Source organism: Vicia villosa, linkage group LG7 (assembly GCF_029867415.1).
Source record: "Vicia villosa cultivar HV-30 ecotype Madison, WI linkage group LG7, Vvil1.0, whole genome shotgun sequence".
Taxonomy (NCBI): domain Eukaryota; kingdom Viridiplantae; phylum Streptophyta; class Magnoliopsida; order Fabales; family Fabaceae; genus Vicia; species Vicia villosa.
In genome coordinates, this window is record NC_081186.1 from 90,605,294 (window position 1) to 90,677,382 (window position 72,089).

The window sequence follows — 72,089 nt, forward strand, 5'->3', positions numbered from 1 at the left end:
GGAGATTGGTTGGAATCTTCATCTTTAGACTATGTGTATCGGTAAACACTTTTACACGGAATTTAATAGGGGTTGTGAGTGTGAGGTTTAAAGTTTAGAATAATGTGTATTTTGAGATACGGTAATGTGAGACTTACATAGTCTTGATCTTAGATTTGTCAAAAGTCAAACCTGAAATAATTATTTTCGAAACCTTCAGCTAACGGAGTCAGATGATGGCTTGAATTTGGTATTTCTTCAAAGATGTAGATGATTGGCTATGAGTTCCTTGATGGGACTATCGTCAATTGAATTTGTCGTATTAAGCTTTGCCATAAAAAGCTTTGTTTTGGTTATTGAGATCTACCATAAATCTCTAGACGGTTCGTTAGTCTGCCTTATGGTAAAAGTTATCTTGATTGGGGATAAACCTCTTAAAATCTCAAGATCATATTGTATTAATGATCGTAGGCATAACCTTCAAAAGCTCAAAATTTATAGTGAAGCTCTCAAGAAGACCTCTTGGGAATAGGACTAGGTCAACGTTCGCCCAAACCTGTATAAATCTCTAGTGCAATTTTTTTAACCTTGTCTTTTTACTTTCTGCAATTTACTTTAATTATTTCTTTTCTGCTGAAATTAGTCACCTAAAATTACTAATAGAATCTTAAACGAGAAAATCTTAAAATTAATCATGAGTTTTAAATACCACAACTCACCCCCTTCTTATGCTTTAAGTCACTTGTCTAACATTATTGACTTCACTTTAAATAAGCCACGCACATTTAAGTGCACAATCACCGATTTCTATTGTGATTTCATTGGCAAGTCATGTTCAAATGACCTTCTTGCTTGTTTGGTAATGCAACACTCCTTACATAACTGCTCTGGCATTATAATCTTCGGAAAACCATACACCATCTTTTTTATGTGAATCAAGTTGAAACTCCTAAAGTTGAGATGATCAAACCTATGGTGTCAAGTCCAATTTTGATCTTCAATTTTGGTTGATGCAAGACATTAATGGTTTAGCATGTTGCAATGATATATTTGCGGAGGACCTACCAATGGCGAGGAGACTGTGTTGCTAGTTAGGGGAGGCATCCCATATCGGCCGTAATTAGAGAAACCCTCGCCTTGAAACACTCCTCACTCGCTCGGTTTTGGGAAACATGAGAAATGACATGTCTTAGTAAGAGAGAATCCAGAGTTAAGAAACTGGATCACATATTCCTAGGAAATATGGATTCAATGGTTTATTACCATGATTAGATAGGTGATTGTCATTCCCAATAAACCTTAACTGCAGGCTCATTGGTCTCTATAAATACCTCATCTCTAGCATGAGGAAAAGACAACTCAAAATACACACGAAATACTCTGAGAATACATAGCTTCTCGCCTCACGTGAACTTGCTCCCTCCATAGCCAAAAACATTAATGAACGTGGTTTCTCACCCCGTTAGTAAACCCTAAACCACTAAAATTATTTAAAGCTTCTGGCCACCCCTACCAGTATATGGGTTCCATATATGTCTACATTTTGATACGTACACATGTCTATCAGAATCTTGACAGTCTTATTAGTTGACAAGGGTTCCTTCAAGATTAGCTTGGAACTTTCATGAAACAACTTGACTACTTTATCTTATAGCCTCATTGTGTAGTCATTGACAAGAAATTGACCCAAGATAATCAAGTTTCTTGCCATAAAAGAAATATACGGCACATCACATATGATAGCTTATTGTCCATCCTAATTCATCACAAAAATGTTTCACATTCCTTCTAATGTAACCATGTTGCTATTTGCAAACCTAATGGGTCAACTTATTGATTCATCAAGCTTGGTAAACTAGATCTTGTTGCCAGTCATATGGTTGTTGCACCTTGTCAAGGTACAATACATTGGTTTTGTCTTCAATCAAGTGTGTGTTAGTCATTATAATGACCTCTTCTGAGTCCCTAACATAGTTTCCAAACTTTTGACAACAATAACATTGAACTTCCTACATCTCCACCTTCTTTTTGACTTTCTGATTGTAAGAAGCACCATTCTTACATGTCTTTCCCTAATTTCTCGAGTTCTTGCTTGAATCATCACTTTAATTCCACTTATTCTTCCATTTTTCTATGCTTTTCTTGTTCTTTGAGGAGTCTTCTTTCATTTTTTTTGTGGAGAAATTGGCATGCAAAGCTTGTTCAGACACCTTCTCCAAATTTCTCAATTTCAGCCTCAACTCATGAGTTTTTGGAGATGCTTGCAATTCATCAAGCTTCATTTCAGATAATTCTTTGGACTCTTCAGTGGCCACAATGATGTGATCAAACTTGGCAGGAAGAACTCATAGAACCGTTTCCATTCTTTGCAGTCCATCAATCTTTTTTCTACACGACTTCATTTGATCGGTCAAAATCACCAATTTTGAAAAGAACTCAGCAACTACTTCATCATCAATTATCTGCAATTTTTCATATTGTTTCCTCAAGGAATGTAGCTTAACTTTCTTTAATTTCCCATTGCCACAATACACCATCTTAAGAGTATCTCACACATCTTTGACCATTTCTTGCTCAATGATCTTCTCAAAGATATTTGAATCTTCTCAATGATCTTTAATTTCTCATTTTTCTTGCTCGTTTCATGATGAGTAGCTCTTTCTGCCTCAATAGCATTTGCCTCTAATGCTAAGAAATCATCATTCTGATTTCAAACACATATTGAAATATGAATATGACTTTCATTCGCGCACATCATTTATCATAATTGATAGGAGGTTGAAATATTAATAAGTTGGCTAAGAATTGATTGAAGGTTGTACTTCCATTTATCTTGGATGGAGATTGAAGATCGAACCAATGCTTTATATACCAATATGTTGGATAAATTATGTTCTAAATTACTTGTAAGTTGAAGAAATTAATAAAAAAATTAAAAACAACTCGGAGAGAAAATATTATTGAAATGAAATAAAGTGTATTACAAATATGTGTTATATCATCTATATAGGATTATACTACTAATTAACTAACTAACTTAGTTAGTAAGCACATATAAAATTAGTAATAATCACATGTTAAATATATAATAATCTCACATATAACTAGTAGTAACAAAATTTGAAATGTCACATGTAAACTTAATTACCCTTACCTAATCACCTTCTAACTAATTTATAATTTTATTATCTCGACCTCAAAATAATATATTTTTGTTAGCGCAATAATCGGGGGAGGGTCGAATCGGGAGCATTGTTAATTTTCGAAACATTCCACTTGAGCAACACACCTTTATGGGAGACACACCACTTCTCCACCTAAAATCTTGAGGTGATAGGTGGGTGGGTTCTCCCACTTATATATGTTCAAGTCATCACATGCATTTCCAATGTGGGACTATTATCCACATTCACACTTGCATTATTCCCAACACTCCCCCTCAAGTGTGAGTCTGCAATGCTCTCCCTCCATGTGGAAACTTCTCTTCCACATACACTTGTATCTATTGACTCTTCAACTACATGTATCCGTTGATTCTCTTCAACTACATGTATCCATTGACTCTCTTCAACTACAAGTAAGTCGGTTCCTTTCTTGAACCAAAGGCTCATGATATCATTTGTTAGCGCAACACAATCGGGGGAGGGTCGAGTCGGGAGCTTTGTTAATTTCCGGGACATTCCACTTGAGCAACACACCTTTGTGGGAGACACACCACTTCTCCACCTAAAATCTTAAGGTGATAGATGAGTGGGTTCTCCCACTTATATATGCTCAAGTCACCACATGCATCTTCAACTACATGTATCTTGGCGGGAGACACACCATTTCTCCACCTAAAACCTTAAGGTGATAGATGAGTGGATTCTCCCACTTATATATGCTCAAGTAACCACATGCATTTCCAATGTGGGACTATTATCCACACTCACACTTGCATTATTCTCAACACTCCCCCTCGAGTTTGAGTCTACAATGCTCCCCCTCTATGTGGAAACTTCTCTTCCACATATATTTGTATCTATTGACTCTTCAACTACATGTATCCATTGATTCTCTTCAACTACATGTATCCATTGACTCTCTTCAACTACAAGTAAGTCGGTCCCTTTCTCGAACCAAAGGCTCATGATACCATTTGTTAGCGCAACAATCGGGAGAGGGTCGAGTCGGGAGCATTGTTAATTTCTGGGACATTTCACTTGAGCAACACTTCTTTGTGGGAGACACACCACTTCTCTACCTAAAACCTTAAGGTGATAGATGAGTGGGTTCTCCCACTTATATATGCTCAAATAATCACATACATTTCCACTATGGAACTATTATCCACACTCACACTTGCATTATTCTCAACAATTTTTAATTAACAAAATTATTTAAGTGAAGTGATAAAAAAAAAGTGAAGGTTCAAATGAGAGAAAACCGTATACTTGGCCCATTGAAAAGTCATTGATGAGTGATGACCAAATTTATATTAGATGATTTAGATTTTGTTATTTTTGTTTGTTTTAAATTCAGAAAAAAATACTCTTTATTTCAAAATTTAAAATTATACTATATAACAACCACTTAAACGTCAATATTCTTAAGGTCAAGGTCGTCTATATACTTTTCTTTCTTTTAATTGATTTTTAGCAAAATCATTAAATAGTAGTTTATTATAATTTTCATTAGCCTAAACTGTCGATAATCATCATTCATGTGTTTTTCCCTCAACTTATCGTCATCCTTAAATACATGCAACCTCCACCAGAATTTTATTTGAACAATCCACCCCTTTGATATTATCTGTATATATAAAAAAACAAACGTCCAAACTCCAAATCATATCCAACTTTAAAAGTTCAATATTTTTTAAAACTTTTAAACTCTTAATTATTAACTTGATGTAATTTTTTTATATAAACTCTTAATAAAACCAATAAATTCTGAAATTTACTACTAGTTTAAAATTGTATACTAGTTTGACTTTCATTTTTCTTTAAAATAACCAAATCAAGTCAGAAATATTAAAATTCTACTCCTTTTCAAATTGGTTAGCAAATTATAAATCATTGAATATAGTGTTGCATTGACAGCATATTTTTCCTCAATTTAAAAATATTAGTCTCTTAAAGTCGTAATGGACTACACGACTCAAGTTAACATATATATTTATTTAAATTTAAAATTTTAAGATATTAATGAATCTCTTCTTTTATATATAACATTTTCTTGATTTGTATTTAATGTTGAACATTATTATTCACTCGGAAATTACACGTTCAGTAGCAGGATTTGTTATAGATATATATTTCTTATGTTAGCTGTTAGAAAAATAAGTAATGAATTATATATTTGATAAATTAAAAGATATATAATATAAGGTTAGAAATTAAGTAATAGAAGATTTGTTTTTTATGAGATAGTTTGACAGATTCAAATATTTGTTTTATTTTTTGAAAGACAATATGTCAATATTAAAATTATTCAACATATTTTTTTTTAAGATATCCTAATATTTGACAATGACTTATTTCTTAAAAAACACTGTCACAATTTTAAATTAAAAAAATTATACTAGTATATTATTTTCTTATATATTAATTGATTATTGATCGTACCGATCAGAAGACTGTCAAGATTCTTCGTGGTAGGGCAGAGTCATGACTCTCATCCTAGGTGAACTGATCATATGGGGTTCGAAGAAGAAGGGGGCCGAGTCTCTCACTGTAGAGTTGACTACGTGCTCTTCGTGGGGCACATGAGTTTGGTGCGCCAACGATCACAAACATGCATCCTGATTAGGACTTTGTGGTAGGCCGAATTGAGCTGACCGACTATAAACCTGCTCGACCCACACTAGAACAATTACATTAAAAAATAATTATATTAACTAATTCTTTATTGCGTGTTCATTTTGATATCCTCCACCGTTTTTTTTATTTAAAAAATCACGTGTAAAATTTATAGTTATTATATTTTATAAAAAAAATTATAAGTGATATATTATAATTATTCTCTTTAATATTTAAAAATATAAAAAGTATAAAATTTAAATAATTAATTAGTGACAAAAATTTTAAAATGTGAAACTAATAACTTAAAAAGCAACTTATATAATGTGAAACGACTATATTCATTGTAATATAATTGTACTTTTTTATGTTAATAATATTAATAAAATAATTATTTTAACTAATCATTTAGTGACAATATTTATTCTATATATAATAATATAATAATATATATATATAAATATACTGATAAAATATTAATATTAACTATTCTCAATTTTATTATAAATATGCTAATAAAATATTAACTTTAACTAAATTTTTAGAAAACAAATAAAATATTAATTTTAACTAAATTTAAAAAAAAAAACAAATCTTTGTTTGATTACACTTTTGCATGCTTCAACGACTTTTTTACTAATTGTTTTGTCTAAAATAAGTACAAAAATTATAGGTGTATTATAGTTGTTTTATTTTTACGGGGATGTTAAAAATAGTTCATTTTAACTAATTTTTTAAAATCAAGTAATCATTATATACATAATTTTGTAATAAAATATTGTATTTAACTAATTATTTAATAATAAATATTTATTTTATACAATAAAAATACTTGAAATATAATATACAATAATACGTGTGTCAGCATTTAAAGTTGAGGCAATATGAATTTTCTATTTGCTTAGCATAATAGCATCTCTTAGGATTAAGCCTGCTCCACCAGACCCACCTACAACAATGTGTTTTTTGCTTGCCTCTATTTCTAGAGGCATAATAACATCTACTTGGATGAACTCTTTGTAGGAAATCACATTTCATTTACTAGTAGAAAGAGACAGGAGGGTAGGAAGGGTGGTGGCTAGATATAATAGTACAAAAGAGATGGCTAGGACTAGGAGTAGTTAGCATTTTTAATTTTAGAAAAGTTTGAGGACTCTTAAATAATGCTAAAATTATTAGTGATAGCACTTTGTGAAGGTTTCCCATCTAGATCTTGCATTTATTACCAACTAAATTTCTAAAAATTAGTAGAATGTTAAATATTGTTTTGTTTAAGAAAAAGTTAAAATGCTTGTTAAACTGACCATGGAGATAATAATTTATAATTTATTTTTAGTTAATTATATATAATTAAAGTCTTAAAATAATAATAATAATAATAATAATAATAATATTATTATTATTATTATTATTATTATTATTATTATTATTATTATTATTTAACCATTTGGGTATACGTAGAACGGATCGTCTTTGTCTTTCAGAACAAAAATCACAAGAAGGTAAATAACCAAAACCAAACCTAAAAAATCCCTTCCACGTGTCAACCAAGTCTACATAGTTTTTTTCTCACTAGTCAAGAGTTGTGCTGCTCCGCCTGTTTTTTCTTTGGTTATGATGGTGATGGTGAGGATTCATTGGCAGGCGACTCTAAATTTTTTAAGAAAGAATCTTTTTTTTTAGGATTCGAATCTAAAACCTTGAGAGAACTACATTGTTAGAATTCAAGTCTTTACCACTAAGTCACACGTATACTATTTATTCAAAAGTTAATAAGTTTAACTAATTATTTAAATAAATTATCTATTTTTTATAACATACTAATTTTCAAAATATTGACTAATAAAATTCCAAGTGAAAAATATGATATTTTATTTCACTTATGAATATTGTATTTTTATTAGAGGAAATTTGAGATCTAGTGTTAAGGTAGAATATTGGGTCATGACATTAGTAACATGTAAGTTCATTAAGTTCATTGAGTTGAACCAATTATTCAAAGAGTTTCAATTGAAAGAAACAAGACCAATTTTCCCTTATTTATATGATAATCGTTAAGAATCCCACATCAAATAATATATATAATATATGACCTAAATATGTGTTTGTAAGTGGGGGTAATTCTCACCCTATTAGCCGATTTTGTAGAGTTGAGTTAAGTTCAGCCACATTTTTTAATAATAATTAAGTTGTATTTCATATTATCTCAAATTCAATTTTTTAGGATAGGAGGACCTTGCCTATTGAGAGAGATTGTTATGTTGCTAGAGAGAAAATCACTGACATAGTCATAAACTTTATCAATTGATCAGTTGAGAGACTACAATAACACCGGAGAAGTCTTAAAATTAGCTATATGTGATTAATTTAGTGCATTTGATTTATAAACTCCAACTTAAAATGAACTGTTGATAGTTAAATATTAAAATAATAATATACTATAGGATTATCAACTAATTTAGGATTAGTTTGTAAATATACTATAGTATATTTTAGAATCCTCCTCTTAATATAACACTACACTTAGATTATTCTTTAACATATTTTTTGTTAATGATTGATTCTGTAACCAATTTAATAATTTTTAGAATCATCTAATCTTTCACTACTATATTGATGGAACTGGTAAGACTTATGGTTTAACTATTAAGATAGACGTTTCAAAAAGAAAAGAGACAACGTCATCTATAAATACCAAGTACCCAAAAAAATAAGATGAATTTGCCAACAACCTTAGCCATTGAAAAGTTGCCATGAGTGATGACCACAAATCTTTTGCATGACAAATAGATTTTTTGTTTTTTGTTTTTGTTTTCAACTCAGTAAAGATTCTCTTCATTTCAACCACTTAGACATCAATATTTTTTATGGTCAAGGTCGTGTAGATAAAGCCTATTAATGTGCTTTCATCCAATTGAGTTTTAGCAGAACCATCAAATCGTTGGTCCAAACTGCAGCATTTGTTTGTTTTTTTCTTAAGCAGTTGTTATCGTTAATTACTTGCAACCTCCACCATTTTTTTAAACAATCTCCATCACTTTTATCTATAACCACACTACCAACCAAAAGTAAATTGTAAATTATTATCTTCATCAATTTAACAAATATTTTGACTTGTTTTGCAAACCATTAGTAGTAATGCACACTAACTCCAAGAAATAACTAACATCTTAACATTCTAAATTTTTACTAAGTTGGTAATAAAGGCAAGATCTTAGAATGAAACCTTCACACACTTACATCACTCATAATTTTACAACTCTTAGCCATCTATTTTATATACTCTCTAGCACTCAAAGCAAAAGAAAAAAAGCTACAAACACAGCTGCATTGGACAAGTAGCAGACGGTAACCTTAGGCTGTGCATTTTTGGTTACCGGAGGATCTCTAGGCAAAGGTGCTGAGGCTCTTTCTGCAACATCAGGCAAAGGGGGCTCTACCACTTCAGATTCAGTCAAGAGAGGGAGTGGAGCAGGAGCCTGAGCTGGAGCCATTGATAACCGGCTAATGAGTGCATAGAGACTACCTACTTGAACAGGCAGCATGTAAGGAGGTGTCTTCTCACCCAAGTTTAAGCATCTGTTTTCTGCAGAAGAATGGAGAACAGTTATTGTCAAGAATTGATAGATAACAAATTTGATGCTACGATAGAATTTTCTAGCACTTACTTCTGTATCTTGCGGCAGTTTTAGGGAAGTCTGTAACAATCCCGTCAATTCCTGCATTCTGGATAAACGAATTGATGTCCACAGTCGAATCTGACAAGAAATCCCATGCCTGAGATACAAACTCATTGCTAAACGTTTCTACAAAAACTGAGAGGTTAGAAGCTTGAAGCTTTGGCACAATCCTTGTTGTATTGCTGGTCAGAAAGCCATTATCCCAAGGCAATACAGATTTCTTGTTGATAACCACAGCATCAGCAAAGCTTTTTATATCCTCAATAGCTTCGCTGGAAGCATCATACTTAATCTTGTCAATCTTGTAGACAAGCTCATAGTTCGTTTTCTCCTTAAACTTCAGCAATACAGCGCTATCGGTAGATTGAAGATAAACTTTTTGGCTTCCTGGTTTATCATAACCTGCACTGCTCAATGCATCAATGACGGCATTAGTCACACTTAATCCCTGCTTTTCTGCAAGATAGGCTGCATTCTGATAAGAGAAGAACAAGACATAATGTTATTCAATAGAAAATCTAAGAAAATTAAATTCAAAACAAAATGTTTAAATCGCCTCAAAAAGAAAATAGAAAACAATCTGAAAAAACGGGTCCTATACACAAATAATAGGCATGAAAACACGCACCTCAACAGTGATCAAGATGCCTGGTAGAGTAGTCTCATTTTTTGTCTTAGACAAGAAATCTGATAATGTTACAAATGTCCCAGTGTTCATATATTTTGGGTTCCTGAACATTTTGAACTTTGCCGATGGGTTCAATATTGAGGCTGCAGGGAAAATAGAGAACAGAAATATGTCAAGAAATTTTTTATAATAATTCACATATTTTTCACTCAAAAATATACGCCATGTATTTTATTTCTGCGTCACAATGCAAATCAATAAAAACAACAGGTAGCAAAGTGGCATACTATTGGCAATTAAAATTGTCTTGCTGACAAAAATATGGATATAATAAAATAACTCACTCAATCAACACTGTGAACTAACAGAAGAATTTTAATTTTAGTCACACAGAAGCTTGGCTCAGGGAATTTGTTGGGCTCTCCCTTTCATAATTCTCTTTTGAATTTCTTTCATATCAACAATACAATGCTAGGGAAAAATACCAGCTATCTTTATCCTTTACTAATCAAATAAGGGTTGATTGTAGCTTCCCTTTAACCGACCAAAATAACTAATAGATAGTAAAAGACAGCTTTTATATTATAGCTCAAGATCCTTTTGGCAACATAGTTCCAATAAGTTCTGGTTTAATGATAGGTGGCTAAATTTAATTTCCAACAAAAAACACTAAAATATATACGGTAGTGAAAGTTTTCGTGGAAAATTATGTAAAACATTGGTTTCTAATACAGCGGAGTTCTAACCAAACTTTCCCCATTATTTCTAAATCACAATTTGTTGCAATGTGTGTGTCTCTCTCTCATTCTAAATTATGGCTTAGTGAAGTATCAGCAAATTACACAGCATGTGTGTTTGCAAAATTGGAAAATCACAGTAAAAAGCCACAGTGGGACAGAAGCTATGCTTTATCTTGTTTACCAACCGTGCACTCAGCTCCACATCAACATGGAACCAAACATGCTTTTAGAAAAGTCTGTGTCACTATTCACCACAGTGAAAATATAGAAATGCAGAAGAATATTAGATCGCAGAATAACTAAAAACTACAAAATTTTCTTTGACTTACGGGTCAGGCCTTTTATATCGGTCCACGTCAAGTTGAAGGCAAATATGCCCTGGCCAGATTTGATCTCAGGGATGACAATGGAATTACCAATGAAACTTGATTTAGCAACTGTTGTACTCTCTAGAAGATCAATGGAGTTTAAGCAAAATGGTGTTCCATCCTTGGACATTTGAACGGGACAGTCAAGAACATCCACACCATCCGAAATGGCCTTATTATATGCTTCGTCGGTACAAGCTGGATAATCTCCACTTGCTCCAAATTTTGAGATTATCAAGGTTTTATCTGAGTCATAATAAAAATGAAAGAGCAACATGTTACTACTATATTATAATGCTCCCATAGAATGATGGAATAATGCACGGAAACAACTAGAAATTATTAACGAACAAGAGAATGCATATTCCAAATCAAAATAAAAAGCACCTCTTTTCGTAGCATTGGTGTCAAGTTGGGAAAAGCAACCTGCATAACGAAAAGAAAAACTCAACATCTTCGCTAACAGAAATACACTAGAAATTCATATCAATTTCACACCTATATATTATGCATTACAGGATGTAAGAGCATTTTAAGATTGATGAAGAAAACGCCACTTTGGAAAGTTAAGAATCATGCAAAACTTATGAAATTTTTTATCTCACATTGTAATTGTGACACGCCATTTGGACAAAATAACTTACCTATAGCTGCAGATGGAGTTACGGGATTATCAGACAGCACACCATCAACGGAGAAGGTACCATTATCAATGAATTGGAGGTACTCGGCGAGAGGATCATAACTGTAATTAAAGCTAAGTGAGTCATCATTTGAAAAACCTGATGCATAAACTTGCAGTCCCACTTTATGTGCATCTGAGACCAAAGAGGTATGCGGCTGTAGATAACCAGCCTCTACAGGCCATATGTATCCCTTGGGAACAAGAATTCCAGAAGCAAATGTCTTGATAAACGTAAGTCTTTTCAAAAGCGAGCCATAAGTCTGATTGGTTGATGGGTCTGTGTCATTCTTATCGAGAAACCGGAAGACAAGTTTCGTTCTTTTCCCATTGACGAGTGGTTTAATACTTTTTAGAAAACCAATCTCGGGTGATGAGATATAACTGACACGCACTTTCTTAGAAACAGAAAGTACAAAGCTCTTCATGTTCAACTTATGTTGCCTGTAAAATGCATCATGCTGCAAAATATCATAGAAAACAAGAGTTAGTTTTAGAGCATTTAAAAGACCAAATGATGAGAATTGAATATACATATTCCATCTACCTGAATATTTAACCACAAAGCTGCTGTTTGTGTTTGAACAATTTTTTTGGTTACATCATCGACGGTAAGAATCTGAAAAAAATCATCAAACGCGTCCGACCGAGATTCTACACCCTGTCTTACTGTCCAATATAACATTAAAAAAAAAAAACTTAGAAACCATGAAAAGCAATAATTTCCATGTACCAAAAAAGCCAATAAGAGAAAGAACCTAACAAATCAACAAACACATAAATGCATGAAGTATGAACTAAACTTACAGTGGACATCGGATAAATCCTTGAAAGTGTAATCAACAGAAAAATATCCAGTAGTCTGTACACCATTAACTAAGTAACTCCTACTTTGATTAGGAAAAACAACTGAAATGACAGAACATAGGTCAAGGTCGGGATCCGGAACGCAAATCCCAACTGCATCTTTTGTTAATTGCACATCACACCACAGAGCAACATCAGCTACGCTTGTTTGTAAGGCCAAATCATAAGCAGCCTCGCTGGAATCGGGTAATAAACCCGAAAAACCACCGCGTGCTATGACCAATGGTGGACTTCCTGCAAAACAATCACATTGTTCATGACTTCATTCCTCCATTTTCAGTATTTGATTTAGGCATGCATGCAAAACTTGATGAATCAGCATTGATAAAAAAGAATCTATTAAGCTATTTATGAGAAATTAAAACTAAAATGCAACCCTAATAAGTAGTATTAAATACTAACTAAGCTTAAATTAACAACTAATCATTCAAATTCAAATTTCATAAACAAATTATTACATAATTAAACCTCATACCTGTGAGTGTTTTCCATTGAGATCCATTACTCTTAGCAGAAACAGAAGCTAGAAGTAGCAACTTAAGAACAAGAACAAGAAGAACAAAAGCGCGTGGATTACACATTGCAGCAAAATTGAGAAAATGCTTAGAGAAAGTGATGAAGTGAAGTACTAGTAATGAATTGAACCAATACATATTAAAGACTAAAACAGAACCGTTGAGTACACGTGGCAGTTGATGATAGGTGTGTTCACGGATGGCGAAAAAGGAAAAATAGCCATTTTTGATGAATTTGCATTTTCAGTTTCCAACGACTAATAGAAGAAAAATGAACTAATTTAAGATTTGGATTGGCGCGTTTTTTCTTTCTATGAGCTGTAAGGAAGGTGGAAAATGAAAATGAATATAGCTACTTGTTTTAATTTGGTAATATGATTTTTTAATGGAAATAATTAGATAATAATTTCTAAAATAATATAAGAGTCAATACGAAAGTGTTTATGTAATAGGTATAATATTTAATTTTACTTCCTTTAATATAAATAAGATAAATGGCTAAAATAAATATTAGAATGTACTTGCACGTATGAAAAACATTTAAAAGAGAGAAACAATATAAAAAGAAAAATGGAATATATTTGTAAAGACTGAAATAATAAAATAATTTACAAGAAAATACATATTTAAATCTATAGAATATATTCAAATATGATTTCACATTAATATAAGATTTTTTTTCCTTTTTCTTTTGTTGAAAAAATATTTTTTCATTTTAGTGAATTTTTTATATATTAATTATAAGTAAATAAAAACATGTGAACATTCTACTACTTTAAATTTTGATTTGCTTGAATATAATGTTATTATTTTATATTGATTTATTATTTAAATTAATTTTATCTTTATAATATCAGCACAAATACTAGGGTGGCAAAATAGGTCCAACCCGCGGAGAAAACCCGTTTTGCACGCATTTTTTTGCGGGACAGGACAAGGTTTTAAGCCCACTCTCTTTAATGTGTCTGCCCCGTCCCGTTTTTTTGCGGGCTTTTGTGGGCATGAGTTTGTTCATATAATTTTACTATTGTTAGGCCTAAAATGTTTAGTGCCCGCGGGCTTTTCCCACCCCGCCCTTACTTTTTTACAAGGCGGGACAAAGTGTTAGGTTCACACTCTCAAATATGACCGCCCCGCCTGTTTTTTCGCGGGCTTTTACGGGATAGGCCTAAACGGAACGGGCATGCCCGTTTGCCACCCCTAACAAATACCTATTCATTTTTAAAAAAGTTGCTGCAAAAAAATATTCATCATTAATAATCTAAAAAATATATTATAATTGAGATTTAGAATTAGTTGATACTTTAGAAGTTTGATTTAGAGGTCAGGGATAAAAAGGGCTGAAATATAGTTGCAGGCTATTTATCGAGATTAATTGACAAAAAAAATTAAAGAGTTATCCCTGAGCAACTCTTTTCCAGATGACAAAATATGTGCAATAATTCAGAAGGAAGCACCTTAGTACACAAACTTCACTTATTACCTAGAAGTTGAGTGCTACTCCATGCTAGGATTATTAGTAGAATAAGAAATTCTTCTCAAATATGAATCATTACTAATGGGATGAACCTTTGCTCAAAAAGTATGGCTGGTGGAATTTTCAAAAGGTGCGTTCCTAAAGAGAAAATGGAGAGATTAATGATCCACTTTCATGATTTCGTCTATGATGGTGATGCAAGCACGTTGAAAACTACTACAACATTTCAGGTTGATTTGTAATGACCAAAGGATTTATATATATATATATATATATATATATATATATATATATATATATATATATATAGAGGGCATATCATATGAGAATGCCTTTTTTATATGAGAATGTGAGAATGAATCTGAACCATTGAATTTTAAAATAAATGGTGGAGATTATGTGTGAATCTTTTTTTCTCTCTCCTCCATCATTAAAATTAATGATGGAGGAGAGAGAAAAAAAGATTCACACATAATCTCCACCATTTATTTTAAAATCCAATGGTTCAGATTCATTCTCACATTCTCATATAAAAAAGTCATTCTCATAAGATATGCCCTATATATATATATATATATATATATATATATATATATATATATATATATATATATATATATATATATATATATATATATATATATATATATATATATATATATATATATATATATATATATATATATATATGAGGGCATATCATATGAGAATGACATATTTATATGAGAATGTGAGAATGAATCTGAACCATTGGATTTTAAAATAAATGGTGGAGATTATATATGAATCTTTTTTTTCTCTCTTCTACTTCATTTATTTCAAGATGCATGAGAGAGAAAAAAAAGATTCATATATAATCTCCACCATTTATTTTAAAATCCAATGGTTCAGATTCATTCTCACATTCTCATATAAATATGTCATTCTCATATGATATGCCCTCAAATATGAGGGCATATCATATGAGAATGACATATTTATATGAGAATGTGAGAATGAATCTGAACCATTGGATTTTAAAATAAATGGTGGAGATTATATATGAATCTTTTTTTTCTCTCTTCTACTTCATTTATTTCAAGATGCATGAGAGAGAAAAAAAAGATTCATATATAATCTCCACCATTTATTTTAAAATCCAATGGTTCAGATTCATTCTCACATTCTCATATAAATATGTCATTCTCATATGATATGCCCTATATATATATATATATATATATATATATATATATATATATATATATATATATATATATATATATATATATATATATATATATATATATATATATATATATATATATATATATATATATATATATATTTGTTAAGAAGTGTGACTATCATCAACACACTAACAACATCTCAAAAAGAAATGAGGTACCATTGAATAATATCTTGAATGTAGAAATTTTTTATGTTTGTGCTATGGATTTCATGAGACCATTTCCCTCATCTATGAAAAACTAGTACATACTTCTGGCAATTGACTACGTGTCTAAAGGGATAGAGGTGATTTCTTCTCCTACTAATGATGCCAAAGTTGTTATTTAGCTGTATAAAAATAAGATTTTCCCGCATTTTGGTATTTCCATATTAGTGATTAGTGATAGAGGTACCTCTTGCATCGCAAGACAGTTCGAGAATCTATTGAAGAAGTTTAAGGGTGAAGCACATAGTTGAAATTATGTATCATCAAAAAAAAATGGGCAAGTGAAAGTATCCAGGTCAGTGGTGGAGACCTGGATGGCCTCGCGATTAAACCCATCGAGTTATGCTCGCAGAGGTTCATCGGTTCCTTGAACGATTGCTTCCAAAGACGCCTCCGATTTCAGTTGTCGGCGAGAGGCGGTGAAATGATTGGAGAATTGATTTTTCATTTCTCCCCAAGAATGGATGAAATTTAGTGGTAGGCTTTTATACCAAGCCATCGCACCCTTCCTAAGAGTCGTAGGGAAGAGGCGGCACTTGATGGCTCCCCGAACGGTGCGATAGTCGAGCATGGCCTCAACGTTCTGGATGTGTTCGTCTGGATCGGCTGTGCCATCGTAGAGGTCCAGAGTGGGGGGTCTCTCCATTCCCCTTGGGAGTCAAACTCTCAGAATATATCTGGAGAACGAACCATGGGGCTCGTCCTCGTCGCTTTCGACTGGTGATGGTGTGCAGTCGTGTCGAGGGCGTTGGTGGCGGCAAGTAGGGCTCCTGTCGACGACTATGTTTTTCTTGCGAGGCGGAGAAGGTTGCTCCCTGCGGGGGTGGGGGGTGAGTTCTTTTCCCTTGGTGGTCGTCGACATATTTCGCTTCAGTTGGGGTCCTCTGACACGGGGTGAGGAGAGACGCTCGGGGAATCAGGGCACTTCCGCTCTCATATAAGGGTTGGGGACAGCGTGTCGTACTTCCGAGGAGAAGGTGTGTGGTATATGGGTCGTCGGATCCTCCAAGGAGTTGACAGGGATCTCGTGGAAGATTGGGATCGGTGGCGTCTCCGCGGGGGAGAACATGACCGCTGTCTCTTTTCCAGTGTGATGATCCACTGGTTCTATTGGAACAACAGGAAGTTTGTCCGGCTGATGGCTCCGAGAAGGGTTGTCGTGGCCGGATCAACGTTGGGTGGCACAGGGATGTCCACATAGGTGAGCTGGTTGTCATTCTGTTGATCGTGCAGGCGCAAGGACGCTTGGGTCGAGGAGGAGGAGGCGGCTTGTCCCTCCCTTGGGTCACTTTGGACATTAGTCGCAGTGGTGTTCTCGATTAGTTCGGTGAGACGGAAAGGATCACCGTTGTTGTTGTTGCTGCTGACCATGACGATCGATAGGATGATTGAGTTGCTTTGATCTTGTGCTAGGAGAAGATGGGGAAGCAAAGTTCCCACAGACGGCGCCACTGATCGTACCTAATCAGATTGGATTGTCAATGACCCAACCGTTACCTAGGGCTTAGACCCAACTACGAGTACCTTTATTTTTCAAATTTAAAATCGAAAAGATGAGTATGTTGGCTGAAGTGAGAGGGAACGTATAAAATGGTGATGCGCATATCTCTGCCGAAATTCGATCATGCCGAACTCATCTTTCTCTCCAAGCGCCTCACAACCCTTCAATCTCTTCTTCCATTCCACGCCATTACAGTCACCACCGGCAACTCCACCAACCCCTTCATCGCCGCCAAACTCATCTCTCTCTACGACACTCTCAACCACCCATCTTCCTCTTCAACCCTCTTCCACTCCCTTCCTTTCAAAGACACTTTCCTATGGAACTCTTTCCTCAAAACCCTCTTCTCTCGCTCCCTTTTCCCTCAGCTTCTCTCTTTTTACTCCCTCATGCGCTCTTCCAATGTGTTGCCGAATCATTTCACTTTCCCTATGGTTGCTTCTTCTTATGCCCACTTGATGCTTCTCCCTTCTGGGATGACACTTCATGGGTTGGCTTATAAAGTTGGGTTTCTTCCTTCTAGTTCAGCTGTTGGGTCTTCCTTTGTGTCGTTGTATTCAAGGTGTGGTAAAATGATTGATGCAGTTAAGGTGTTTGATGAAATTTCTGTGAGGGATGTTGTTGCTTGGACTGCACTTGTTATTGGGCATGTACAAAATGGGGAGAGTGAGAAGGGTTTGAAGTGTATTAGTGAGATGTATGCTGTTGGGGATGATCATGATGCTCGGAGGCCTAATTCCAGGACATTTGAGGGTGGGTTTCTTGCTTGTGGGAATCTGGGTGATTTGTTTAGTGGCAGGTGTTTGCATGGTTTGGTTGTGAAAAATGGGATTGGGTGTTCGCTTGTTATACAATCTTCTATTTTGTCTATGTATTGTAAATGTGGGTTGCCCCAAGAAGGTTATCAGTCCTTTTGTGAAGTGATCAACAAAGATCTTTTGTCTTGGACATCTGTCATTGGTGTTTATGCTAGGTTTGGGTTGATGAGTGATTGTGTGAGATTCTTTTGGGAGATGCAGGAAAATCAAGTGTACCCGGATGGAATTGTTATTGGTTGTATTATTTCGGGTTTTGGTAATTCTGGGGATGTATCTGGAGGGAAAGCTTTTCATGGATTAGTCATTAGGAGACATTATGTGCCTGATGAGATGGTTTATAATTCATTGTTGTTTATGTACTGCAAATTTGGAATGTTAAGTTTTGCTGAGAGGCTCTTCTACTGGTGCCAAGGGAACATAGAGTGCTGGAACTCTATGGTGGCTGGCTATGGTAGAATAGGGAAGAACATCAAATGTATTGAACTTTTTCGGGAGATGCAGTATTTAGGTATTTGTTCTGAATCAGTCGGCGCAGTTTCTGCAATTGCTTCGTGTGGACAGTTAAAAGAAATCAACTTGGGAAGGTCAATTCATTGCAATGTGATAAAAGGTTTTGTGGATGAGACTCTCTTGGTAACCAATTCACTCATAGAAATGTATGCAAAATGTGATAAAATGACCGTTGCTTGGAGAATATTTAATCGGTCTGAGAGGGATGTTATCTTGTGGAACACTCTGATTTCAGCTCATATTCATCTCAAGCATCATGAAGAGGCCATAAGCTTATTTAACAAGATGATGATGGAAGAGCAAAAGCCTAACACAGCCACTTTGGTGGTAGTACTTTCAGCTTGTTCTCACCTTGCATCTCTAGAGAAAGGAGAAAGAGTTCACCGCTATATAAATGAAAACGGTTTTAAGCTCAATTTACCTCTTGGCACAGCTCTAGTTGATATGTATGCCAAGTGTGGGCGGCTAGAAAAATCAAGAGAGGTATTTGACTCAATGATGGAGAAGGATGTAATTTGCTGGAATGCAATGATCTCGGGTTATGGAATGAATGGATATGCAGAATCTGCGGTGGATATATTCAATCTTATGGAGGAATCAGATGTTAAGCCAAATGACATTACTTTCCTCTCTCTTCTCTCAGCGTGTGCCCATGCAGGACTTGTTGAAGAAGGGAAATACTTGTTTGCTAAAATGCAGAGCTATTACGTGAAACCCAATTTAAAGCACTACACGTGTATGGTAGATCTTTTGGGAAGATCGTGTAATTTAGAAGAAGCAGAAGAATTGGTCTTATCCATGCCTGTTTCTCCAGATGGTGGTGTATGGGGAGCGCTGTTAAGTGCTTGTAAAACTCACAATCAAATTGAAATGGGAATAAGAATTGCCAAGTATGCTATTGACTCTGAACCAGAAAATGATGGATACTATATAATGCTAGCCAATATGTATAGCTCTATAGGGAGATGGGAAGAAGCAGAAAATGTGAGAAGGACAATGAAAGATAGGTGTTTGCTGGGAAAGAAAGCTGGTTGGAGTGTGCTCTGAGCTAAAACTTCCTTTTCGGCAAGCTAATCTTTGGAAGGGTCAAAGGAAACTTCTGGAAGTTTAGCAGAGTGTTATAATAAGCTTAACTTCTTAAGTTTGGCCATTTCCTAAACCCTTTATCAGCTCGTTATATTGAACATATGGGCTAAGGAAGCTGACATAGCTTCCATGAGCATACTACAGGCATGAAAACCTGTTCGCATCATAGCTTCCATGCACATACTACAGGCATGAAAACCTGTTTGCATCATAGCTTCCATGAGCATACTACAGGCATGAAAACCTGTTTGCATCATAGCTTCCATGAGCCTTTGACATCACTATTCTGGATACACAAGTCATACAGATATAATTGAGTTAACGACCAGCTGGCTTTTGAATATCATTTGGGATTGAACTTTGAAAAAATCTATAATAAAAATTATATCGTCTCTCTCAAGATTCTGTTGCTAGCTTGCAACAGTAGATTGAGTTTATCCATATTATGGAAATTTTGCAGATTGTTACTGTGCGTGCTCACTGTCAACAGGTTTTTTATTCGGTTTGCTTCGTGAGCAAGTGGAAGTGCAAAATTTCTTATTATGGATTATCATATTTAGCTAGTTGTTTCTTCTTGGGGACACATTTCATACAATCTACAACATTGAATTAAGAACCCAAGAAAGTAAGAAACAAACATTTTATTGAACAGGCTACATGTTGCAGTGGGAGGCAATGATACATGTTTTCTTGATATTCTTGAGATGTGTATTCTTGTACATCAAATGCCTTTACAACATCTATAAGACCAGACACTGATACACTATATATCTGCTTTCAAACAAATGGACAAAACACACTGATCAAAATAAACTACATCTTTATTTGGGGGACATCAAATGCTGCTTAAAGCTTCTCTAGTGTTAGCAAAACACATGAAGAATTGCTTTTAATGGAGGAGGAGACCTTCACCTCCCTGCAAAAACAAAGATTAATCATGAAATCTTACCTTGTCAAAGATAAGCACAAGTAGTTTATAGTTTATGCATTCAAGCTCAAGGTCTAATGAGTTACGATTATACCTTAACAATTGGACGGCTTTTTCTCACCACATTTACCAGGCAAGGCCATAGCATTTGCAGGGTTGATACCAAATAAAGGTAGTTCAGACTTGTAACCGCAAAGGCAAGTAAGATTGCACCGGTGAACAACATCGCAGCATTTCGTATCCGGGTCTGGCGGGTTTTTGCCGGTAACAGCATCATGACATAATTTTAGCTCACTTGATTCTATGTTACATAGTAAAACAGCTAGACTTCCACCCAACATGGCAAAGAACAATGCTGCAACCATCCACTGCCCCAAAGTCTTTCCACTAGAATATGCCATACTCTCCTAAATTATCAACCAGGTGCTTACTTACTATGTTATATTCTGTTACCTCTCTAAGACTTCATTTATAATGGTGTTTAGAATGTTAGTTGAACAATTATTTACATTATTTTAGTCTTAATAGTGTCATTTGGTAACAGTTGTGTCATGTGAGTACAGTCTGTGTGTTCACGAGATAGATTAACATTATAATAGTGATAGTAATCACAACAAAACAATCTTAAAAGTGGCTTATTATTCGGTGAATGAACAAAAAGTGGTTCATGAGGACAGAATGATCCCTTCCTTATGACTACATTAAGACAAAAAAAAGCTACCACATGTTCCTTGCTTGTTGTTTTTATTATAGTAATGCCAAAATATGAATAATAAAAAAAATGAAACTGAATCTAGAGTTTAACATTGATTCACCTTAGTTTTTTTTGGCCAACAAAATGAGGAAGAATTAATTTTATGCTAAGCTGAATAGGTTTCAATTGTCAAAGTAATCCCGTGAAGGTATAGTTGTTTAAGACTTAAATACTTATTAAGCTTTGTTTTGAACAGGGGAATGATTGAGGAAAGAAAGGTGAATAAGAAGGGAAAGAGGGAAGAAAAGTGAATTACTATGTGTTTGGTTACAAGAAAGATGGAGAGGAAAACTAAATTCTTGTGGGTCCCACATAAAAATTCCTTTACCCTAAATGTGAAGTAAATAAGGGAGGAGAGGTTGATCTGAGTAAAATGACTTTAATACTCTTGCATTATATATTTAAAATTTTTATTTAAGATTGCATTAATCATTTTGCAATATACAATTTTCTTTCCTCTTATTTTCCACTGCATCAAACAAGGGAAGACACTTTTAGATTCAAGGGAAGACATTTTAGACGCACCATTTTCCTATCAAAATATATATTGAGATTCACTTTTTTTTTTTTTTAATTTATTTTGGAGATGATTTTTAGATTCAACATATATCTAAATCCATACATAAATGAGTCACACTCTCGTTTTATAAAAAAAATCAAAAATAAAAAATGTACTTTAAAAATAAATTTGAAAGTATACCATTAAAGTCAAGTGATAGATGAGAATGGTGAAAGGTGTGTGATGTTGTTTGGTAAGGTGAATTATTTTCATTTTGTTTGCCTTTGATTTCATCTCACGGACGTGTTATTGTCTTAACTCCTCCATCATATATGATCTTTGGTTTAATGGAATTTGTGATAATTTGGATATACTGATATTGTCTTAACTCCTCCATCATAGCTCTTTGCTATAATGGAATTTGTGATGATTTAGATATACTAATGTGATGAAATATGAGCCATATAATTAGAAGGTAAACTTAAGGAAGTTTTTCGAAGTATACTTTCGAAAGTATACTTTTTTAATTTTATTTTACGAAACAAATGTGTGATTCATTTACATATTTTTGTAGTGCGTCTGAAAGTGCATTTTTTAATTCTAGAAATAGTTTTGATTTTTTAATAATGTGAAAAAATAATACTTGACATGCATTAAACCATTCCAAACATATTTACATCGACAACAAATTCAAATGCTTTGTCCTTCGGCCAACCTAAGATCGAAAGAGGCCTAAAGCAATTTGTAAAATGAAGTCTCTTAAATTAAAAATAAAATAAAATATTAAATAGATAGACACTAATAACCCTTGGCTATTAAAATATGAGGTATTCTTTTCTACCAATTTAACTAAAGAGACATTATTTAAAAAATGTATGATATATTCGTAATTAAATTGTATATTTTGAGTTTTTTTACTCAAAATTTAGAGATCTAAAATCATTGATGGATTGTCTACCCCTTGGGTGACTTCTTGTCCTTGTAAAAATGAGCTTAATAAGTTAGATAAACCTTTATTTGTTGGCTATAAATCGTTGTGTTTCAAATGTAGTATTATAATTATTATCATATTTAATTAGTCTTTAATTTGTTGGGAGTTAGTTTCAATTATGGACTAACTTTGTTGGGCTAGTTTTAAATTGGGTCCAACTAGCCCTTGGCCCATTGTCTATAAATAAGAGAAAATTATACCCTGTACCCTAACAATTATCCCAATACCCCAACAATTTTAAAAATATTCCAATTTTGTCCTTTTCTATTTTTTATTTTTACTTTTTACTTTTTGGAAAATTTTGAAAAAATCAACCGGACATCCTAAGGCTGGGTGTTCCGGTTTTGAAAATTTTTGAAAAAAAACCAACTGGACATCCTATAGCTTGGAGTTCCGGTTTTCAATTTTTGAAAACGGATAACCCAATCCTTGGTATTCCAGTTTTGGCAGTGAGATCATGGTTACCTCGCCGCCGTTCCCGAGCAGCCCTCCACCACCGATTCGACCAGACTTTCACGCGACCACTATGCTTACCTCCGCGACGTCCTCCGCTGTAGCACCGCTATGGCCGGCCGGTAATGCTTATCCTTCCATTAATTACTCTTTTATGTTGATGTGTGTTAAATCTATGTAGGTTGTGTATGGATAATAGAAAAAATAAGAAGAAATTGGAAGAAGGAGAATGAATAGAACTCAGAAACAAGGTTGCTCCGCCCACGACTACCGCACGCACCGCCGACACGCGCTCAATATCATCAAATCGCACTGGAAATCCATGGCCGACGCTCACCAAATCGCACAGCCCTCCAGTCATCGGAGATATTCCGGTCGGATTCCGTCACCACTACTCTGTTTCGGTAGATATTTGCCTTTTTTTTAATGATATTTCTTTGGTACTGGTACTTGAATTTGTTGGATTTAAGTTAGTGGTTTAGAAACAAGGTTTGTGTGAACATTGAATAGGGAGAATCGTTGGAAAGGATAATCAAGAGAGGTGTTGTCTTTTGGTTGTTGTCTGAAACAAAAGCAAAAATTTAAACAGAGCTGAGAGATGAAGGATTTTACTGTTGGTCTCAGAAAATTTAGGTGTTTTATTCAACTTGGGCTCAGAGCTTTGACGCTCATACGGATTTTGGTTTTTTTCAAAAAATTTCAAAACCGGAACACCCAACCTTGGGATGTCCGGTTGATAACCCAAAAATTGAAAACCGGAACTCCAAGCTATAGGATGTCCGGTTGTTTGTTTTTTTTCAAAAAAATTCAAAACCGGAACACCCAGCTTTGGGATGTCCGGTTGATTTTTTCAAAATTTTCCAAAACCGGAACACCCAGCATTGTGATGTCCGGTTCGTAATTATCCAAAAAACAAAAAACTTACTTCTGCGTTATCCGGTTGTGCAAAACAAACAGTAAAAGTAAAAAAAAATTTAATAATTAAAAGTAAAAAGTAAAAATAAAAAATAGAAAAGGACAAAATTGGAATATTTTTAAAATTGTTGGGGTATTGGAATAATTGTTGGGGTACAGGGTATAATTTTCTAAATAAGAAGGTCCAACCTTCATTGCAATACAAGAAAAATTATTATTCAGTTTTAATCAATAATAAACATTTAATGTTATAAGTTATTAGAGGAAACTCAATCCATATTTTATATGTCAAGCGAGAATCCAGGAATCAAATTATCATAATTGGAGTAGAGTGATGACTTGTGCACTCCAAGAACAATGACTCTTTCTGATATTTAAATGATTGATTGATTAGTTGATTTATTTAACGAACACATCTCTTATTTTGTCTAATAATCAAACTAATTTATACAAAACCTATGTGATTCATTATAATTTTGCATTTATACTAGTTAAATATATTAAAAATTGTCATGTATCAAGCCTTTTTTTATTTTTTCAGTAATCTTTTAACCATTTACAATTAAAAGGTTTTTGAGGTTCTAATCAAGTTAGTTTTTTAAATATTAGAGAACACGATAGTGAATATTGTGTATTTATAAGTGATAGCTTGATAATCTAGAAATCTAAGAAACAACTCACTATTTTCAAATCTTCATTAGACGTTGAACATTGTGTTATAACCACAATGTTTATGAAATCTAATTAATGATTAACCTAGGATCTCCAATTCACATTTTATACTATTTTTAGGGTCTCTTTAAGAGTGTGCAAGCCAGACTACCGCATATGGCTTCAAAAATTTCACACTTAACATATGGCTAAATAGAGCCTCATAAAATATTTATAATGGTTAAACTATGGTCTGATAGGACTTCTATTTATTTTTCCATAATTAAACTAAAAATAATTTACACGGAGCCTCCGAAAAAATTGAAACGACCCTGACTACTTACTACTATTGTGATAGTTAATCTTATGCATATTGTCTCAATTCCTCCATTCATGAGATGACAAAACACATTAAATTGGACTATCACTTGGTTAGAAAAAAACTTCAACAACTATTGCACCTTTTCTTCCTTTGACATCTCAACAACAACAGGCTAAGTTTGGGGGGTTTTTTAAATTGTTGAGAGGTAGTTCTTATTATTATGGGCTACATTTGCTCTGTTTGCTGTAGATTGGGTCTCACTACCCGTTGGACCAATATCTATAAATAGGAAGGTCCAACAATATTATTCACTTTAACAATAAACAAACTATCTTGTTATATATAGTGTATAATATTCGTGTTATTATGTTTCAATAATATGAAATTAAATTAAATAATTTATGGTAGTGTTAAGAGTGTTGAGATCTAGAAAAGAACTAATTTCCCTTTTAAAATATTTGGTCAAATTCTGCCAAATTTATCTTTCAAAATTCTTTGTTTTTGCTTCCTTTTACATGTGGAGGTTCAATAGAAAACTTGTGGTGAATCTATTTTAAAATTGTGTGTAATTCTATACATCATATTTGCAACCATTCGGATTGGTGTATTTTTTTCAGTTTAATCTCACAAACCCCTAATAGTCTTCCCATTAAAACTATAACAAGATAATTTTCACATTAAATTATACTTTTTATTTATCCGTCTGGACAAATTTTTGATAGTGTATTGAGATCTGAGTTACTTGCTATTGGCACTTGGTAGTTACTGTTTGTATTTTGTAATCTATATTTACATCAAATCCTCACTAATTATTCTAAATCGATAATGTTTTCTTTTTCTTTTACAAATCCTCACTATTTTTGTTAGATGAGGGTATCCTTACAACTTCTTTTTTTTTTTTTACTTAAGGAATTTCAAATTTTGTAATTTGTAACGATAGTTACACTAGATATGTTTTTCTACAAGTCTTTTTGATCTTATTTCATGAAATTTGTGATTTTATGAGTGTTATAAATGTTGAATGTTGTGATTTAACAAAAATACACTCAATGGTTTTAGAGATTTGATTTAGAACTAAGTGGTAATGAACTTAGCTGTTAGTTTAGTGGTAAATGTTTAAGTTTCGATAGGACAGACGACCCTATTCTAATTTAAAATTTTAATAATTAAAATAATATAGTAAAAATACAATTATATATTTATTATGTTTATTGTATCTCTTGATGATTGATTCTGCATTATTTATGAGCAAGTGGTCTATGAGTAGTCATATTGTAAAATTGTATTTCTACAATAAATTATTAAATTAGTATTTTTTCTTATTCATACTTAATTAGTATTTAGAAATATTAATTTTCTTAAATAAATAAAATTAAGAGTTATTAATTAATTTAGACATTTAGTTAAATAAAACTAAATAAAAAAAATTATATTAACACCTTTTCCAGATAGACCCACCTTTTCATCTTAGACCATGTGTAATGGTGGGTTTATTTGAACTCAACACCACAAAATCATGTGCAATGGTGTGTGTAGTGTAGTGTTGAGTGTGTGTTGGAGGAGAAAGATGTTGAGAAAACTCAACACCATGTAAACTGACGCAGGGGCTGACGTGGCAGCGGCTGGTTGGTTCAAGACTGGCGCGTGGCCCCCACGCGCTGACAGTGAGAGTGGGCAAAAACCCACGCGGAGAGAGAAAGAGAAAAGGGATAAGTGGAGCCACGTGGCTGTTTGTGATTGGCGGGCCAGATTTTTATCCATTTAATACTTTGAACTCAATTATTTCGTTGCAAATTATTTTTTTATTTTTTATTTTTTTACCAAAATTCATGATTTTTTTTCTCTATAAATAGAGACTTGGTTCATTTGATTTGGACACAGAAAAAAAAACCAAGTTTTTCACTATCTTTCTCTATTATTATCTTTCTATTAGTGTTTTTTTTAAGTTAAGTGTCTTTTTTTAGTGAAATGGATCCCAATAATCATTTTAACACTCAAAATTCTGTTAATTTTCCATTTAACCAAAATCCCAACAATTTTCAAAATCCCAACAATTAAATATTGCATTTTAAATTATTTGAATCGTACTAATTACGTTACTTGTGTGTTGTATTGCATTTTAAATTATTTGTAACGTACTAATTACGTTAATTGTGTGTTGTAGTTTAAATTAATTTAAGATGATTTGTATCGTATCCAATTATTTAAATAAATTTTGTTTTTATTACAAAAAATTAAAAAATAAATTATTAAGTATTTATTATTTTAATTTAATTTTAATCGATAATTGTAATTTTATGTAATCATAAAAATAAAAATAAAATTTAAATAAGAATATGAAAATAAAAAGTGGTGGGGTAGGGTGTTGAGTGAAAAACCATTGGAGAGGGTAAAAGTTGAATGGGTGTTGAGTTATTAGGTGGAAGAAAGAGAAAATGATGTGGAGTGTTGGGAGTTGAAAAAGTGGGTGTTGAGTGTTGAAACCATTGTAAATGGTCTTAGTAAAGTTCTTTCCTTTTGTCCCTTTTCCATCTTCTTTATAAGGATAAACCAGCGATGTTGACGCTGATCGGAAGCGTCGTTGAAGTCGGTGATGCGTCAGGTCAAGTTTCCTTTAAGAATTTGGTTTCGTGCTTGGTGGAATTGTCGAGTAACCGTGATTGGGCGGTGAGGAAGGCTGCGGCGGAGACGCTGGTGGTGTTGGGTAACGTCGACAGAGATTTTTTTCAGAGTTCAAGTCTGATTGTTTGAAAGTTTTTGAGAATGATAAGGTTTTTCTATTTTCACCCTCTACTTTGATTCTTAGTGTTTATTTATGGTAATTTGATGGTAAATAAGGAGTGTGTGTTTTAGTGTAGGTAAAATTAGTTAGTGAAGTTATGACTCAAATGTTGGAAGTGTGGAAGCATATTCCTGATACTTATATGAGTTTTCACCACCTCCGCAATCTTCTTCTAAAGGTAGTATTTAATTTTTGTATATCGTGTTTGATTGATTTTGCACTTGAGATATGGATGCAAGTCTTGAAAACATCGTCATTGGTGGCGTAAGATAGAACTAAGAGATTCAATGTAGAATCTGATCTGACCCAAGCCTACTAAGAAATTGGCAACAAAGAAGTTAATCTAATGCAAATTATTTTGGTTATTGTTTTGTTTAAATTTAGATTATAAACCCTATGCATGTGAGTGTCATGACCTTTCTTGCAGGTGAATGAAATCCCTTAATTTATAAATCAATATTATCTTTATGCTATTTGAGATTTAGTCATTGTTCTTTTATTTACATACTTGTGGAGTGGAGTTGGTTTTGCACGGGAAAACACACAAGGGTAATTTTGGATGTTGGCTGTGGGGACAGAAATTTTGGCGTTTTCCTATTCAAAAGAGATATTGTTGCAATGTCTTTAGCTCCAAAAGACGAACATGAAGCACTAGTTTAATTTGCACTTAAGAGAGACATTCCTGCCATATTAGCTTGGGTTGGCTCAGCAGCGACGTTTCGGTTCCACTAAATGAATGTCACATTTTCTGTTAATCCATTTTATTAGTTATTCAAATTTTGCTTTGGAACACTTCCAAGTTTGGCTATTAATGAAGTTTAAGAAAGCTGGCATTACCGTCATCCAAATTGATGAGGCTGCATTAAGAGAAGGTTTGCCTCTAAGGAAATTTGAGGAGGCTTTCTTTCTAAACTGGGCAGTTCACTCAGTTAGGATTACAAACTATGGTGTGCAAGACACTACCCAGGTTAAGTTTTACTTCACCTGCTCTAATGATTCACAGTTTATTTGCCTAGCTTGTTTAATTCTACTATCGTATTGTTTGGCAGATTCACACTCACATGTGTTACTCAAACTGCAGCGACATCATTAACTTGATCATAGATATGGATGCAGATGTGATAACCATCGAGATTTCCAGATCAGGTGAGAAGTTACTATTTGTCTTTTGTAAGGGAGTTAAATATGGTGCTAGCATTAGTCCCAGTGTTTATGATATTCACTCACAAAGAATGCCACCCACAAAAGAAATTGCAGACATAATAAATAAGATGCTAGCAGTCCTTAAAAGCAACATTCTTTGGGTAACCCTGATTGTGGCCTTAAAGCATAAAAATATACTAAGGTTAAACTTGCTCTTACCAACGGGAATGAAGACCTTACGCAATTTTCACAACCGATGTCCCTTAAAGATATTGATTAAAGTGATTCTATGGCTTCTATCGACAAGGTTGGGGACTTTTTTATTTGAAGCAGTAATATTTATTAGAATGATTTGTGGCCATTTATCAACAATTTCCCGCGGTTGTCTTTGGATCAAAGAGAAAATATTGTTCAGAGGTATCTGAAACTTAGATTCTGAATTTGAGTGAAAACTTTGCCTTTTGCAGTCCAACTAAATTTTTAATAAAAGTGTATATGCATTGCATGTAGTGAAGCCAACTTAGAGATCATGGAACAAGCCATTTCTGGTATCAGTTTTAGTGAAAAACTTATGTGTGAACCAGCTCTAGTATAAGCTTTGAAAAACTTATGTTAGATGCAATTTCTTAATTTAGATTGTTATTTGCTTCAAACAGCTTTGTTTTAATACTTGGTTTTGATAATAATCATGTTATTCTATATTAATATATTCCAAATCACAATTTAAGAAGAATATGATCAATGCAAAAGTATAAAACAAACTTAAATAAATTGTGGCAGTGGATAGAAAATGAACTTACATAGATGGCTTCTTTACAGGTTATGGCAGACCGCATTATTGGAATCAAGACTGCAATACGAGAGAACTTGGAAAATTTGGGGTCTCTTTTTTCAATATCTTGAAATTCCATATGGGAGTGTTCTACTCCATCCATTCTCATCTGACCAAATGCCAACATCAGAAAATACAATATCTCAAGCTACATTAGAGCAAAAAAAGTCTATTCTTATCTGGAAGACATACACAACTTCTTTGTATTCTGCAATTGTGACCATGGCCATTGTTGGTAAGCCAGTTTTATGTTATTGCTCTGTTCCAGATTTTTCACTTCCCGATAAGTATATTTATTTTATAACTACAAGCTTCCTTTCTTGATTAAACTTTGTCTAGCACCTTCAACTAAAGTTTGGAACATTTGCCTTAATGAAACCTATGATATCTCTTTCTTGTTCGGATGCCATCATTAAGAACCATTGGAAGAATTGTTGTGATCAAAACCATTTAATAGTTTCCATCATAAAAACTATTTAGCGATGTAACCTACACAACACATAGAACCAAAGGGGACACCCTAAGAGAAATTGATTTAATGTCTAGCCTGAAGGTCAATTTGCATAAAAGATTTTGGTGGGAACAAATGTGGCAGATTCTTGGTTAGAAGAAGCATATAATGTATTGTATTATAAAGTTGTTAAAATCCTGTCTAATTATCAAGGCTTTCAATATGGGGTAATTCTCATTGTCTCTCTTTATGGACGTCGATTATTGATAGAATTTCGATTGTCTAGTTCGAAATGTTGTAACTTTTTTCATATGCTTATTAATAAGGGGTTGATTTATGCTTATTAAATATTCCTTACATTCACTTCTATTTTATTTTCTTTATTTTTTAAGGCTCCTACGAGTTATAATCTCTTATCGGAACATTTTTCAAATATTGTGTGCGAGGTGACAATGAGGCTGTTATAATCTCGTATCGGAACATTTTTCAAATATTGTGTGCGAGGTGACAATGAGGCTTGAAAGGTTCATTAGATCCGTTTGGACAATGTGTGTTTAGATCCCCATCATAGAGGTCTTAATGTTTAGAGAGTTAAAGATTTTAATTTACCTTTTTTAGGAAAATGGTGTTGGATACTAAAAAACAGAGGATGGGGTTGAGGAAAACAGGTATTTGAGCATAAATATGTGGCGGATAGTTTCAGTATTCGGGCAAGTGGTAGTAGGGCATCACTGTGGTAGAAGGGTATTCTCTTTATTATAAGTGGAAATTTTAATGGTATTCCTTTTGGTTTGAGATTTTTCTTCTTAAATAGATATGTGACGGAGAAAATGTAGAATTATATGCTTACAGGTATAATCAGGAAGTGATCAAAGCTTAACAAGATATGTTTAACCCTGATAAAGTCATAGTTTTAATGATGAAAACACTTAGAGTTGTATCAACTGTTGACATTGTTTTGTTGATAATAAAGCATGAATACAATCAAGTACTAAAACTGGTTCAAGCGGTAACATATGCACAAAGTGGTTGATCAAGTTATTCCTCCAAATCAAGATAAAAATTTAGGTTTATGATTACCAATAATATCTTTGATTTCTAATGATGGTGACTAACTTAACATTATCTCAAGCCTCAATAAGATTCAAGTGAAATGCTTATTTGATTAGTATATCTGGCAAAAGGACTTGAAACTTTAGAGTGTAAAAGAGAAGAAGTGTGAAAGCTCGTATGATCATGTTTGTTTGAGTGATCAGTGTATTGTAATACAATAGAGTTTTTGTAAAATAGTATGGCTAAAACACACACACACACAAACGTATTTTTTTAAAGCCTTTTTTTTCAAATAAAATCACCAAAAATGTTTTTGAAACCTAGCCAGATGAATTAAAATTTGACAGATTGAATAGGACAAGTTTTTGAACTGTCTAATCGATTATAACAATTAACTAATTGATTAGATAAGGTTGAATCAAGCCCATAATCAATTATTATAGTATTTTTATGATTGATAATGACTCTCTATCAAACCCTTTCAATTTGGGAAGTAATAATCGATTAGCTAATCGATTATGTTATTTATCTTGGCCTATAACTAGATGACTTTCCTTTCATTTCTAACCATCTAAAAAACTCGAGATATCTCACCTCTCTCTCAATTATTTTCTCTTTCTCTCACATATTTTTAGTCATATCACTTTGAGAAACGTTCCTGAGTTTAGTGAGGAAGTTGTTCTAAGAAAGAACATTATTGTAAATTTACCAAGAGTTTTTTTTCCTCTTTAGTGAATTATTTTTTCTTAAGAAGTAATTTTTTAGGTTTAGAGCTAAACCTGTATATAAAAGCTCTTTGGAGACTTAGTATAAGTTTTTATCTGGTTCGTGAGCTACGCCACTTGAAGAAAATCTCTCATTTTGGATTCGTGAAGAATAGCTAGTGAAAAATCTTCACATTGGTTCTTGAGCTCAACCGTGTACAAAAGCTCAATTGTTTCAAGATTATCTTGGGGCTGGAATAAAATTTCACTTGATTTATGAGTTCAACATGTATAAAAGCTTAGTAGGCTCGAGATCATCCCGATAAAAATCTCACTTCGATTCGTGGTCAGCTCGTTTTAAACCTCGATTAAATTCAGAGGATAGCCAACTCAGACCTCCAATTTGCTTCGAGATTAGCCTATGCAAAATGTCTGTTTGGTTTAGAGACTAATCGCTCAAAGCTTTGTTCGTTGTTTGACTTGAAAACTATTTGATTCATTCCTCGATTTATTGTTTGGTTGGAATTTAACATGAAACTTTATTTTTATGTATAACGGAGTTCATAAGATTAACCTTTTAAAAACTCTCAAATATTATTGGTTACTGTTAAAATTAGTTCTTATGAAGAGGAGTGGGTCAATTCTTTAAGACTCAACCTCTATAAATCTTTGGTGTTATCTTTATATCCTTAACTTTTTTATTTTTCACTTTAATTTTGCTGAATATTCAAACATTTTTATTAAAATGCTTTTAAAATCTATTTTTTAAAATTGTTTTAAACTATAATTTTTTAAACCTACATAATTCACGCACTTTTGTGTATGAAATCATATGTCCAACATAAAATACCATTTTTTGAGAAAATACCATTTCTATTAACTTATCAGCTATAAGTCATCAACCATCAGCTATAAACTATCAGTCATCAGCTAATTTATCAGTTAACCGCTATTTTTACCAAACAGACTTTAATATAATTTAGGTTGGCAAAATTATTAATTAAAAATAAAGACTATAAACATTTCTCATAATAGAATTAAGAATGTTCTTTTAATAAAAAAAGGTAATACTAGATTTGATGAGATACTATAAATAAATACTCTCTTCCTTTTTTTTCAAGTGTTGCTTTTTAAAAGAATTTTTAAATTCTTATTTTCAAAATTCAAAGTAATATTTAATTTCAATAATTATAAAAAGTAATAGAAAATAATTAAAAAGAGAGTAATAAATATAATATTATTTAAAATAATGTTTGCTTAATTTGTTTCCAAATCAAATCACATGCCAGCTGTTACTTGCAGCACGATGTTGAATCTATTTTGATGAGATCACAACAATTCACAACATTGAATTCTATTCAACAACATTCATCCATTCATTCATAGCCTCAAATAAAAATAATAACAAAAAAGTAAAATCAAAGTCGGTTGCACAAACCAACAAAATTCTTATACACCCAACAGAATAACGTGTATCATTCTCATTTTCTTTCTTGCCGCTAATCACTTCCCCACGCGCTCATCATCACGCGCCCAATAACAAACCAACGTGGGAAACAACAACAAGTCCTCGAATCAGTCCTCTGCTACTTCTCTTCTCTCTCACGTTGCCACTCCATCAAGAATTCTCTCTCTCCCTCTCTCTCTCTCTTTCCATGTTCATTCATTCATTGTGCTCCCACTGATATTATTACGAACGGTTGAGAGCCTTAAACAACTCACATCTGATTTTCATGTATATCGGTATCTTCTCATTTATTACTTCATTCATACTAGTTTCTTATCAATAAATTCACAATTTCTACTCATTTTTTTTATTATGCTGTTTTTTTTTTTAATATTGTTATGTAACTAATTAATCTAACAAACTTTTTTTGTTTCTGTATTCAATTCTGTTTTCCTTTTTTTAGCTTATGTTTTTGTTTCTGATTTCTGTCAGGATAACGTTGGACGGTTTATTGGTGATTTACAGGACGTAAAACCACTTGGTTTGTTTTTGTTCTAGATTTGACCTTGTCTGCATTAGTTTGTTGAATACTTCACCAATCACCATACAACATTCTTATTCTTTTGTTCCTTTTAAGGAGATACATTTTGTGTCTGCATTTGGATTTATATCTTTTTATGTGTTGCTGATTGATTTAGTATTACCAAGATGTCGAAATTTGAGGGTGTTATTGTATCTGATCAATGGCTTCAAAGCCAGTTTACACAGGTTGAACTTCGTAGCCTCAAATCAAAAGTAAGATTGTTTCCTTATTCAATGGTTATTTTGATCCAATTTTGTTACCAAGTTTGATTTTTGCATGTTTTTGTTTACCTTTGTGGTGGTGTAGTTTGTGTCTTTTAAAAATCAGAATGGGAAGGTTACATTTGGAGATTTATCATCTTTGATGATGAAGCTAAAGGCATTTGTAGAAATGTATAATGAAGATGAGATTAGGGGGATCTTGAATGAATCTGGCAATGATTTTGCCAATGATGTTGGTTTTGAAGACTTCTTGAAGGTGTGTAATTTTATAGTTTTCTCATTCGTTTTTTATATCAATAGAAACATGTTTTGTTTGAATAGAAAACTAGATTCTAAAGTAATCTGATAAGATAATGTACACAAGAACACGAATGATTGATCACGGAGTTCGACAATGCTTAGGATTATAGACTATGAAGTTGTGTTCAAATGCTAGGAAATGGTTTGTGTTATAGAGCATTAAACATAATGCATGTTGCTTAATGTATGTATATGACCTTTATGCAGGCATATTTGAATTTGAGAAGCGAAGTTACAACGAAACAAGGTGGAAAGAAGCATTCCTCATCATTCCTTAAGGACACAATTACTACCCTTCTTCACACGATCAGCCAATCAGAAAAAGCATGTTATGTTGCTCATATAAACAGCTACCTCGGCGATGATCCATTTTTGAGTCAATATCTTCCTTTGGATCCGGCTACAAATGATCTATTTGATCTTTCAAAAGATGGCATTCTTCTGTGGTATATAAGCAGGGTCTGCTGATTTTTGCATTTGCTTATGTCTATACTAGACTTTAATGTAACACCAGTTTTGATATATGCGGGTCTTACTGCAGTAAGCTTATTAATGTTGCTGTGCCTGGGACTATAGACGAGCGAGCCATCAATACGAAACGAAATCTTACTCTTTGGGAGAGAAATGAGAACCATACTCTATGCCTCAATTCAGCTAAGGCTATCGGCTGCACAGTGGTAAACATTGGAACACAGGACTTAGTTGAAGGAAGAGTGAGTTTTTTTGCAAATAATCTTCTATTGATATTTACTCGAGCTTCTTATAGTTTGTGACATTACTGTTTGGTTTTTTATGTTGCAGCCTCATCTTGTTCTAGGATTGATTTCCCAAATCATAAAGGTAAACAATTAAACTTTATAACATCATTTACATTTTTTACTTTAGTTTAGTTATTTGAATTGCTTATATGTTTCTATTATTAATGGCCTAATAGATCGCTTGAATATGGAATGGTTAATTACTTGTTTGTTTCTCGCTTTCCTGTAATTTCAGATCCAACTTCTGGCGGATCTCAGCCTTAAAAAGACGCCTCAACTTGTGGAGTTGGTTGATGATAGCCAAGTAATGAGATGTTCAACTTTTTTTCTTATTAAATGTTTATAATCCATTCCAATTAAATCAAATTTTGAATAACTTATTAATCTTACTTTGTATTGGTCTCAGGACATTGAAGAGCTTCTTAATTTGTCTCCTGAAAAGGTTCTATTAAAATGGATGAATTTTCATCTCCAGAGGGGAGGTTACGAGAAAACTGTCAAGAATTTTTCTTCTGATTTGAAGGTTTATATACGAACACTTCTTTAATAACATTTTAATTGTTAGGAAAGTTTTGTACTCTTTAACTATCTTACAATTTGATTGTTTTGTTTGTATTTATCCGTGCTCAAAGGTTCACAATTCAAAAAATGTATTTCTAGGAAGCTGAGTTTTTATTTATTTCATTGGATTTATGAGCATTTTGTCTCTATAATTTGACATTGAATCCAGACATTATCAATTCAAAATCCTTAAGTGATTTTTGCCGATACATTTACAGAGTGGAGAGGCTTATGCGTATCTTCTTAATGTCCTTGCTCCCGAACATTGCAATCCATCCACCTTAGATACTAAAGATGCCAATGATAGAGCAAATCTTGTGCTTGAGCATGCCGAGAAAGTGGGCTGCAAAAGATACCTAAACTCGAGAGATATTACCGAGGGTACCTCAAATCTTAATCTTGCATTTGTCGCACAATTATTTCATCACAGGTATTAAATTGTATAACTAACTTTACTCATTAGGTTTATTCCTTTCTGCACAACAATGTCATCACAGCTATGAAATGGATTTTGATACAATTTTTATTATAAATTGCAGGAGTGGCCTATCGACAGATACTAAAAAGATGTCGTATGCTGAGATGATGACAGAAGATGTGCAAACATGTAGAGAAGAGAGATGCTTCAGGATGTGGATCAATAGTCTTGGAATTTCTACTCGTGTAAATAATCTATTTGAGGATGTTCGAAACGGGTATGTATCAATATCATTTCACTTTAAATCATCATAATATGGATCTATTTTTATGTATATTTTCAACTTTCGTTTATTTTTTATTTTTGTGTGTGTGTAGGTGGATACTTCTAGAAGTTCTAGACAAGATTTTTCCAGGATCGGTTAACTGGAAACAGGCAACAAGACCCCCAATAAGAATGCCATTCAGAAAAGTCGAGAACTGCAATCAGGTCATAAAAGTCAGTAAACAACTGAAGTTCTCTCTAGTCAATGTAGCTGGCAATGACATTGTGCAAGGAAATAAGAAGCTAATTCTTGGTATTTAAATCCTCAACTAGTACTGTATTGTGCGTGTTGCGGAAAGGAAACAAACTCGGTCTTCATGATGTAATGATAATTTGTTCTATTTTTTCAGCTTTATTGTGGCAGTTGATGAGATTCACAATGCTTCAACTGTTGAAAAATTTGCGATCTCATTCCCAAGGAAAGGAGATCAGTGATACTGATATCTTGAAATGGGCAAACAGAAAAGTGAATAGCATTGGCAGAACATCTCACATTCAGAGTTTCAAGGTTTTTTTTAAACATTCTCTTTTACTTCATGTTAGGAATGCATGACAGCGAAAGACTTAAAACAATGACTTATTTGTTTGACACTATCTCAATACAATTTTATGTGTTGCAGGATAAGAGCATATCAAGTGGACTCTTTTTCCTTGAACTTCTGAGTGCTGTAGAGCCAAGGGTTGTCAATTGGAACCTAGTCACCAAGGGTGAAAGTGGTATGATTCCATGCAAATGCAATACCATTGAGTTTGGCTTTCTATTTTTATAGTTAAATAAACAATCAATGACTATCACTCAATCTCCTATTTGGTTTATGAACTATCATTTTTTCCTATTTTTATAGTTCATGGACCAAATAAGAGAGTATGATAGTTAAGGGACTAAATCAATTGTTTACTCTCTATCATTTTGTTGAATTGAATTAACTTTTGGCTGCTTCTGAAATTATAGATGATGAAAAGAAGTTGAATGCCACATACATAATCAGTGTCGCTCGAAAGCTTGGTTGTTCCATATATTTGTTACCCGAGGATATCATGGAGGTATAGTTCCAACCACCAGTGTGTTTCTTTTGTATCTCTTATGCAAGTTCATACATATCACCGAACATTACATTATCGAAGTCGTGCTTAATTTTTTGTTGAACTTATGACAGGTTAATCAGAAGATGATTCTGACTCTAGCAGCTAGTATAATGTACTGGAGTCTCCAACAACAGACCGAAGATACAGATTCATTTCCTTCCCCTGTCAGCACTATCACTAACGTAACACCTGATGCTTCCCCTGCACCTTCTGTTTGCGGTGACGATGAAGCATATTCCTCCCTTAATGGTGATTTCTCCAACTTGAGTGTTGATGACACCACTTCCGATACAACAGTCTCTTCACAACTCGAGTTTGATGGCGGAGTTGTCGAAGATGAGTTATTTTGAGTTCAGTTTGCAAGACTTTCATTTACAACATGCATGATACAACAGTCTCTTCACAACTCGAGTTTGATGGCGGAGTTGTCGAAGATGAGCTATTTTGAGTCCACTTTGCAAGACTTTTATTTCACAACATGCATTGTTTTTGTTAGAACCGGAATGGATATATAATAGCAAAGGTTGAGACAAACCTCAAACTACATGGTAAAGATGTTACATGTCTAATGTACAAACATATAGAATAGAATAGATGTGAATAGTATTATAGTATGTACACAAATTTATTGTTCTTTGGAGAGAGGACTGATAAATGGGAATTAGTAGAGGTACCCAATGAGTTGCTATCACACCCTCGTGAAAAACTTAAAATATCCTCATATTTTGGAGATGCATGAGGATTTCAGAGAAGCATCTATGAACATATTCAAAATCACACCAACAAAGACATTGCAAGTGAGGATTTCAGAGAAGCATCTATGAACATATTCAAAATCACACCAACAAAGACATTGCAAGTGAGACATTTTTATTTTGACTAATAAATGTCCAAAGTGCCAATAAAAGCAATAATTCCATTGTTCAACATAGTCATATACTTGTAATTTATTGGTATAACACACATGTACTATAGTCCATCCATTGTTCAGATGGCTGGTTTTGCATCAAATAGAACATAACTTTTTCTATCATTAATCACTTCCGACCTCAATGCACTTGGTTCAATTGTGAGCATATATTTCATTGATAATGATTCTTTAGTTAATAGTTAAGTTACTTAAGCTTTAGTTAGTTTAGTTAGTTATTGTGTAACTACTTAGCTGAAGTTTGTTGTAACCATTTTTCTTTTCTCACATCTATAAAAGTGAGATCCTCATTTGCAATGCTTGATGAATCACACCATTAATGCAATGTTGTTGGAGCTTTGCATCATACAATCCCTTTACTATAATATGATATTAGGAGAAAGTTTTTGATTTTCGCTTCCGAACCCCTGTAACCGTGTGTCATCGTCATCTTCTTCTCCTTCATTTTTTCCCTCATGATTCCTTTCTCTCATGGTTAACTATGATGATCCCTATTACCTTCACTCTTTTGACCATCCTGAAGTTGTCCTAGTATTTCAACAACTCACCGGCGATAATTTCAATTCATGGCGCCGTGCCATGATCATGGCCCTTAATGGTAAGAATAAAACATATTTTGTGGATGGCACAATTCTAAAACTTGAAGAAAATTCACCTCAGTTTCGTTCTTGGATGCGAAACAATAACACCGTGTCATCTTGGATTCTCAATTCAGTATCCTAAGAAATCGCTGCAAGTGTGATATATGGAGTCGATGCAACACAGATATGGCGCGAGTTGCATGATCGGTTTCAGCAAAAAAATGAGCCTCATGTGTTTCAACTGAAGAAGAACCTTATGAATTGCATCCAAGGATATTCAACTGTAAGTGCTTACTACATTCAATTCAAGTTGTTGTGGGAATAATTAAGTGAATTTAGGTCGGTTCATACATGTCACTGTGGTGGGGTGCGACCTATTGTTGATCATCTTCAAAGTGAGCACACCTTTACTTTCTTGATGGGACTCAATGAATCATTCAACTAGGCGTGTGGTCAAATCTTGCTTATGGATCCATTACCATCCATAAATGTTGTTCTTTCAATGGTTACTCAAGATGAGAAGCAAACAGAACTCATCTCACTTCCTCGTGGTGAAAAACCTATGGCATGTGTTGTTCAACTTGGTTCCAAGAACTACAAGAAAGAAAGACCAACTTGTGCTCACTGTGGAATGCTTGGCCATCTCAAGGAAAAATGCTTCAAGATTCATGGTTATCTTCTAAGATATAGGAAAACTACTCAAGGATCTAAGCCATTGCAACAAAGCAACAATGTTCATGACCAGAACATTTCAAGCAATGCTGCAAGATATGATATAACACCCATGTCCTCACAAAATTTCCAGCAGCTTATTGAGTATCTGTAAGCTCAAATGTCCAAGTCTGGATTTTCTGAGCCCAATTCATCTGTCAACTCAGTCATAGATATGAGTTTCTCTACTATTGACTCACATAAATCACAATGCTCTAGTACTTGGATCATAGATTTAGGTGCTACTTCACATATTTACTGCAACATTTCCCTTTTTGAGTCCTATCAACCCTTGATAGCTAAGTTTGTCACTCTTCCTAATGGAGTCCAAATTCTGGTAAAGACCATTAGAAAAGTTATCATAAATAATGAGTTGATTCTTGATAATGTCCTCTACATTCCCGCATTCCATGTTAATCTCATTTTAGTTGCCAAGTTGTTTTTGGTAGCCAGCCTAAAGTTGATCTTTGACAGTCATTATTTTTTCATCCAGGACACAAAAAAATCTAAGATGATTGGCAAGGGTGACCTCGTATCTGAATTATACATTCTCAGGACCAACAATTTCAAGTCTCATGATAGCTCACTTAGGTCTTGTAATACTCTTAACTATTGTAATTCATTTTCACACAATAACAATGCCAAACTATAGCATCATATATTAGAACATCTTTCTGATTCTATGTTAAGAAATGCTAGTAGTAAAATAAAACTCATTGTGCCCACTAATTTTAATTCCAATAAATGTACCATTTGTCCTCTTGCAAAATTGAAAAGGCTTCCTTTCAAGTCTAATAATAATTTTTCTCCTATTGTTTTTTATCTTATTCATTGTGATTTATGGGACCTTTTAGGAAAAACTACTCAGGATGGAAATTCATATTTTCTAACAATTTTTTATGACCACAGTTGATTTACATGGATTTACTTGATATCTAACAAATTAGAGGCTCCTATCAAGATAAAACAATTCTTTGCCCTGGTGAAAACTCAATTTGGCAAGGTTATTAAAGCTATAAGATCTGACAATGTCAAGAAACTGCAAATAACTCAGTTTTTTCATGAACAAGGCACCATTCATAAATTTGTTGTTCTTACAGACATGAGCAGAATTTTGTAGTGGCAAGAAAGCCTCAACACTTGCTAAGTGTAGCAAGATCCTTGATGTTTCAAGCCAAGCTGCCAGGCAGGTTTTTGGGTGATTGCATAGCTACAACCACCTTCATCATAAACATAACTCCCTCCTTTAACCTGAAATGTAAGTCACCATTTGAGTTTCTTTATGACAAATTACCCACATATTTTGAGTTCAAAGTTTTTGGCTGCTTATGCTACAGTTCCACTATCCCTCAACAAAGAAACAAATTTACACCCAAAGTTATTCCTCGTGTATTTCTTGGCTATCCTGCTGGAATAAAGGTTACAAAGTTTATGACCTTGTATCTAACATCTTCCATATTTATGGAGACATAGTTTTTCATGAAGATACCTTTCCTTTCCACTCCATTTATGACAATAACACACATGATGACCCTTTTCATAATGTAGTCATACCCAATAGTGTTTGTGTACATTCTCCCCATGACCATGAAGATAATATGCCAAACTTTACTGATAAGGAACTTGACAACAATGTTCTTGCAGACCATATATCTAATGCAAATCCTATTGTTCCACATTACCACAATCCACCTGAACTCAGAAGATCCAACAGGCCTCGTAGAACTCCTCCTAACCTCAATAACTTTGTGTGTCATGTTCCTTATCCCATTTTTCAGTTGTCATCCTATGACAACTTGTCTTCACAATACAAGGAATATGTCATGAATGTGGCATCTATCTATGAGTCACGTTTCTACCATCAAGCAGCCAAAATTCCTGAATGGTGTACAACCAAGAACGAAGAAATAACAACATTAGAAGCAAATGGTACTTGCACTATACAACCTCTGCCAAAAGGTAAAAAAGACCATTGGATGTATATGGGTTTACAAAATCAAGAATCATGCTGATGGATCCTTACATAAAAACAAGGCTCGATTTGTTGCAAAAGGTTACACTCAACAACATGGCCTTGACTTCAGAGATACCTTCTCACTAGTGGAAAAACTCACATCAGTCAGAGTTATACTCAGTCTGGCTGTTTCTTAGAAATGGAAGTTGACCCAACTTGACATTAATAATGCCTTCTTAAGTGGTGAATTATTTGAGGAAATCTACATGGATCTTCCACTTGGTTATCCAAGTGAGGGGGAGAACTTGACATGCAAACTCAACAAATATCTTTATGGATTAAGGCGGGCCTCGAGACAATGGTATCACAAGTTTTCCACAGCTGTCATGACACGCAGTCATCAGCAGATCACTCCCTATTTACAAAAGGAATGAGTAGTTCTCTTGTTGTCCTTTTGGTCTATGTAGATGACATTGTCCTTGCCAATCCTGATCCTAAACTTGTCCAAGAAACTCAAAACATGCTTCAAATTCAATTCATGTTAAAGCTTTTGGGAGACCTGGATTATTTTCCTGGTTTAGAGATTGCTTATTCTACCAAAGGGATACACTTATGTCAAAAGAAATATACACTGTAACTGCTCATCAATACAGGATGTGTGAATGCTAAGCCCCATTCTCTACCTATGGATCCTAGTGCAAATCTTAAAGATGAAGAAGGTCATTTACTTGAAGACGTTTCTCAATATAGAAGGATCATTGGCAGACTATTACTCCCTCCGTCCAATATTATAAGCAAATTTCATCTTTTTAGATTCATGAATAATTAATGTATTTGGTTTATATATAGTCTAGATACATTAATTATTCAATGAATCTAAAAAGGTGAAATTTGCTTATAACATGGGACGGGGCTTATAGCTTACCATTTCAAGACCAGACATTTCATATGTTGTGCATAAGCTCAGTCAATACATGTCAAAGCCTAGAAAACAACATATAAATGGGATCAACCACAATTTGCAGTACTTAAAAGGCACGTCGGGTCAAGGAATAATGTTCTCATCAAATCCCTCACTTCACATTTCTACATACTCTACTGCAGATTGGGGAAGTTGAACAACAACCAGAAAATCCACCATTGGTTTTTGTATTTTCATTGGAGAATCATTAGTATCTTGGAAGTCCAAAAAGCATGTCACTGTGTCGAGATCATCAGCTGAAGCTAAGTATAGGGCCATAGCTTCAGTCACATATGAGTTATTGTGGCTAAGACAACTTCTAAGAGCTTTTGACATCAAAGTTTCTTCATGTAAGGTGTTTTGCGACACCACATCGACCATTCAAATGGCGAATAATCCAACGAGTCATGAGAGAGCCAAGCATATTGACATAGATTGTCACTTTATTAGGGAACATGTGGCTGCAAATTTCATTAGGTTGATACATGAACCATCGAAACACCAGTTGACCAATCCTCTCACCAAAGCTTCCTAAGGAATTTGTTCCATGCTCTTATAAACAAGTTAGAAATTTGTAACATATATCTCCCAACTTGAGGGGGAGTATTAAAATTCTTTAGTTAATAGTTAGTTTAGTTGGTTATTGTGTAACTACCTAGCTGAAGTTTGTTGTAACCACTTTTCTTTCATTTTCTCACATCTATATAAGTGAGATCCTCATCTGTAATGCTTCAATCACACCATTAATGCAATGTTGTTGGAGCTTTACATCATAAAATCCTTACCGAAAGAAAGAAACTTGCATTAGTTAGTTTGATTAATTTCATGTTCTCTTTAACTCTTTTAACTGTTATTTTTTTCGTGAGGTTGAGATTCATTCATTCACCGTATAGTGTCGTGTTTTGACTAAATGACCTTTTCTTGACATTTTTTAAACCCTCGTGTTTAAACTATTTTATGTTTGCAAGTCAAATAAAACTCTGCAATTCTTTTCTTCTTTTGGCCTAAATAGAGCTAAGATTCCAACTATTAGGCACAAATGAATAAAACCAAACACGAGTTTAATTAAATGGAGAGAATGACTTGTTCATCTTCATTAAAAATGAAAATTTGCCTTTTATAAAACATTATAGTCTTAACTTAAAAGAGAAAAATATGCAAATGCACTAAGCTCATATTTTGATGCATGATTGACACAAAACTAAATCAAAATAGAAACCCTTAAAACCAGAATAGAATATCGCTAAATAAAATTCTTTCATGTTGAGAATTTTATTTAGCGATATTCTATTCTAGTTTTAAGAGTTTCTTTATGCATGTGGAGAAATATTCTCATTTTAGTCAATAGACTCTTTCATGTTGGTATGCATATTTTTAATTAAAGAAGTCTTTCAAAATCCTTTATGTTGAAAAATCTATTAAAATAGACTTTTTAATTAAATTTTTTTATAAGTTCTGAATAATCTTAATTGAATATTTATGAATTCCGTTAACTTTAAAAAAATTATGATTGTCTTATTTAAATTTCTCAAAATTTATTAGAGTTTACTAAAATATTGATTAAATACTATGAGTGCACGCTGTTTTTTTTTCTTCATAATTTTTAAAAAAATTATTGATACTTACAAGCAAAAAAGCTTTTTTAAAAAAGTACTACAAATATATTTATCAACAAAAAAATCTTTAAAATCCTTTAAATCTCAATCGAATAAGCTCTATAATTTAAAAATAAATAAAATTGATGTGATTTTTTAATTCAAACAAATATTTATTTTTCTTAAAAAAAATATGAATTTAATACAATCTCTATCATTATCCTTTTCTATTAGATAGGACTTATCTACTCAAATAAGACATGTTAATACCATAAATAAGATATTTTTTCTTGCAACTTTATAAAAAATTAGTAAAGTTATGATAGTTTTCACCCAAAGATCTATTACCATATCTTTATTAAATATTTTTTAAGTCTTTATTTAAAACTATTCTAATGGTTTTATCAAATGAATCATGGTGATGAATGAGGGGTGAATTTGGATAAAAGTAAAATATAAATTAAATTAACTATTAAATCTGAATCGATTTCAAATAATATCAAACTTAAAACTAAAATCAAATCAAATCAAAGTCATATATATCTAATAAATTTAAATAAATATTTTATTTATAAATCATATCAGTTCACACAGCAAACAAAAGATTAAAAAAAAGTTAAAAAATATTTTATATATACAAAATCAATTTGTTTTTTTTTACAAATAAAAACTTTCTATATAAATATTTTTTAATTAATTTATTTAATATTGACATATTTTTGATGAAATATTTTGTACGAGCAAATCTTTACCTTTTAATCAAATAGTGAATCGATGTCATGAGTCTCTATTATCTTATCAGAGAAATAGCGGCAAAAGCGTTCCGAGTACAAAAGGGTTTAAGCCAAAATTCGTGATCCAATTTATTTCCATAGCAACACGAGAATTTCATTATTCAGCTTCACTCTCACCACACACTCTCTCGATTTCGATTTCACAATCGCATTCGCTCTCGCACATCGCAACCTCATCGATAATCAATTCAAGGTTACTTCTCTTTCTCTCTTTCCTTTTCTGTTCTTAATTTCACTTTTCTGCATTATTATTCCGATTCCGGATTTAGGAGTTAGGGTTTTCTTGATTCATAGATCTATTATACGGAGTTTCAAACCCTAATTGTGTTCTGATTCATAGAATCATAGCTAGCATTGCGATTTGTTGTTTTTAATTTGATTTCATTGTATTTTGATAGTGTAGAAGGATTTGTTGAGATGAAGAGACGATTCGCTGATTTAGATGATGAATCCGAGACTGAGTATCAGTCTCTGCTTGTATCGAATTATCATCTTGAAGATGACGATGATGAGCCTGTATCTTTTTCTGTTTTGCCGCTTAAATGGAGAGATTCCGAGGTTTCGAATGTTGATGATGGCAGCAGAGGGAAGATATTCCTGCATGGAACTTCAGATAGTGGATTGCAGAAGATTTTCATGCAGGTTACTGCTTGGAAGTTTGATCTTTCTGGTTTAAAGCCTGAGGTGTTGTTGCTGTCGAAGGATAGGAGGTGGATTAAGCTTCAGAAGCCGCGGAAAAGCTTTCAGGATACTGTTAAAACTGTTATAATTACGCTTTACTTTCTTCATTGTGTTAAGAGGAAACCTCGATTATCTACTGATTCTTTTTGGAGTAACTTGTGTAAGGATAGAGATTTGAGGTATTTTTCTTTTTCTAAAGTTGATGAGTGATGGTTTATGTGAAAAGTGCATTTTATGATGGTTTTTAAATGAATGTTTTTGTAGCTCTTATGGGTTTAAACCTTCACACAAGGATTTACTGGATCATATGCCTTTGATTGGTGAAGCTACCAGAAGAGATGTTTTCCTTGCTCGGTCTAAGGTCTGTATTTTCTTTCTTAATAGGAAACTGTTATTTTTTCTTCTTCTTCCCCAATCCCCTATTGAAATTTAATCATTCAAACACGGGTTGATTTTGTGATTAAAATTGTATTTTTATATTTTAGCAATGAGTTTAATTTATAGAAGTTAACTTTTGCACTAAGTTTAAATTAGTTGCCACGAAGATGGTGTTTGTGTTCATGTGTTGGGTGATACAAAAAAGATTTTATTAGCTGTTTTTGTAAACCCTCTGGATTTGTTTGGCTTATTCTCTTGGTTTTCAAGGCACAGTATCAGCGGTGAAATGGTTCTACTTTATCATATTCTTTGATCATTTGAAATATATGGCGGACAACATGACATATTTAAGTAGAATTTTGAATGGGGTGGCATCTGTCGAGACTCAGAATACTTCTTAAAGACTAGTGTTTATCAGTAATTTGTGAATGGTTAATAGTAGTATGTCAAAAGCATTGGTTGACATTGTTAGTTGAGTGGAAGAGGAGGAATGCATCAAACTTAATAACTTTGCATCCTTTTTATTAAGTATTTAACTATTAATCAGGCTATATGATCCTTATTTGTTTTGAGTTAGTCATAGATCTATGAGATTTCTAGCTTAAGAATATCATGTGCACGAAGTGGATTGCTTACAGGAACGAACTAGATAAGGTGTATGATCTTGATTAGTGCTTTATTGTAAACGATTTGAACGTTGCAAACTAGTGTTGATTGGTTAACCTGTTTCTTTTAATATTCTCCACGTTTTCCTTCTCTGCATTTTACTTTTGGAAAATAATGCAGTCATAACATATTTAAGTAATGAATGGTTTGTGTTCTGTGCACTCTTAAAATTTTCTTTTCTTCAGTTATGTTTGATTTACACACGTCTTATTTTTGTTATAAGAGTTTAAAATTTAAATATAATTTTTGTTCTTTTATTAAAAAATTCTTTTACTCATTAAGTATAACTAAAAAAGATTTGTTCAACTAAAGGCTCTGAGGGGTTAGGATACTTTGTTTTTTGTAGTTCTCCACATGTGTGCTTCATATTAATGAGAATACTGTGATGATGTAAACAGCTTTTGCGCACAGTTTTAGGGGACAAGCCAGAGTATGAAAAACTATCTTATGAGGTTTGTTGCATATTTAATTTAATTTATTTAATCAGAAATGATTTGTCTGAAATATTATATCCCTTATATTCGTTTTATTTAGGCATGTGTTATTATAATTTATATTTAAGGTTTTACTACTCGATTTCAGGAATCTGAAGATAGTGACAATGACATCATCGAAGAAACTGATGAAGACTCAAAAGTAGAGGATGATTTGTTTGATTCCGTTTGTGCAATGTGTGACAATGGTGGTGATCTTATAATGTATGAATTCTTCTTCTTATCAGCTTATTTAAATTGATTATATATCAATGACTATAAAGTATTGTTATGACGCCCGATAATTTGGGTACAAAATGCTAATGAACCAGTAGTACTATTTTATACTAACAATATATTATGAGAAATATCTATCACTTTTAAATAAAAAAACAAGTTGTGAAATTTTATAAATAATCAGGAAATAAGTCCTAAAATTATTTCCAAAATTGAACAACTGATTGATTCTACGATATAATCCTACGTAGAGGAGTACTAACAACACACTCTTCTTTTGGTTGGAACACACTCTTCTATTGGCTGGAAACTTGGAATTCAAATAGATTCTACAAAATCGTGTAGGTCATAGAATTTCTTTAATGGGACCCATTTGAATTTCAACCAACAAAAGAGTGTGTTAAAAAAAAAGGGCGTTTCTAGTATAAAACTTGGAATTCAAATAGATTTTACAAAATCATGTAGGTCCTAGAATTTATTTAATGGGACCCATTTGAATTTCAACCAACAAAAGAGTGTGTGTTAAAAAAAAGGGTGTTTCTAGTATAATTCTTCCTAAAGATACAAACAAATTACATCAAAAGTCTTTTGCCACTAATTTGGACTGTCTATATGAATGAGACAAAGCCAATTTCTCTACTGTGAATCATGTCTAAAGACAAACCATTTAAGTCTAAGTCCTTCATTTAACTTATAGTTTTACCATTTCCAGTATCTCCGAAATACATTTTAACAAATTTCTTGCAGGTGTGATGGAGCATGCATGAGGTCTTTTCATGCTACTAAGGCGGATGGTAGGGAATCTATGTGTGATTCTCTTGGATTTACAAAGAAGCAAGTTGATGTATGTTGATGTTTTTCTTTTTTTTAAATATTTATTTTTCCTGTTCTTTTCCGCTTCAGATAATGATGTAAAAATTTGTTTGCCTGTTGCAAAATAAATGCAGGATATTGAGACATTTTATTGTAAAAATTGTGAATATCGTCAGCATCAATGCTTTGCATGTGGCAAGCTGGGTTCGTCTGATAAAGATAAGGGTGCCGAGGTATTTCTGTAGAAAATAAAATAGGTTTCTCATGCTGATTAGTTCATGAATATGTTTTTAGTTGCTAAATGATGTGCTCGATCGTCCTTGTTAGTTTTTTTAAAACGAAATATTTCTTGTTCCAAAAATTATGCATTGAGAGGAGAATCCGTTGCCATGTAGAATGAGGCAACCTGTTGTGTGATTTAAAATATCTAGAAGTATGAGGCAGTCTGTTGTAAACAAAACAAGCCTATTTTATTTGGATTTTTTCCCTTCTCAACAATAGTATCTACTTAACTCATTGCGTATTGGCGACAAATTTTGAAAAGACGAGCTTTCAATCCTTGTAAAACCGATTCTTCTTCAAAGCATACCTTGCACATAACACATTATGTAGCATATCCATCCTTGTTTTCCTACCATGCATTCCCGTGATATGCTGATTTCGGCACATGGTTTTCTTATTTCAGTGTCTTTTATTTTTATTTTTATCTGGCATTGATTTTAATGGACTGTTTAAGATACTAATGATTTTTTGAAACCAGAGTTTTTATGTTATGAGCAGAAGAGCTTTGATATGATGTGAGGAACTAAAGTTTTGATAATCCCTTTTTCAGGTCTTTAAATGTGCTTCTGAAACATGTGACCGTTTCTACCATCCACATTGTGTCGCAAAGTTACTTCCTCCTGAGAAACATTTTGCCGAGGGGAAACCCTTTACATGTCCAATTCATTTTTGTTGTGTCTGTAAAGGATTGGAGAATAAGATGGAACATGAGTTGCAATTTGGAGTTTGTAACCGATGTCCAAAGTCATATCATCGCAAATGTTTGCCGATGTACGTTTTCTCTTTTACTTTGCTTCTACCCTTTTTATGATTCTAATTGATATTGTATACGGGGTTAATTCTCAAGTTGATTTTTGGCAGAGGGATTGCTTTTGACATCGATGGTGTTGAAACAAGGGCTTGGGAAGGTCTTTTGCCACACAATCGCATTCTTATATATTGCTTGTAAGTATTCTGTTAATTTTTTTCGTTTTTCAAATTTGTCCTTATTAAAGCCCTGTGTAATTTTATTTATCATTTCATTGGACTAGAAATCACGAGATCATTGATAAGCTTGGGACTCCTGTAAGAGATCATGTAAAATTCCCCGACATTGGAGCTAGTGTTCTGGAAAATAATATTTCTAATAAGAGAATGAAGCCTACAACTAAAGAGAGAGTTATATTTGAGAACAATGTTGACATTGTTAAATCATCTGGGAAGAGCACTGCAAATCACGAGATCAATGATAAGCTTGACACTCATGTAAAGGATCATATAAAATTCCCCAACACTAAAGCTAGCGTTCGGGAAATTAATACTTCTAATAAGAGGATGAAGCCTACAACTAAAGAGAGATTGGAGAACAATGTTGGTTTTGTTAAATCATATGGGAAGAGCACTGCAAATCATGAGATCAATGAGAAGCTTGGGACTCCTGTAAAAGATCATATAAAACTCCCTGATGCTAAAGCTAGTGTTCGGGAAATTAACACTTCTAGTACGAGGTTGAAGCCTACAACTAAAGAGAGAGTTATATTGGAAAACAATACTGGCTTTGTTAAATCATCTGGGAGGAGCACTGCAGCAGGATCTAAAGTAACTAAGAAGACAGTTACATTGGAGAACCATGTTGGTTTTGATGAATCATCTCGGATGAGCACTGCAGCAGGATCTAAAGTAAATAAAGAGACCGTGTTGGCTTTGATAAATGTTGGCTTTGATAAATCATCTGGGAAGAGCACCACAGCAGGGTCTAAAGCATCTAAAGAAAGAGTTGCATTGGAGAACAATGTAGGCTTTGATAAATCATCTGGGAAGAGCACTGCTGCAGGATCTAAAGTAACTAAAATGACAGCTACATTGGATAACAATGTTGGCTTTGATAAATCATCTGAGAAGAGCACCGCAGCAGGGTGTAAAGCATCTAAAGAAAGAGTTGCATTGGAGAACAAAGTCGGCTTTGATAAATCATCTGGGAAGAGCACTGCTGCAGGATCTAAAGTAACTAAAATGACAGCTACATTGGAGAACAATATTGGCTTTGATAAATTGTCTGAGAAGAGCACCACAGCAGGGTGTAAAGCATCTAAAGAAAGAGTTGCATTGGAGAACAATGTCGGCTTTGATAAATCATCTGGGAAGAGCACTGTTGCAGGATTTAAAGTGACTGGAAAACTGCCTTCAAATAATCACACATCAAATGAAACATCCAGAAGGGTTTTGACTGAAAATAAGAAATCAGTCTCAAACCTAACTGGTCAGAAATTGAATGCTTCTATGAGTAAAGGTTTTAAACCAACCCAGCATGACAATCAGGTCGATGATGCAGACAATGAAACCCTGTCGATCAAACCTATAAGAACTACATTGCCTCCAGCTCCTGTGAGTAAAGGTTTAAAACAAAGCAAGCAGCTTGATGATGCAGATAATCAGACCCTGTCAATCAAGCCTATTAGAAGTGTATTGTCTCCACTGGATGCGGATTCAGAGAAAGGGTATGTCTATTTAATTTGATTTTCTTGCCTGTTCATTCTTTTGTTCCTTTTTGGCATCTTTCTGTTTTAATGTTTGCCACATTAATGCCTCACCCTTTTTTAAGAATCTTGAATTCTAAGGCCGTGTTCCCCGTTTCAAAACATTTTATATTTTTATTTCTTAAATTGTGTTAATTTTACGTGTTAATTATGTGCGTTTTTTGAAAATAATGAAAAGGCCAAAATAGTTGTTTTCATCATAATTGTTCATTTTAAGAGTATATCTTATTAGCAAGTTAAAATGAGCATATTTAGAAAATTAAAATAGCTAATAGTTTCACAAACTAGACTAGGTGTAAATTTTCCATTAATTTATGTACTTATTTAGCATGATATTGATTTGTACTTGTGTACTTTCGATAATTTCCTTGCGTGTAGTTTGGTGGATTCATTTAAAGAAGCCAGATCCTCAATATTATTGGAGGGTATGGTAGGAAAGCAAAAGTTGGGAGATGTTGAGGACAAGCTGGTGCTGAATCATGATCTCCCAGAGTCAACTGATGTTCAAGAAGAAGAAGCATGCGTAAATGAAAGTCAGAAAAGAAGTTCACGGCATGGTAGTCTTGAAGAGGAGAGTGATAAGAAACATGAGTTTAAGATTAGCCAGTCTTGGAAGACATCTGGGAAGAGAACACAAGTTAAGAAAAATGATAGAAGAGGACTGGGTGTGGCCTCACAATTGTTTAAAGGAAAAGGGGCGGTCTCAAAAGCCAAAACCATAACACGGCTTGTAAAAGAAGTGTCTAGCCATCAGAGGAAAACTCGTAGTGAGACTAAAAGTTTCCAGACTCCTGATCGTGTTGTGCCGGCAGGTTTTGCAGCTGGTCCTAATTATGAATATTCACTCCACCATTCAGCAGGTTGGCTTGATGAGTAGGTTTAACATGTCATACAATGTATGGTTTAGACTTGAGGAGTTTTGATATATATGTATTGTACATAGAGATTTCGGATTTTAGTGAGATAAGTTATTTCTTTGGCATCATTGATCTGTTCATTTTGAATAAAAAAATTGAGCTAAGATCTTTCTTAGGATCAATTAACACTAAGTTGTCATGGCACCAATTCATATCCATTTTTATTATTATTATTATTATTATTATTATTATTATTATTATTATTATTATTATTATTATTATTATTATTATTATGGAAAAAGATTTTCATTAAGAAGAAAAAGCAAATGGAAAAGACACGGAAGACTCCATAGACTGAAATCCCCTTGTGAGCATCAACATTATCTGCAGTCCGCAGCAATAAGTTTGATACAGCGTAATCCACAACCAAATTAATACAATTCACCACGAGAACCGCAGCAATAAGTTTGATGACAGTGTAATCCGCAACCAAATTAATACAATTCACCACGAGAAAGGCATATGATTAGATGATATTTTTCTCTAGCTTTAGATCCTTTGCCAACAAGAGGTCCCAACGAATGGCCATCACCGCTGTTGCTGCGAACATCCTTTGCCAACAAGAGGTCCCAACGAATGGATATCACTGCTGTTAACGCGTTCACAGCAATAGGTTTGATGACAGCGTAATCTGCAACCAAATTAATACAATCCACCACGAGAAGAGCATCTGATTGAATGATAATTTTCTCCAGCTTTAGATCCTTTGCCAACAAGAGACCCCAACGAATGGTCATCACCTCTGCTACTGCCGGTTCCACCACCATTGAATTAAGTTTGCTAGCAGCCAAGGATATAGCTTTTGTTTGGTCCCTGATAATGCAGCCCAAAGACACCAATCCATCATCGAAAACTCCCGCGTCCACCTGCAAAACGTGGAGGTCCCTCATATTTTCCCCAACCTGTGCAGGAGTTGGCCTTTTGCCATTGCAACTCGGGTTCCATTTGTTGAACTCCAGCGCACTACCAAGAGCTTCCTCTGCCACACACATTGGATCCGACTGCTTATTCTAGTAAAAATTTACATTACGGGCCAACCATATTTTGTAAAGCATAGTGCAAACCAATTTGATGCTTAATAAATCCCCACATTCTAGAAAGCTTAACATCCAGTCCTTAAGACCAATTCCAGTGGGTACGCGATAGCTTAGAATGGAGGAGAAGAGAGTTTGTTTTGCAAACTCGCAATTCATGAACAGATGCTCAACCGTTTCAATAGTAGAAAAACAGAAAGAACATGAAGTATCCAAAGAAATGCCTCTTTTCTCCAGATTAGTCTTTGTGGACAGGATGTTCTTTGCCATTCTCTACGTGAAGTTGCGAATTCTGGTGTGAAGAGGGGATCTTCAGATTTCCTTCCAAAGCTTCTGATAAGGAATAGATGACGGGTCCAGGATTTTTGCCGCTTTTTCTTGCATACAGAGATGATATGCTGACCGGACATAATAGTCACCATTTTTCTCAAAATGCCAAATAATTGTGTCGTCACTATTCCTTAAGGATATATGGATGCTGATAATTCCTTTGGCTTCCTCCTGGTCAAAATTAGAGTAAATAAGCTCTTTTTTCCATTGTTTTAAATCATAATCGATAAGGTCACTAACCTTAGCTTCCTTGTCAAGATTTCCCGCCTGTCCCCGAACTTTGAAACCCGAATTGTTTGGAATCAACTGTCCTTAAACACCAAAATATTCTCCCCATTTTCAATCCTCAAACGCGCCCCGATTTGAATTAAGTCTCTAGAGCTGAAGATGCTTCTCCAAGCATAGCTTGATGCAAAGCCAACCGAACTTTCCTCAATTGTGCTTCGAGGATAATATCTGCCTTTCAATACTCTCCCCCACCAAGGAGTTTTCAGTCTTCATGAGACGCCAGTAATGCTTTCCCAAGAGGCTTGTGTTAAATTCTCTTATGCCTCAGAAGTCCATGCCACCCACTCCTTTTGCCCTGTCCACTTTCTCCCCGCTCAACCAATGCACCTTTCTTTCTCCATTCTTTGACCCCCACCAGAACTTTGCCAACATCAATTCAATTTCCTAATAGATTGTTGTCGGTAGCTTATAGAAAATCATAATATAGGTTGGGATCACCAGAGCCACCGCTTTAATAAGGACTTCCTTCCCTGTACGAGATAGAAATTGTTCTTTCCACCTTTTAATGTTTTTTCAAACTCCCTCAATAACTAAAGCAAAAAATCTCTTTCTATGATCTCCCCAGAACAACTGGCAATCCAAGATACTCTAATTGCTTGTGACATTCTTTACTCCCATCCTTGATCGGATCAAATTTTTTTCCCTTTTCACGAACATTTCAACTAAACGACGCCTCCGATTTATCAAGGTTCACCACCTTCCCCGAGGAAAGCTCATATTTTTGCAGAATTTCCATGATTCTTTCAGCCTCTTAAGAGTTTGCCCTTGATAAGAGTAAACTATCGTCCGCAAAGAACATATGAGTGATCACCGGCGCTTGACGAGCCACCTGGATCCCCTGGATTCCTCCATCTTGAGCCTCTTTCTTCAATTAACCTGAAAGAATGTTAGCACAAAGTATAAAAAGATAGGTTGAGATGGGGTCCCCTTGTCGGAGACCCCTCTCTGGGATGAAACTTTTGCTTGGTTGACCTTTAGGAGAATTTGGTAGGAAACCGAAGTAATACATCTCTTTATGAGGTTCACTAAATGGCTTGGGAATCCCATCGAAGAGAGCACCTCCGTGACAAAAAACCACTCCAATCTGGCGTAAGCTTTCGACATGTCAAGTTTCAGAGCCATGACTCCACGCTTCCCATTCATTTTCTTCTCTAACTAGTGAAAACACTCCATGGCTAGAAGAGCAATGTCCATAATTAATCGGCCTTGGACAAACACACTTTGTTCCTCATAAATAATATCCGAAAGGATGTGTTTAATTCTGTTTGCCATAATCTTTGTCACTAATATCATCACCACGTTACAAAGACTAATAGGCCTAAAATATTTTGGATTTGAAGGGTTTTTACATTTGGGGATAAGGGCAATGTGCATACTGTTAAAATTCCTAGGATCTCTATCGTGGTTTAGGACATCCAGAACCATATTACTAACCTCCACACCCACAATGTGCCAATACTTTTGGAAGAAAATGGCAGAGAGTCCATCAGGCACTGGCGCTTTAAGCGGATGCATCTAGAACAAAGCCTCTTTAACTTCTTGGAGAGTAAAACTACCTTCGCACCAGCTTATTTGTGCAGGCATCAATTTTCCATTCACCATATAACAAATGTCAATAACATTATCAGGATTTAAATAGGAGAATAGATCATAATAATAGCTAATAAGCAGCCTCTTGTAGTGTGTTTCGCCTCTCCACCAGTGGCCAAGTTCATCTTTGAGTTTCTTGATGGAATTTATTTTCCTTCTATGCTCAGTTTTCCGATGGAAGAACTTTGTGTTTCTGTCCCCATGTTCAATCCATATCGCCCTACTCTTTTTCCTCCATATAATCTATTCAACATGAAGGAGATTATTTCTTTGATTCTCCATAGCCTTGTAATTCTTGATAACTTCCTCTCTAAAATCCCATCCATCCTCTTCCTTCAGTTTGGACTCAATTCTTAACTTCTGGTCAACAGCTCCGACACGATATTCTTTGAAATGCTCCTCAAGGTTTTGCATTGCATAACATTTATTTGTAACCTGCATAAGACAATTATTTCACAACTAGTATACAAGTCCTTTGCATCTTGGGTCTCTACTCCATCCCTCCTCAAATATGAAAAACATGTTTCCTTTTCCTCTTTGATACTCCTAAATTTGCCTCTAAAACTATTTTGATTGCTGCATGATCAGAACCGTACCGTGGGATGCGACTCACTTTAACTAGGGAAAATTTGTTAGTGAAGCCATTTCTAGCAAGGCTTTGGCCAAGACGACATTGGATGATATCACTGCCTTTCCTTCCATTTTTCCAGGTGAAAGAATACCCTTCAAATCCTAAGTCAATGAAACCACAAATGTCCATAGATTGTTGCCCCCAAGAGAGTTGGTTTACGGTTCTTCTATTTCCCCCTTTCTTTTCATTTTCAAGAACAACTACATTTAGGTCACCGAAGCATAGAATTCTATCTCCTTCACTCATGACCAATGAAACACCCCTTTTCTAACCCCAAATTATAACAAATATCATAGAGTACTCATATTCATATAATAAAAAGGGCGTCACATGTTATTTTCACCGCAATGAAAACCTAGAACAAACATACAAATCATGCACTAATCATATTGTAACACAATTTGACACTTCATGCTTTCATATATAATGCATATCGCACACGGAAGAATAAATACAACTCAAACAATTTCAATGAATATATCCCATGCTATATTCATTTACCAATTCAAAATAACATAATCACAATGCTATATGAAATCCAAAATCTAGGCAACATAGCATTTAACAACATATCCAAATATCATGTCAAATACGAAAAGATAACAATATCCAAATAACCAATGAGTTCAAATAATCCTTCCCAAGTCTTACATGGTCAGAGAATTTGACTCTCTACCTAATCAAAGGATAAACCAAATCTCCTCGGCTAAATCCTCGGATAAACTCACTACTCGTCGGAACCTGCACGATGTCACGATGAACATCATTCAAACAGAAGGGTGAGAATTCAAATTATTAAAGATAAACATAATAATGGGAAATGCAAGACACAACAAGAATACATTTCACAAATTCATCACTCTTCTCAACATGCATTCATATACCATATATCAATTTTAACATGTTTAGCTCATTCGACTAAGTTTCATAATTCGAGTAATCATATCCAATTACCAAAACCAACAATTATAATTCAACAATGAAATACCATCAAATATACAATAACAAATAATAAACATCCACATATATACATATATCACTAATATATATATATATATATATATATATATATATATATATATATATATATATATATATATCACGTCTACAATCACATATGTTTCAATCACATATATCACATCCACAACGCTTTCAACAATTCATGTCAAATGATTCACCAAATCCACATATATGCATATCAACAAAAACTAATATCCACACATTCATATCACATGATCACACACCACAACAATTCATACTGACACGTGCGGCTCAAGTGTGACTCTATGCAATATGCATGTGGATCCCTCAGTTATCATTTTCGGGAAGCCGATTGTCCATCTCTCGAACTAGATAACCACCTCAAAGCCTCATACTCGTTAAGCGTTTAAACCCCATACTCGTTAGGTTTGGGACAAGCAAATAATCTCCATGATATTATCCGACATTGTCTCTTTCAAAGACTCATGCTATTGTAAGTGTGCAACAAATAAGACTTATGCAAATAAGATGATTCTCAACCTCTTAAACTACATAATCATATCTTTCCAACGTTGCATCACATTACACCACATGAATTCAAACCAATCATCAAAGCATCAATTAGCACTTAGCAATTCAATCACACATATCATAGATATCATATCTCATACATACCAACAAATGTCATCCATAATTCATCGATTCATAACTCACATATACATAATTACATGTTATTCACACAACAAAATCATAATTAATTCAATAAGTACCAACCAATCCTATCCTATCATATAGATAATTACATTGGCTTCCTAATGCTTCGAACGGTGCATAAAATGGAGTTACGAATCAAAAGTTATGATATTTAGAAGTTCTATAAAACTCTGCATAACATGGTTCCCTTAGCGGCCTCCCAGCATGCGTCCCCAGACGTAAAATATAAAGGTTCCATTTTCGTAATCTCGCTTAGCGGGCCAAGTTTGCTTAGCGGACTCACGATTTCTTAAATTTTCTCTCAGACTTCACTTAGCGGCCTGAGCTCGCTTAGCGGACTCGCGATTTTGCAGAAAAATCGCAGAGCAACCAGTTCCACAAATGGATGTCTCTACTCCTCTAAACCACTTGCATACAACGAGTAATAGTACTTACAACCAGTATTTAGCATATATTACCAACAATTTATACCAAAACATGTTTAATAGCACAAATCTCATGAATTTAACATAAACCCTAATATTTTCCAAATCCATGAAATTGAAAGAATAAGAGATTATACACAAAGCATACGCACAACATTACCCAATTATATAAACATATAATAACTTGGATTCTAACTCTTACCTCAAGTTAATCTTCTTCTATCTTCAAGAATCTCACAAATCATCTTCTCTTCTCTCTTCTATTCTCTTCCTCTTTTTTCCAAAATAAAAGTTATGAAACTAACCTAGTTCTCTTACTATCTTTCTCAAGTTAATTGAGCTTAATCCACAAATTCTCCTAATGTTATAATTCTACTACTTAGGCGCAATAATAACATATTATCTCATAATATTTACTAATAGTCTAATTAATCAAATTAGCACAAAACTCAAATTAAATAAATATCATACCACCTAATTAAATAATATAAACAATTAATAAAAACACCAAATAAGCTAATTAATAAAATAGCTAATAAAATTGAGATGTTACAACAAACCTTTGTATAAGTAACCAAGTATTCTTTTTTGGTGTTCCTCCGGAAATTCATAGATCCCATTGAAAAACCAATCTTGTCCATCACACTCATCCACAACCGAACCACTAATATGATTAAGTGAGAAAGAAATGATGTTTATTTGAATCTTTTCCTTCTAAAAGAGGATTAGACCACCTGCTCTTTCTCTTCCATTTCCACTACAATTCGCGTTAAGGGAACACTCAACCACTGTTTACTACTATTACTAAGTTAAAGGTTAAGATATATTCACTTAAAAATTAACACAAATTTTTTAAGGGAATTTATCTTAGCCTCTAGATTAATAATATTAAGCGGTAGAATTTGGTGTTATGAGACTTTGGCGTCAATTGATCTCATCCTCATATATGGAGGGATTTAAATTAACACTCGATTATTTAAATCTTAACCATTAATTTTAATTAATCTAACGGTTTTAATTGATTATTTATAGAACTAAAACGATGTGAAACTTGTTCTATGAGTCTGATTGCTTCTTTCATTAGGAATTATTCTCAACTATAAATATATACTATAATCATCCATTATTATTTACAATTAATTTTTTTACAAAGTTGTTGCATATTCATAATTGTTGTTTTCGTATGCAAATAATTTTGAGAAAAAAAACCACCAGATTAGTTATTAGGTTTACTCACGTACTAAGTCTCATTCTTTAAGTATTTTTGCGATGTTGAACAAAATTGTACCACGAGTCAATCATCTTCAAAATTCCCACGATAAACAATTTAGTTTGGAGAAATAATATATACGATAAACAATTTAGTTTGGATAAATAATATATTTACACCACGTCATACACCCACACCCAAAACATTATTCACAAATTTGTGAATAGTGTTTGATTTTATTTTAATTTTTTGATATATTTTTCTATTTTAAAAAAATTATTTTAGTTAATAAAATATCAAAATTTGGTTAATATAGTTTATAGTTTGATTAATATATATTCTGACATAAAAAATAGTTTTAAGCTATAAAGTAAAGTTGGTTAATTGAGTTTTATAAATTGGTTAATATAGTTCATAGTTTGATAATCGAGTGTTCTGATATAAAAAATAAATGAAATTTTGTTAATATTATGTATAAAGTTGGTTAATAGAATTCATAACTTGGTTAATGAGTTCTCAAAAATACAAAAATTAAACAGTAAATAAAGTTGGTTAATTAAGTGTAAAAGTTGGTTAATACATTTATAATTTAATGTTAGAAATGGTTAATAGTATGTATTTTATTGGTTAATGTAGTAGTGATAGTGGTTAATGAGTTATAAGTAAAATAAGTGGTTAATGACGTACATTTTTGTGGTTAATACAATTGTGAAGTTGGTTAATAACACAACCTTGTATTTGTGTTATAAAATATATTTTAAAAATATATTTTTTTAAAAAAATATATATTTTAAAAAATTATTATTCACTGTTTACCGTATAAATACGGTGAATAGTGTATGTGTTGGGGAGTCCATGAGAATCGAGAGCATCAATGAGATTAATGTTCCAGGACCACAAGAGAGGGAGACACCACATCTCAACCTAAAATCTTAAGGTGTTAGGTAAATGAGTCTTCTCTCTTATAAATCCAACATTTCACCCATTAATAGACAATGTGGGACTTTAACCACTCACACTTGCACACAACATTCTCCCCCACTAGCGTGAGTCTCCTACATCCTATAACAGGATCCTACCCCGAATCCTTCACCGGATCCAGCTCCCGCTCCCCCACAAAATCGAACCACGACCTCGATACCACGGTTGGGGAGTCTAGGAGAGTCGGGAGCATCAATGAGACCAATGTTCCAAGAACATATGAGAGAGAGACACACCACATCTCAACCCAAAACCTTAAGGTGTTAGGTAAATGAGTCATCTCTCTTATAAATCCAACATTTCATCCATTCATAGACAATGTGTGATTTTAACCACTCACATTTGCACATAACATTCTCCCCTATAAATGTGAGTCCCCCATATCCTATAACATGATCCTACATCGAATCCAGCCCCCGCTCTCCCACAAAGCCGAACCACGTCTCTGATACCACTGTTGGGAGTCCAGGAGAGTCAAGAGCATCAATGAGACTAATGTTCCAGGACCACAAAAGAGGGAGACACCACATCTCAACTCAAAACCTTGTTGGGAAAATAACAAAACATAGAGAAAAAAATAGGAACACAATTACAATTCAAGACATTAACGTGGAAACTCTAAAATTGGAGAAAAAATCACGACCGTTGTCAGTAGACAATTAGAGAATAACACTACGTGAAAATTGTTACAACACATAATATATCCTCAATACCCCATACCCCCAGTACACCCACATCCTCCAAAACATATATTTAACTACATCTCACAACACTCTAATACAAGAGCATAAGAGAACAAAGAAAGTCAAATACAAGTTTAAAGTGTTTTTTACTGATATAACTTGTAAAGAAAAACTTGAATCCTATATATAGCCTTGGATTCCCACTTCCATCACTAAACTAAGTGATGTGGGACTTAGAAGAACTTGAATCCTATATATAGCTTTGGACTCCCTATTCCTTCACAAAATTAAGCAATTTGGGACTTCTTCAACATATATATTTTCAACTAAACCCAACAATCTCCACCTTGATTAAAAATAATACATTACCTTTCATTGTCTTCACCGACAATCATACTCCGCCATAAAGAGTATCAACATGTATATTCTCAACCAATCTCAACAATCTCCACCTTGATTAAAAATAATACATCAACTTCATTGTCTTCACCAACAATCATACTCCCACCATAAAGAGTATAATCACTTGAAGCTACACCACTCCAAGAATTTTCAAATTGTCTTAACTGACAATCATAGTTTTAAAAACTATCATACTCTCTCATGAAGAATATATTTCACTTGAAGATAAACCACTCCAAAAAAAATTTATTGTCATCACCGACAATTATATGCTTTATCATGAAGAATAAATTCCACTTGAAGTTATTCACCACCGACATAAACTTGCACCTTGTGTAATCTTGATTGTAGCAACACATCTTTGACAACACCACCCTTCTTTTATGATGTGGAAGATCATACAAAACTGCAACCACAGAGCATACTAAGAACTCCTATCCTCAGATCGAACCAAAAAAACTCTGATACCAGTGTTAGGGAGTCCAAGAGGGTCTGGAGCATCAATGAGACCAATGTTCTAGGACCATAAGAGAGGGAAACACCACATCTCAACCCGAAACCTTAAGGTGTTAGATAAATGAGTCATCTCTCTTATAAATCCAACATTCCATCCATTCATAGGCAATGTGGGACTTTAACCACTCACACTTGCACACAACAGTATACAGTGTAGGTATTTGGTGTAATAAAGAGTGTACAAGTAACATTGATGTTTAGTTTCATTGTTCAATATCCTACTGCATTGTTGAAATTGTTTTAGAATTACATTCTTAAATATGGTGCATATATTTGTAATAATTTTTTGATCGATGAAATTTTTATAGAATCAACTAATCTTTGTATAGATTTCTCTAAAACCGACTTTTCGCCATGAATAAAGTTTTTGAAGGCAACATTCTCTATGTAAAGAAATATTCTCAAAGACAGGGAAAAAACAATCAGAAAACTCAACTAACAAAAATGAGAGGGGAAACTCCAAACGTCTGACAATTGACAACACGACTAAAAATGGGAGAGGAGACTCTAAAGTCTGTGTGCGTATGTGTAGATATGACAACAAGGCGTAACAGAAACGAATTTTACCTTTCTCGTACCAAAACTCAAACAACCGTATTGAACTCTAACAAATATTAAAATGATAGATTAAAACAATCTTAAAATATTTCAAACAAACACTTCAAATATTTTAAATAATAAATTAAAAATTAAATATTAATGTATTGATCAAAAAAATAATATTTTAAATTAGTTAAATCAAATATTTTAAATTACTAACAATGTGGATTAAGAATGGGTACTAGTGTCTCGTCTCATATCTATAATTTAGAATTAGAGAAAATCTAAATCTAAATTTGAATTTAATTAAAACATATTTTCTCCATTAAACTCAAGACATGTTCAGATGGATATGAGTATTGTTGTCATGTCTATTGTTGTCATGATCAAATGACATTAAGGTATCAAATTTAGTAACATGATACACCCGATAATTCTTCATCGTATAACAAAATCTACCGTTAAATTAAAAGCTAACATCATATAGATCATGTCCATAAAATTTAACATCAATCAAAAATCGTTTGATATGTCTATGAGATGCATAAAAACCAACGTCTTACAAAACTGTTAATTTTGGTCATTCTCTTTAACATATCAAATGATTTTCGATTGTTGTTAAATTTTATGAACATGATCTATATGATGTTAGCTTTCAATCCAACAGTGAATTTTGTTATACAGATATGCGGTAAAGAGTTATCGAAGGTATCATGTTACTAATAGAAAAACTTTTAAAATAAGAGAGTTCAATTTTAAATATTTGATTAGATAGATAATTTTGATAAATACTTACTGTTTATCCTTACTTTTGACTTCATTAAAATTATAGATTAACAATAAATACTCTTATCTCTTATTTAATAACTGAAAGAGACTACTTATACTACATAATATTTCTTTTTCAATTCACTATCAAACAAATATACTTTTTTTCAATTGTTTCAATATTTTTTTATTAGAGTCTAAAAACAAGACTTATATATACACTAAATATAAAATTTTGGAAAATTGTATCATATTATATGTCTGAATAAAGGACAAATACTCCAAGGAGGTGCACGTTTCTCCCCACGCATTGCATTTCAGAGTAATACAAGTCTCAATTATTTAACTCAAAATCACATGGATGACATGGGATACATTTGTCAATAATATAATATATTTTCATATTCATAAACAAAATGCACACACTTGACTATTTGTGAAGATTACATTATCATTGAAATCATCATCATGTTAAGTCCAAACTGCATTGAACTTGAAGTTGAAATCAAGACCTTAATCAAGGTATGGCTCTCAATCATAGCCTCACTATGTTACTGTTTTTTCATATCCTCAAACTTACCAAAAGGCATTTTAAGGTTTCTTTCCTTGTCCCCAATTTTGTACCTTTTCATCTTCCTACCATTGCAACTCTCTTTTGTTCTCCCAATAGGAGTCACTTCCTTCTTCATCACTTGGCTCACAAACTTCAAACTTCTTCAATTCACATTTGATTTGGGTCCTCTCTCTTCCAACCCATCAAAATCTCTTCCTCTCTTTCTCATATTTGCTTGTCTCCCAATTAGAATTAACCAAAAACAAAATCACCCTCTTAACAAAAAACAATCAAAATTTAATCTTTTGCTTCCAATTAAGGCTTTGCTTATTGGTTTTTTCCTCATAGGCCTAAATGACCATAGAAAAAAACAAAAGATGTACCCAATAGTTATTATTGTGGGACTCTATTGTAGTCTTGTATATTTATTATTGGATCTTGTTTTGGGAATTTTCAACATTTTGATCAATGTTTTATTTGGGATTGAGCTTGAATTACCGTCTGATGAGCCTTATTTGTCATCTTCATTGGGTGATTTTTGGGGGAAAAGATGGAACCTCATGGTAACATACATTCTGCGACACACCGTATATATTCCCGTAAAAATATTATTTTCTAAAACCTTGTTGGGCCCTCAATGGGCTCCATTGTCTGGAGTTATTGCATCTTTTCTCGTTTCTGGGTTAATGCATGAGCTGATATTCTACTATGTCACACGTGTTACTCCCACGTGGGAAGTCACATGTTTCTTTGTGCTTCATGGGGTGTGTGTGGTTTTGGAGGTTAGTGTGGTGAAGTTGTTAGGTCATAAGTTGAGAGTACATTGGGCAATATCTGGGCCAATTACGGTGGCTTTTGTGGTGTCGACCGCCGCATGGCTATTCTTTCCACCGTTGTTGCGTGATGGGGCTGACCACAGAAGCATTGAGGAGTTTAAATTTTTTGTTGAATGTGTTGTGGAAAAGTTTTAGAAGACTATTTTTTGCACACTTAACATCAGTTGATATGTATACATTTAAAATAATTGCTAAATTTCTTTGGTTAGAAATTTGAATGTATATTTTCAGAGAATTTGTGAGATCCAAATGCATACTTTATAGAAATATAAGAGATTTTTTATGTGATTGTAGCTTCCTGTGCCAAACATTATCATCATCAATAAAACTTAACATATGATAAGAATAATCGAAATAATTTATTCGCTAATAGCACTCGCTAATAGCACGAGCTTAGCTCATTCTTTTTTGTAGAATCATACACCAAGAGTCTCATCACTTATTTTCTTCATATAATACAGAAACCAAATAATCTCCTTTCATCAACTTATTTCCTCAATATATATACCCCCACTATTTAATAATTTCTGAACTTAATACAACATCAATTGTAACTTACATGGGTAATGTCACACAGCAAAGGAAAATTCAATTGAAACACCACCAATATTGAATGACTAACCAGAGCTGAAACCACATTCTCTCAAGCAGCCAACTTGTGATTTGTAACCCTACTTGAGGAATTTACATTTGTTTGTACAAAATTTTATTCGCCATCACTCAAGATGGGAACTATGAGTGGGTTCATCTGTGCAAGATATACAATCGCCCACCTGACAAAACAAATCAACAACCAAGGTAAGCTAAATGGTGTAGAAGAAAAGGTTAAGTTATGCGCAATAAAACAAGACATGGCTATTCAGATTCACAAGCTAGAATTATTGTTGAACCAAAAGAAAATGTATTCCAAAAACAAAAATAACACTAATTCAACAAAGCATCATGCTCTATCATACAATGTAAAGCATAATTTCCTCCCTACCTATTATATCAGACAAGATTTTGATATAAAACATACTCCCAAAAAAAACACGGCATGTTGGAAAGTGACCAAATCATGGTAAAATGTGCTTTCATAAAGAAGCTATGAATCGAAGACGTGAACCGCCGCATGTTCAGCAGCATACTAATACGTTTCCAAATATACTGTGATTCACCTAAGCAATGTCTTCCTACCCTTGATTTTACTGGACTTAAATGTCAGACGGTATACACTCCTTGGGATAGGGAAGACAACATCCTCTCCACGTGTTTGTTCAATTTTATCATAAATTCATTATTAGAGCTCAAATAAAAAAGTACCCAAGTTATATCCAATTTTCTCATGTAAAAAAACACAGTTATAGAGCGCATGATGTACACATCGGCTTATAAAAATGATAGCAATACTTGCATCAAAGAAAAGATAAGCTTTAAATCAGTTATTGATTCAAGACCGCTCAAAGTTTGAACATTTCCATTTAGTAACATCACTACAAAATACAAATATAGTACAGTTAATTTACACTTTAAGAACAAGACAGAGTTTCCCATTATATGTTTTTGTCTACTTGTGAAATATAGTGATGCCCTGCTTTATAATTTATAAACAAAAGTAAAGCCGAAAGATGGCTATGCATGATTATCTAAACATATTCCATTTTCACAAAGTTTATTTACTCCTATTCAATTACTTTACTAAGTTCTGTGAAATAGACTACAATATTTGATTTGTGTGCTAGTAGCATGGTTTTGGTAGTGACAAAGGAAAAGAGCAGGTATTAGAACAAACAACTTCAAGACATTCAATATGCACAATAAATACATTCAACCAGGGGAGTGAGAAGCTATGAAACATTGCTGCATAAAAGGACACTAGATACAACATTGACACATGTAATAAAATGAAAAAAATGGAAGCGGTGAATTTATGCAACCACATGTCTTATGGTGCTACATAGGCGAGGAGTTTTACTATACTACTTTTTCATGTGATCAATACCTTGCCATGGAAATAACCCTAATTATGAAATTTTTCTGAATTGCAATGCCAATTTAAACATTAGACGAACTAAACTAGGAATGTAAATCAACCACACACTTACATCATCCAGCAGCATATTGTTGAAGTAAGGACCAAAGTGAGGTGAAATCTGCAACAGAATAATAAGATATTAGCTCAAACACAAAGCTTTACTTCGCTTCTCTTTAGAGAGATAGAAGCGAGACACAAAAAATAGAGCTTTTTTTCAAGAACATTTAAAACTCTATTATTTAGACCAATTGCATATCATCTTCGAAACCTACTTCAGTACATCACAAGTTCACAACAAGGTGACATTTTCCTACACAATTCATGACAAATTTTGGTACTGAATAGAATTAACGACCAAAATGCAAATTATCATCAATAACTCAAGCAATTTAGGTCTAAATTTTGGCACTGGAAGTACAGAAATTCAAGCAAAAAAAAAAACCTTTTATTTTTTATTTTTTATAACTTCAACCATATCATAGCCAAATTTTAAAAAGCCCACAGAGACATCCACGTAAAATATAATTATATACAAATTTACCAACACTACTCATTTGATTAAATTCACTAAACCTAGAAATGCTATGATTCTCTCAAATTTCGTACCCAATTGATACAGTACCTTAACCTAAGGACCCAAATCAATAAAAAAAAATTAAGAACAGTAACAATAAATGAAATTTGAATTCGTACAGATTAGAAGAAGGCCCTTTGTTGAAGCAAATTCTGGTAGAAAGGGATGCAATGATTCCGACGACAAGGAAAATCAGCGAGGTTACAACGAAACCCATATCGATCTGAATTACACAAATTGAAACAAAATGGTTCTGTTAACAGTTACGGTGTTTGATTTGATTTGCGAGAAAGTGAGGGAAAAAACAAAACGACGTGAAAATTAGGTTACCTCTGAAACGGTTCGTCGTTTATTGTATGAATGAATGAATGATGAGAAGGTGTTAGCTTCCAGGTGAGGTGTGTGCTTTGTTTTTTATTTTTTTTATTTAAAATTTTTTCTGGTACCTTATTATATTTTTATTTTATTTTATGTATTAAAAAATTTCAGTCAAAACAAAATGTAGTAAAAATTATTTCATGAAACTAAGAAAATGATTCTATTTATCACTTTTCAAACAAGGAATATTTTAAGTATTATTTAAAATACTTTTATAATCATTAAGAGAAAAAAATATATGCATATTATAAAATAATTTTACACTGACAATGAATTTTGTTATATTATTTATATTTTGAAATTATTTTGATGATATGATAATTTATTGGTTGTTCATTAAAAATAATATTAAATTATTTTACACTATTGGTATGTGTTTATTAAATTTTTTTTTTTTAAATAAAAGAACAAGTTTAACGAATAACAATATTCCATCAAACTATTTATTGTATTGTACTTGATAAATTTATTATATTATTTGTAATTAAGTATGCATTTTTTCCAAATATTGTATGATTAGTTTTAGGTATTTTTGAATATATTTTAATTTAATGACTAATTAATATTAATTTTAAATTATTATTATCATATTAGAAATGATCAATGAAATGATGAGGAAATGTCTTGTTGCGGTGGAATTGTGTTTCCAATGCGGTGGATAGGGGCTACCTACAAGGTTAACACTTTAACGTTCAAGTCAGTATATTTGAATACTTGGAATGACGTGTTTTCTCCTTATATGATGTGAGGTTAAAATTGTCTGCGTCAGGTGAGACGTGTTGCGTAGGTGGCAATTGGATTTAATAAGACGATTATTGTCGCGTCATGAGATCATAATCGTCTGTTCATGGGATAATGATGGATCACCTACTTGATGTGTTTTACCGTTTTATGGTGCTCTAAAGTGAATATCCTTGATGGGACGTCACTTTTCATTGGAACTTTTGACGTGTGTCCCTACATTAGTCAATGATAATATCTCTTTTGTTAGCTCCTTGATTTTGGGTAGGCAGAATTTTGCTAAAACATGGTGCTTGAAAGATGTTAAGCAAGATGTCATGACATCTTGATTTCTTGTTACAATTGAGTATGAGCTTTCAGGAAAAACTATATGTCCTGACTAATATCGTGACATTCTGTATCAGAAGATCAGCACAGACTGTTTGAAATCTTAACATATTTGATTTGTTTTAAATTTATTTTGTGACATTTCCTTTCGATACATTTCAGTAATTTACGCAAGTCAAGAATATTTAATCTGGAACAATTGAATCAAATCTCCACCAGAATTAAAGTTTCTAAAATTAGAAGATTTAAACAATATTTGTTTTCAAGATTCAAAATGATTTCTCTGCAAATTTGTTGTAACTCTTAACTTGTGGATCAAGAAAGATGTTTCGAAGCCCATGGATTGCTGAAGACTATTTAAAGAGATCCCTAGACCTAATGTAATAAATTCTTTTAACAAATTGTAAAATTAGGGGAATGTTATAAAGCTTAGGTTTTGAGAGTTTTGTGTGATTCAAGTCCCCCACGTATCTTTTGATACTGTGTGGTAGACTGTATGTTGTTCGACTGTTATTCAAGCTTTTTATTCTCACTCAGAAACCTTTAGGTAATGAGTTGAGTTCTTTTATTTTTACTCTTAAAGATTTTACGCAAAAGAGTTGAGTTCTTGTATTGGAAGTGTAAACTTCTAAATTAGTTTGTTTTTTGATACAGTCATTGGGATTGAGACTGATAGATATCACTGCGGTGATTTATGTTATGGGATGTCGACTTCCCAGGTCTAGATGTCGACTTCTAGGCAGAAGTAGCATTGGTTAGTGATTAGGCGAGAAGTTGTACTAAGACCGTTTAGCTTTGAAATAATATTAGTGATAGTGGACTTCCTTCTTGGCCTGGTAGCCCCCTAATTAGGTGTTGTTTGCACTGAACTTGGTTAACATTCCTTCTATGTATTATTTATCATCCTGAAATTTCAACTAGGTATCAAATTCAGTCTGATAAATCTGGTTTGTTTCCAGATGTCGTAACATCTGTCTCGACATCAAATAAGATAAATATGATAGCATGTGTTATGCCTGTATCAGAAATTTCAATTTGCATCTGACACCCTGTGTGTTTATTGGGTGAGCTCTAGGGAGATACCATTTGTCTTTTGGAAAGCTATGGTGATAGCATTCTGGAAATAAATGGACAGTAGAATTTTTAAGTTTGTCAGGTTGGAAAAATCATGATGTTAAGAAGACAGAAAGGAAGAGTCTGAACTCTAAAGAGGGTCTCTCTAACCTTGAAGTTTTTTTCAGATCCTTTGTCAACTTGGTTTGTGGCCAAATATACTTAGGAATATCTCAAGTTCACTTATAAAGTCACATCTAACTGCGTTTGGAAGAAAAGTGTTCGTATGTGAGGATGATCAAAGAAGAAATACTCTAGTCTCATATAGTTATTATGTTCCTTTGAATGCAACTCTACTAGTTCTGTTTTTTAGGAGAGGACTAGACTAATATCCTGAACATTTGTTCTGACAACATTATGTCTATGATACTCAAGATGAAGCTGGAGTTGGAGGTAAAATCCAATTAATGTTAAACATTCATTAAAGTGAGTGTGAAGACCTTGGATTCTTTGTGGAGAAGAATGCCCTACCTATCTCAAATAATAACTGTATGATTTGGTTATTTCTTGGCCTAAATGAGGGATATATTCCCAACTTTATATCAACCAAGGATGTTACTGCTATAATTGGAAGATGAACTTCTAATAAGTATTTACGGTTTGAAGAATTCTTTCTTAACAAGATAATTGTTCATTCAGGATACATGCATCAAGAATATAAAAAGGTTGTCAACCATGAAGAAAACATGAGGTGACTAACTTTTATCTTATGTCTAAGAGAAGAAATATGTCGTAAGGTTGAAAATGGTGAGCTTCAAATTCCATTTCTTAGTGGTTCAAATTAGTATCAAACAAAATTTGATCTTGGAATCTTGTGAGAATTCGACACCGGTTCCCAGAAATGACACCACAGTTTTGTATAAAAACCAAAATTGGTATTGATTGATGATGTAGGACTCTGGAATCAGTATTGGTTATCTCCGACACAATGGTGCAAGACAGGCCTGCGAGATTAACACAACGCCCAAGTCGGTTACAAAGTCCAATATGAGTATAATGAAAAACAGAGAACAACAAAATATACCTTGAATCTCATGTGTGCTGATTATATGCGTTGGATCATCTTGACTGAGCTGTGTATAATTGGACCCTAGCATTGGGCCTTTGGCCGACCTAGAATAGATTTACAAATACTACGAAGGGCTAAATGTTTAGGATCAAATAAACCTTAACACCCTCACCCAAAATCTTAAGGGTATGTTTGGATTGACAAAATATGACGAAACAAAGAAAAACCGAACGGCGAATAATGAAATCACATTGTTTGGATTTGTAAATAATGGATATAATAAAATGGAACATGATGAAATTCATTTAATCTCATTTCATTCAATCCTCTATTTTTCGTTCATCCGATTTGGAGTATATGCAATGAGATTTTTTTAAATAAACTAGTCAAACAATATGGTTAGATCTATATTTCATTATGATCTACTTCATTCCATTCCATTATTATTTATTGCATTATGTGCCATCAATCCAAACATAGCTTAAGAAAATTGAGGTATTGTTCTATTATCTTATAAACTCAACATTTCCTCAATTTCTAGTTGGGTGAGATTTCATTACTCATGAAACAAAGACAAAAAAATTTGTTTTAAAGTTTTATTTAATAATGAACCAAAATTACATTAAATCATTAATTATTTATAAAAAGATAGATTAATTAACCCTTTTATTTTTTGACTTTAAAAATAATAATAACATTAACAATTGTATTTTGTTTAGTTG

The 72,089-nt window shown here is 33.4% G+C and overlaps 7 protein-coding genes across 8 annotated transcripts; 4 read left to right on the forward strand and 3 right to left on the reverse strand.

Annotated features, from left to right (window-relative positions):
• Window positions 1-8,913: 8,913 nt before the first annotated feature.
• LOC131615762 (glycerophosphodiester phosphodiesterase GDPDL4-like) lies at window positions 8,914-13,392 on the reverse strand. The gene is made up of 9 exons (XM_058886918.1): window positions 13,200-13,392; window positions 12,665-12,958; window positions 12,405-12,526; window positions 11,820-12,318; window positions 11,563-11,601; window positions 11,137-11,421; window positions 10,068-10,210; window positions 9,428-9,914; window positions 8,914-9,345 (listed from the first exon to the last, which is right to left on the reverse strand). The coding sequence occupies exons 1-9, from the start codon at window positions 13,375-13,377 to the stop codon at window positions 9,053-9,055; spliced, it is 2,340 nt and encodes a 779-aa protein (XP_058742901.1). The 5' UTR covers window positions 13,378-13,392; the 3' UTR covers window positions 8,914-9,052.
• A 4,341-nt stretch (window positions 13,393-17,733) lies between these two features.
• LOC131615763 (pentatricopeptide repeat-containing protein At4g39952, mitochondrial) lies at window positions 17,734-20,984 on the forward strand. The gene has a single exon (XM_058886919.1). The coding sequence runs from the start codon at window positions 17,742-17,744 to the stop codon at window positions 20,025-20,027; it is 2,286 nt and encodes a 761-aa protein (XP_058742902.1). The 5' UTR covers window positions 17,734-17,741; the 3' UTR covers window positions 20,028-20,984.
• A 105-nt stretch (window positions 20,985-21,089) lies between these two features.
• LOC131619663 (putative lipid-transfer protein DIR1) lies at window positions 21,090-21,395 on the reverse strand. The gene has a single exon (XM_058890737.1). The coding sequence runs from the start codon at window positions 21,393-21,395 to the stop codon at window positions 21,090-21,092; it is 306 nt and encodes a 101-aa protein (XP_058746720.1).
• Window positions 21,396-34,029: 12,634 nt separating this feature from the next.
• LOC131615764 (fimbrin-1-like) lies at window positions 34,030-38,933 on the forward strand. Its single transcript, XM_058886920.1, has 16 exons — window positions 34,030-34,287; window positions 34,484-34,532; window positions 34,690-34,786; window positions 34,881-35,051; window positions 35,303-35,541; window positions 35,637-35,808; window positions 35,897-35,935; window positions 36,089-36,157; window positions 36,260-36,376; window positions 36,633-36,844; window positions 36,954-37,109; window positions 37,210-37,409; window positions 37,507-37,664; window positions 37,777-37,873; window positions 38,109-38,200; window positions 38,314-38,933. Exons 3-16 carry the CDS (start codon window positions 34,700-34,702, stop codon window positions 38,590-38,592), a joined length of 2,088 nt encoding a protein of 695 aa, XP_058742903.1. The 5' UTR covers window positions 34,030-34,287; window positions 34,484-34,532; window positions 34,690-34,699; the 3' UTR covers window positions 38,593-38,933.
• A 6,810-nt stretch (window positions 38,934-45,743) lies between these two features.
• On the forward strand, window positions 45,744-52,877 carry LOC131615766 (protein ENHANCED DOWNY MILDEW 2-like). Of its 2 annotated transcripts, none has more exons than XM_058886921.1 (11): window positions 45,744-45,959; window positions 46,165-46,626; window positions 46,712-46,808; window positions 47,890-47,943; window positions 48,074-48,189; window positions 48,949-49,045; window positions 49,149-49,247; window positions 49,847-50,067; window positions 50,158-50,241; window positions 50,328-51,773; window positions 52,191-52,877. In XM_058886921.1, the coding sequence occupies exons 2-11, from the start codon at window positions 46,184-46,186 to the stop codon at window positions 52,687-52,689; spliced, it is 3,156 nt and encodes a 1,051-aa protein (XP_058742904.1). In that variant the 5' UTR covers window positions 45,744-45,959; window positions 46,165-46,183; the 3' UTR covers window positions 52,690-52,877. The 2 variants fall into 2 exon arrangements, with proteins under 2 accessions (XP_058742904.1, XP_058742905.1); XM_058886922.1 differs by having other exon boundaries at window positions 45,754-45,959; window positions 46,170-46,626.
• An 11,343-nt stretch (window positions 52,878-64,220) lies between these two features.
• On the forward strand, window positions 64,221-65,478 carry LOC131615767 (probable long-chain-alcohol O-fatty-acyltransferase 5). The gene has a single exon (XM_058886923.1). The coding sequence runs from the start codon at window positions 64,291-64,293 to the stop codon at window positions 65,344-65,346; it is 1,056 nt and encodes a 351-aa protein (XP_058742906.1). The 5' UTR covers window positions 64,221-64,290; the 3' UTR covers window positions 65,347-65,478.
• Window positions 65,479-65,548: 70 nt separating this feature from the next.
• LOC131615768 (V-type proton ATPase subunit e2) lies at window positions 65,549-68,268 on the reverse strand. Its single transcript, XM_058886925.1, has 4 exons — window positions 68,130-68,268; window positions 67,919-68,022; window positions 67,296-67,343; window positions 65,549-65,984 (listed from the first exon to the last, which is right to left on the reverse strand). The coding sequence occupies exons 2-4, from the start codon at window positions 68,014-68,016 to the stop codon at window positions 65,918-65,920; spliced, it is 213 nt and encodes a 70-aa protein (XP_058742908.1). The 5' UTR covers window positions 68,017-68,022; window positions 68,130-68,268; the 3' UTR covers window positions 65,549-65,917.
• Window positions 68,269-72,089: the final 3,821 nt, after the last annotated feature.

Coding starts and splice junctions, on each gene's coding strand:
- LOC131619663 (XM_058890737.1), bottom strand. CDS start 21,395: ATGGCATATTCTAGTGGAAAGACTTTGGGGCAGTGGATGGTTGCAGCA.
- LOC131615768 (XM_058886925.1), bottom strand. CDS start 68,016: ATGGGTTTCGTTGTAACCTCGCTGATTTTCCTTGTCGTCGGAATCATT. Junction 67,344..67,918: donor AAAGGGCCTTCTTCTAATCT/GTACGAATTCAA, acceptor ATTCTGTTGCAG/ATTTCACCTCACTTTGGTCC. Junction 65,985..67,295: donor ACAATATGCTGCTGGATGAT/GTAAGTGTGTGG, acceptor TTGTTTTGTCAG/GTGGGCGATTGTATATCTTG.
- LOC131615766 (XM_058886921.1), top strand. CDS start 46,184: ATGAAGAGACGATTCGCTGATTTAGATGATGAATCCGAGACTGAGTAT. Junction 50,242..50,327: donor CGCATTCTTATATATTGCTT/GTAAGTATTCTG, acceptor TCATTGGACTAG/AAATCACGAGATCATTGATA. Junction 51,774..52,190: donor GATGCGGATTCAGAGAAAGG/GTATGTCTATTT, acceptor CCTTGCGTGTAG/TTTGGTGGATTCATTTAAAG.
- LOC131615763 (XM_058886919.1), top strand. CDS start 17,742: ATGGTGATGCGCATATCTCTGCCGAAATTCGATCATGCCGAACTCATC.
- LOC131615767 (XM_058886923.1), top strand. CDS start 64,291: ATGTTAAGTCCAAACTGCATTGAACTTGAAGTTGAAATCAAGACCTTA.
- LOC131615764 (XM_058886920.1), top strand. CDS start 34,700: ATGTCGAAATTTGAGGGTGTTATTGTATCTGATCAATGGCTTCAAAGC. Junction 34,787..34,880: donor TTCGTAGCCTCAAATCAAAA/GTAAGATTGTTT, acceptor GTGGTGGTGTAG/TTTGTGTCTTTTAAAAATCA. Junction 37,665..37,776: donor CTCACATTCAGAGTTTCAAG/GTTTTTTTTAAA, acceptor TATGTGTTGCAG/GATAAGAGCATATCAAGTGG.
- LOC131615762 (XM_058886918.1), bottom strand. CDS start 13,377: ATGTATTGGTTCAATTCATTACTAGTACTTCACTTCATCACTTTCTCT. Junction 9,915..10,067: donor GCATCTTGATCACTGTTGAG/GTGCGTGTTTTC, acceptor TTCTCTTATCAG/AATGCAGCCTATCTTGCAGA. Junction 9,346..9,427: donor AACTGCCGCAAGATACAGAA/GTAAGTGCTAGA, acceptor ATTCTTCTGCAG/AAAACAGATGCTTAAACTTG.